The 52,961-nt window shown below is 31.1% G+C and overlaps 1 protein-coding gene and 1 long non-coding RNA gene across 2 annotated transcripts; one reads left to right on the top strand and one right to left on the bottom strand.

The window, feature by feature from the left end:
• Positions 1–29,230: 29,230 nt before the first annotated feature.
• LOC141703929 (E3 ubiquitin-protein ligase SINA-like 2) lies at positions 29,231–32,057 on the bottom strand. Its single transcript, XM_074507304.1, has 2 exons — positions 31,209–32,057; positions 29,231–30,129 (listed from the first exon to the last, which is right to left on the bottom strand). Exons 1-2 carry the CDS (start codon positions 31,845–31,847, stop codon positions 29,470–29,472), a joined length of 1,299 nt encoding a protein of 432 aa, XP_074363405.1. The 5' UTR covers positions 31,848–32,057; the 3' UTR covers positions 29,231–29,469.
• Positions 32,058–40,723: 8,666 nt separating this feature from the next.
• On the top strand, positions 40,724–42,928 carry LOC141703928 (uncharacterized). Its single transcript, XR_012567763.1, has 4 exons — positions 40,724–41,168; positions 41,942–42,071; positions 42,487–42,594; positions 42,716–42,928. It is a non-coding gene; the product is annotated as an uncharacterized LOC141703928 (long non-coding RNA).
• Positions 42,929–52,961: the final 10,033 nt, after the last annotated feature.

The following is a 52,961-nucleotide window of genomic DNA, read 5'->3' as shown; positions in this document are numbered from 1 at the left end:
TGTACATTACATTGTCAAGTGACTCTATCAAGCAGCTGCAAGCCACTATCTAGGGAGACTTTTTCTTCTTAGGCTCAGTTATTGAAGGATCTTTAGGAGCATAATGAGTTGGAATGACCATGTCTCCATCTGTAGATTCCTCAACTCTTACCATAGGAGTGAAGGCCAATTCTTGATTATTTGAATGTATAATGGATTGGCCATCCTGATAACAAAAACATTTTCTTCTTCCAAAAAGTGTAGTAGCCTTATCAAAGGTAGGGATTTTGATGCTACTAAATTTTCTGTGTATTCATTGTTTCCAAGATCTTGAATTGTTTCCTTCAGATTTTTCTCTGATACCACTTGTTAAGTAATGAATAACACAAAGAGGGGGGATGAATGTGTTTTAGTGGTTTTCTCTGCTTTTTTTTGATGTGTTAGTGATGATGAACAAAGTAAATTAAGACATTGTAGTGAAATGTATTAGTACTGAATTTATACAAATATAAACAGTGAACACAGATCTGTCGAAACTCACTTAATTTTATATTAAAATTAAGAATATCTTGCTACAAAATTTCTGGGCTCTTTGTGATAAAGAGCTTAGCTTCTTCTTTGAGAGAATACTATATTTTTTTATCTCAATTCTTTTTTAAAACAAAGCATCCAGTGTTTACATTCTAGAACTGTAAACACTGGTTATTACACAAGATGCAGTAGCATGTACTAATTCCTATTATTGGATAACCAAATCTTTCTATTTTTGGCTTAGTGTATCTTTGCTTATCTTGCACGCTTAGGACTTTACTTTTCCAATAATCTTGACCTTTGTTCTTATACTCTTCGAGCTGCTTTTGTAGACTTATCAATCCAACTCATTGGATTATTTGTTGATTGATAATCTTGGATATTTAACTGATCTGCACTTTGTACATGGAGTTTTACCTCGAGATCTTCAATTTGATATATATATATAGAGAACTTGATATCTAAATAAGTATATTGGCTTATCGAGATCTCTTATCACTCTATAGTTGTTTTAATTTATTGAAGTCTCATAGTTCTCTATAGGAGAATTTAGCTTGTCGAGATCTCTCATCTTCGTGTCTTCACTTTGGCTTATTAATATCTCTGAATTCTCTAGTGACAAATAGACTTATCGATATCTCAGAGATCTCTAGTGATATTTTGACTTGTCGATAACTCAGAGTTCCCTAGTGCAGAAATGACTTTTCGATATCTCCATTCTCCATGACTTGTCTATTCTCCATTCTTAGGCTTGAGACTGTTTTCAGAAAAATACTCTAGTCTAGCCTATATACATTTTTACAGACTTAAGTGTTACAATACACAATGCAAACATAGATTATCATACAACTTACTGGGGATTGTCAATTTGACTTAGTCTTATTATCGTACAGGCATGTCTTTCACAATAATAAAGATATTAAAATTGGAAAAAAAAATTATTCAAAGACATCTAATTTTTTTCCGATTAATCATAAAGCAATAACTCAATCGATCACTTCCGATTACCGATTTTTATGACATGACGGTCATATGTGTGTACAACTTATTAAAATAAAAATTATGAGAACTGATAATATTTGTAACTGAAATTTGTAATATTCTGAAAAGTTAAAATTTTGAATTTGCTAAATTGGTGATTTTGTGCAAACCAAAAAATTTAAACATTGTAAAATATAATATTCCGTAATTTTTAGAATTAGATTGGAAAAAAAATAAAAGAATAAAAAGGATTAAAATTAGATAAGGGCTAGGATTTAAAATTGGAATAGACTAATGAGCCTAAACTTGGGATAAGACTTTAATACATATAACTTTATGTAATATTCCGTAATTTTAAAATTATATTGATAATAGAATAATAGAATAAAAAGATTAAAATTAGATAAGCACTAGGATTTAAATTGGATTAGAAAAATGAGCCTAAAATTTGGATTATATTAAAATGTAGATAACTTGTAGGTTAAGATATAGGGTTTTGTATCGTTATAATACATCGCATTCGTCTTCCTTGTCTTAATTATTGAAATTCGTAGGGCTATTCTTTTTAAAAATTAGAAATCTTGTGAAATTCATAAAAAATTCATTATAAGTCAGAATTTGTTGACTATAACTTTTCAGAAAGATATTTCCGTTCTCTACAACTTTCATGTTTTGATTTTTCCAAGAAAATATCGTTTAGTGGGTCAAAAGAGTACATTCAGATCTGGTCAGGTTTTGAGGTAAGGTTTCGATCGATATTACTAATATTTACAAAATTGTGTGTTGTGCGTATATTTCATTATCAAAACTTGGGGTAAGTGATGATATATTTGAAAGAATTATATGTTATAGTATATGTATTATTGTATGTATATGTGTAGTGTCTAGACGATAATTTGAGATCTCTGATTTGTACCATGGTTTGTGAAAATATTGAACAAGAACTTAGGACCGTGGTTATTGAATTGAAGTGAAATTTTTAGAAAATTGAGGATCGTTATTGTTGGGGTTAAACCCAATAGGCAGTATGGGCTTGGTGATAGAAAACATAATTGGATTGGGTAATAATTGTATGGGTAGACAATTATTATCATAATTGAGTTGGGTAATAATTGTATGAGTTGACAATTATTATTAGAATGGGAATGAGTAATAATTATATGGGTAGACAATTATTATTGTAATCAAATTAGGTATGTCTTGTTGGCTATGTTTGTGATGGCTATATATACATAATCATGTTATTGTTTTAATGTATGTTTGAGTATTGTTTGACTTAAGTATCGCTTGAGTGAATACCGTTTGGTCAGTTTTATTGTATTATTGATAATTGTTTTGATTAATAATACAAGTTGTGACATGGATTTTTCCACATCATATATTGATTGTGTGTTTTATATTGTTTATATGGTTCTATACTTGGGTGTATTCCCCCTAACAATTGGTATCAAGAGCCAAGGTTCATGATGGAGAAGGTTGGGAGATTTGAGATTGAATTGTTTAATAGAAGAAATAATTTTACCTTTGGCAAAGCACGGTAAAAGATGTGTTAATTCAATGAGGGTTATATGCGACTCTCGGAGGGAAGAAGCATACTGAAGTTGATGATACAAAGTGGGGAGATATGAAGTTACGTGCGGCATCAACGATCCGGTTGGCCCTTGCACCAGAAATCAAGTATGATGTTCTTGAAGAGGACAATCCCAAGAATTTGTGCGAGAAGTTAACAAAGACTTATCGCTCAAAGTCTTTGGCCAATAAGCTGTTTCTCAAGAAAGATTATTCAGGCTCAAGGTGGAAGAAGACGGAAATTTAAGAGATCATCTGAATCATTTTAATGGCTTAATCAACCAGCTGAATAATTTGGATGAAAAATTGAAGGATGAGGACAAAGCTATTGTACTACTAGTGTCTGTACCGAAGAAGTATAATAATGTGATGACTTCTTTATTGGTTGGGAAAACGAAGTTAGATTTGGATGAGACTATTGTTGTTCTTCTGGAGGCCGAAAGATTGATGAAACAAGAATCGAGTGACACATCTGATGGAAGTGGATTCATGGTACGTGCGCGTGACACGGAAAGGAAGTATGTTAAGAAATATAACCCTAATATCAGGTGTTTTTTATGAGGAATTGGGTCATATACAATTTATGTGTCCAAAGGCAAGAGAAGACTTGAGAGAGTTGAAAAAAAAATTAGGGGGTAGTGTTTCGCTTGTAGAAGCTGATGAAGATGTTCTTTTGGTTCAAGAAGAGAAGGGATCAAAAGAAGAATGGGTGCTTGACTCGGATATTCTCAACACATATGTGTTAGGAGGGAGTGGTGCTCGTCCTATAAAAGGTGTGAGGGAAAGATGGTAACTTTACTGAACGGTAAAACGGTAAAGGTTGCTGGCATTGGTGAGGTAACAATGAAACGTCACAACAGTCTTGTTCAGAAATTAACTCAGGTAAGATACATACCGGAGTTAAATCGAAATCTAATTTCGTTGGGTAAATTAGTTGATTTGGGATATACTGTTATGATGAAGAACAGTATGTTGAAAGTCACTAAAGGAGATTTAGAGATACTCAAAGGTCGAAAAGATAAGAGAAATATTTTTGTACTAGAAGGAGGGGTAATTGTTCGAGGGGAGGTATTGGTGGATCAACGTCGATGGCTTGATGGTGACCGTTAATTCAGTTGTGCATGAAATTATATTGGGTTGAAGGGGAGGATTGTTGGGGTTGAACCCAATAGGTAGTATGGGCTTGGTGATAGAAAACATAATTGGATTGGTTAATAGTTGTATGGACGTAGACAATTATTATTATAATCAGATTATATATATCTTGTTGGCTAAGTTTGTGATGACTATATATACATAGTCATGTTATTTTTTTAATGTATGCTTGAGTATTGTTTGACTTAAGTATCACTTGAGTGAATACCGTTTGGTGAGATTGATTGTATTATTGATAATTATTTTGATTAATAATACAAGTTGGGACGTGGATTTTTCCGCGTTATATATTGAGTATGTGTTTTGTATTGTTTATTTGGTTCTATACTTGTGTGTATTCCCCCTAACAGTTATCACCGGATTGTAGTGATCATGGCATAGATTATGGGTTTTAAATTATTGTTGTTCATGTGCTATGTGTATCGTATGTATCGAATAAGAATAAGAATATGTATCGAAAGTTTTTTTTGGTATATCGTATCGCATAGATCATCATATTTTATTATATGTGTACATTTTACTTGGCAAACTAGTTGAATTGATTAGTTTCTTGATGGGTTGTATAGCTCATTACTTACAATTTCAGGTTTCATGTAAGATTCAAGTTGGATAGCATTGAAGTTCGAGGACTTAGGATTTGAGTAGATTGACTTTTGGACCGCTTCCGTTAGCTGCGCTTTTGTAGTAGTCACCTCTGTAATAGAATTTTGGATTAATTATTAAATTTTGTATTAGTTTTGATTTAGAATTAATAGTCCGGAAGTGCGGGCTGTTTCATAAAATCTCTAATTTTAACAACAAAAATCATTAGTTCTCATTTTAAAAAGTTCCCATTTGAGTAAAAACTTATACAATGAATAGGAGGGAGTACCATTTTTAGTTAAAAAGAACATTTTTTGAAAAGAATAATATTTTGTCAAATATTATTTAAGAGTACCAAAGTTAAAATTTTAAAACAAAATAAAACATCAGTTTATTATTCTTTGAAAAAAATTAAAATAATTAAAATTTAGAAGACCAATATTAGAAATAAGTTTTTCAATAAAATGATTAAAAAATTAATGTAGACATTTTGGAGATGTTAAGTAATTTAAAGATATTATTAATTATTAATTTTTCCAACCCTGTTTATATATAAAAACTTCAGTTCTCGAGACTCTCTAAATGAGAAGATTACAGTTATCCCCAAAACGATCATCTTGCTTTCAATCAAGCCCTAAACCCTGACCTTAATCATAATAATATTTGTCCAATCTTCTTATTCAAATTCAGTTCATTACAAGCAGGAGGCGAACAAATTATCTGTTAACTTTGTGTGTATATACTCATTCAGTTTTTCAGAATGAACCTAATGCTCTCATAAATTTCTATTTATCTATCTGAAAAATATTAATATTCTTATTCTTATTACTCCTGAATATCCATTCGAATAAAAAACACATTTTTGATATATGTGACATCATTGATACATCATAAATACACACTCAAGTCAGAGTTGTCAAAGACTTTAAGTCACAGCTTCCCCGTGGATGGATTGGAGTTTCAGAAGTAACATAATAAAGGCATAGAGATTCTTCCATAGTAATAACTAGTAGATAAGAATATCTTATTCATTAAAAAATGTAAAATACTTAATCAATAACTAGTAATCAGTAGTTTGTAGTTAGAGAGATGATGATGAATCGTAATAAGGATTATGTTGATTGATTCTATATGAATAATTGTAACATGGTATTAGAGCGTCTGGTGATGATCTCGACCTTGCTCTACATCGTGATTCATAGCGATTCATTGTGGTGATTCATTTATGTAAAAATTTCTTCGATTCTCGTTTTCTTTGGGGTGATTTCAATCTCCATATTTTTACGATTATGAGGTTATGTTTTCATGATCATTGATTATCGATTTTTATCTTGTTTTCATGATTTCTTGGTTACATCACGTGTTATTTATTTCTTGTTACAATTGACTGATTTGAGAATATTTCTTGATTAAATTGTTGCTTGATTCATATACACTTTGATATGTTAAGAATTAGTAGCACATATTTCTAGTTTTTACCTAATTTTTCGTTGTTTCTTGATATTAAATCATTTTTTATATCAAATCTCTGTTGAAAAAGATATGGCTGAACAAGCACAAACACAGACACGTGATCCATCACAGGATCATTCATTTGTTTTCTATATTATGTATCTAAAACTAATATTATAAACATTTAATTTTAATATTTTGTTCCTACTCCTTGAATTTCAATACTTGGGAGAAACCTTATACTTTTTACCCTTCCTAGGAGAGGACATCTTGAACTTTTTTTGTGTGGCTTGTTCAAGAGTGACAGGATTTCTCTTATGTATTTGAAATACTTCAAAATAAATATTGATGTTATCTTCTTAACCTTCTAAATTTTTCTTCATTGTGGATGTTTTTATCAATAGAATGGGTTGCTTTATTATATGAATTCCGTATCATCTTTCCACTCGTAAGATGTGAATTTTCCTCCTTCTAACGTTAGTGTTTATAAGGCAATTTCGTAAAAAAAAATGATCAACTATTATATAGAGGGGTCATGTTCGTTAACAATTACTTGTTAGGAGTCATTTATCAATCACACTATTTCTTGACCATGGGATCAAGCTTTCAACGGCCAGGATTAAAAAATAGGTTATGCCTATCCGCTATATATATTAGGGGAAAGAAAGATGCTCGGCTGAAAATTTCTACGTAAAGAGAAAGACCTAACTTACTCACAGACATAAAACAACAGCTCCAAAACATTATTAAAATAAAATATTTTGAATACTTAAACTCATTAAAATTGGAAAAAAATCTCATTAAAAAAATTACAAATATATTTTTAAAAACTCAAATTTGTAAAAAATTAAGATAACATAAAAAGTTAAAATAAATAATATCAAATTTCTGGTAAAAGAGTATCTAAATATCTTATTTTTAGCTAATTGTCCCTAAAATAAATGATTCTTACTAATATTATTATATAAATTTTATATGAATAATAAAATTTGTTTTATATTAATATTAAAGAAGTGGTGCTGAATATTCATATATGCATATATTTTAATAATATTATACATTGTTTTTTTATAACTAAAATATATACATATATAAAAATTCTTTATATTTTAGTTATATATACATATATATATATATATATATATATGAAATATAAAGAATTTTCATATATTTATATATTTTAATAATATATATATATAAATATTATTTTTTATAAATAAAATATATACATATATAATAATTCTTTATATTTTAGTTGAACATATATATGCTTTCAATTTTCATATTTTAGTTATATGTATATGACTTAAATATGAAAATTGAAAACAAATTTAAGAAATGACAAACAAAAAATTGTGAAATTAAATAAAGAAAAAAATATAAAATAAATAATAATTTAAATTCAGCACCTCTTCTTTAATATTAATATAAAATAATTTTAAATATTTATATAAAAATTATATAATAATATTAGTAAGAATCATTTATTTTTAGGGACAATTATCTAGTAATAAGACATTTACCTACTCTTTTATATGCCAGAAATTTGATATTATTTATATTTACTTTTTTCTGTTATCTTAATTTTTTCATATTTTTGTTTTTAAAATATATTTTTAAATTTTGCTTAATGATTTTAAATGTTCAAAATATTTCATTTTAGTAGTCATTTGGTGATGTTGTTTTATGTCTACTAGTAAATTAGGTCTTTTCCCTTTCCCCACAAATTTTGAGGGGGCATCTCTCTTTCAGCTAATTTATAGAGGATAGTCATAATTTTTTTTTAATTCTGCCATTGAAAACTTAATCCAATGGTCAGAAAATAGTATGTTAAATAAAGGACTCCTAACAAGTGATTGTTAAGGAACATGACCTATATACAGATGGGTGAGATTTTACTACAAAAAAAACGGCTAAATACAACTGGTTAAAATCCGGTTGTATTTAACTAAATATAACCGGATCTGGTCGTATTTATTTAAATACAACCGGATTTTAGACTGGCTGTAAATGCTCGAGTAATATTTTATACTAAATGTGACCACTTAAATACAACCGAACAAAATTTAAAAATATCGCCCAAAAATTCAATTTTTTTGAAAAACTTTAAAAATTCCGCTCAACAATTAAATTCGACTGTATCTAGTTCAAAATATAATTCTAATTTCGACCGAAATCGGTTGAATTTACGTACACCAAATTTTTTTTTTAAAAAAAAAATCCGTTAATGGAATTTTGAATCTGAAAATTTTTCCGTCATCTTCTCCGGTGACTCAGGCAATATCCGGCGAGTTCAAAAATAAACAAAACAGCTACCAAATTAATGTGACAAGCAGAATTTTCGAAAATCTATTCCATCATGCTAAGATAAAATTCAAACAAACACCGTAACATAATATCCGTCCAAACTCCGGCGCCAAAATTCTGGCTAACACGAAACTTCAATTAAAACATGATCGAGCAACATATTATATAAACCAATAAAATTAAACGAAGCTTTTATACTAAATAAAATGAAAGGGGAAGGGGCTGTGAGTTTGTGCGGAAAAGCAGGGGAAGCTTGTTTGTTCTTCTACTTGCGAAAAGACGAGCATGAGTTGGAGAAGAATGGAGCATGAGTTGGAGAAGATTGGAAGTAGATTGAATGGCCTGAGAAATCTGATCAGAAACTATTGATTTCGCTGACCCTTCTCGACTTCCTGCTGTTTCCAGCGCCGGAGCAGCTGCCATTTCACTTTTTAAACCATTGATTCTCGGGAAGACAAGAGTCTGGAGTGGGGGGTGCGGAGGGGGAGGGGGCGAAATTAAGTAGTGGCATTTATGTATTTTTTATATAATTTGTTAAGTAGTGTACATTTATGTATTTTTTAAATAATTTGTTATATTTCTAGGATATAAATATTATAATTAATTAATATTTTTCTTAAGAATATAATAATTTTTTAAAATTTATTTATTTAGAATAAATAAATAGAAAACCAGATATATTTTTATTTCTAAATTTTTTATCATATCACTAAAATATTTAGACATTTTAACTTTTAAAATAACAAATAAAATATATTTATTTTTTTATAATTTTTTTATCATATCAGTAAAATATATAGATCTTGACATCTATAAGTTTGGATCATTCATAAATATTTTTTAAAAATTGAAACATCAGTATTAGACTAAGTTCTAGTAAGAAGTACTGGTAATTTGACTCGTACTTCTAACTAGTGTTTAATCCCATATTGATGATTCAATATTTTTAAAAATATTAATGAATGATTCAACCGTACAGATGTCAATATCTTTATATTTTAGTGATATGACAAAAATTTTAGAAAAAAATAAATATATTTGGTTTTCTTTTTAACAGTCAATTAGTAATTTGACCCGTACTTCTAACTAGTGTTTAATCTCATATTGATGATTTGATATTTTTAAAAATATTAATGAATGATCCAACCGTACGGATGTCAAGATCTGTATATTTTAGTGATATGACAAAAAATTTAGAAGAAAATAAATATATTTGTTTTGCTTTTTTAACAGTCAACTAGTAATTTGACTCGTACTTCTAACTTGTGTTTAATCACATATTGATGATTCGATAGTTTTAAACATATTAATAAATGATCCAACCGTACGGATGTCAAGATCAGTATATTTTAGTGATATGACAAAAATTTTAGAAAAAAATAAATATATTTGGTTTGGTTTTTTAACAATCAACTAGTAATTTGACCCGTACTTCTAACTACTATTTAATCCCATATTGATGATTCGATATTTTTAAAAATATTAATGAATGATCCAACCGTACGGATGTCAAGATCTGTATATTTTAAAGATATGACAGAAATTTTAGAAAAAATAAATATATTTGGTTTTCTTTTTTAACAGTCAACTAGTAATTTGACATGTACTTCTAACTAATGTTTAATCCCATATTGATGATTCAATATTTTTAAAAATATAAATGAATAATCCAACTGTACGGATTTCAAGATCTGTATATTTTAGTGATAAGACAAAAATTTTAGAAAAAAATAAATATATTTGATTTACTTTTTTAACAGTCAACTAGTAATTTGACCCGTACTTTTAACTAGTGTTTAATCCCATATTGATGTTTCGATATTTTTAAAAATATTAATGAATGATCTAACCGTACGGATGTCAAGATCTTTATATTTTAGTGATATGACAAAAATTTTAAAAAAAAATAAATATATTTGATTTTCTTTTTTAAAATAAATTTTAGAAACTCAAACTATAATGATTAATTGAACGATAAATATGTAGCTACCATAATAATCTTTTTTTGCAATAACTAAAATATAAATTTTGTGTAAATTTTATTCTATATTTTTTCCAGAAATTTTCCGCCATTTTTAAAAATAATTCGACCGAAATCGGTTGAATTTAGTACGAAATTCGCTAGCGGGAAAATTCCCTCTATTCTTTTGCAAGGCTAAATTCGACCGTATACGGTTGCATATAAATACGGTTGTATTTAGCCTTGTTTTCTTGTAGTGTTTTGTGGAAGTTGAGTTGTGTACTCGAGCATACTTACTAAAAAAAATTTGGATCCACCGTCAAGATATTACATATTCCTTATATAATGATCAAGTTCACCTAGTGCTAGGTGAAATTTAAGTTTGCTTTTGTAAGGTTTACGGTTAGGAGGAGGTTTCATTTACCTTTTAAGTTATCTAGTAATCTGGTCAGCTCAGTTGAATATAACTTGAGTTCATGTTCGTCTAGGAGTGTATATATTTTGCATATCAGTTGAGGTTCCACACAGGGAAGATTAACATTAATGCTATTGGATGTAATTCAATACACTCCTAATTAATGCTATTCACTTTTTCACTTTTTCATTTGGATGTAATGCTATTCACTTTTTCTTTTAATAACTTGCCAACCGCATGAAAAAAATGAGAAACCCGCCCCTAATTAATTCAAATGGGGTCGCCCCGTCCCGTCTAATGTGGAATGTGCCGGTGAAGGATAATAAATTTTTTCCTGTTTAAATATGGGGTGAGAACAACATTCATATGATTCTCATAGATTTTAGCCATGTAAAAAAGTAATAAAAATTTCCACATTTATTTTGCTTTACTTTAAAAGAAAAATCTATGAAAAGTACAGCTCTCGAAAACGAGATTCGTTGGTGATTAACATTAAAATAAATAGTAAAAATATTTAAAATTTCCATTAAAAACTAATTGACATCATTAAAACATGTTTAATATTACTATTAAAAATATATTATAAAAATATAAAAAATTTAAAAAATCATAAGATATTTTAAAACAACCTGTGCATAGTATTATATTACACTTAAATCAAAATTTTCTTCCGTCCTATATTTCTCCCCTTAATAAAAATTCTTTTCGTTTCCCCCCTTTACAATTTTTTTTACCGCCCACTATTTCAATACAACCCTCTCTTCATCTCTTTCATCTCAAATCTCTCTCACATTAACACACCATCTCTCAAAGCTTCTCTCTGTCACACTAATAACTTACCCCATCTATCTCATCTGTCTCATTCTCTCCCTCACAAAATCTAGACTCTTCTCCTAATTTAAACCGTAGTTTGAAAAACCTAAGTGGAATTGATTTTCGATTATTCAATCCAAGTTGTAATTTTTCTACAATTGGTTTGATTTTCACACATATGAAGCAATCAGGCATGAAAAATACTGGGTACCGCTATCGATTTTGAATGATTACTTTGAATTTGTGTTACTGTAATTAAGTTGGTATTTATTTAAGTATCTTTTTGTGTGTTTTGATTGTAGACCATGTACAAGGGAAAGAAGAAGAAGAGTATGGAGTATTCTGTGTATATATAGGCCATGGGGGTAAAGAAATCTTGGAAATGAAATCAGCTTTGGAGTCCAAAGGAGAGTTGGACCTTCTTATTTGCACCTTATGATGGAAAGTAGCTTTGGTTTTTTTTGGCTGCACATAACTTTCATTAATAAAGTTTCAATTTCAAAACCCATCAGGTCACCTGTCCAGAACATGTGGAGGTAGATGTTTTCTCATGTACCATTGCTTTTGTGATGAAAAGGTTTTGCATTTTTTAGATTATGATTTGTTAGTACTAGACTTGTAATTATCGAACCATTAGTTTTTGAGAAAAATGATATATGACTAGGGGCTTGTCGTTTGGTAGCAGATTGTTGAGAATAACTGATAAAAAGTAAAAAATAACAAAACACAAATAATGGAAGTTACCTGTAATGACATTGATATTGAAGCCTTACTTAGGATTGTACAATTTTCAGTTAAATCAATAGAATAGCAACAAACAAGAGTTTAATACTTGTACTCAATGAACATTCAAAATATAATTAGAAAGATTTGATGAGTTTGGTTGACTTCAAGATGTTTATGATACGAAGACTTGATGCTACAACTTATCATAGTCGCGTTCTTATTATATTTCTGTATAGTTCTTTACTTGATGAGGTTGCTACTGATGATTCCCTGTTATAACTTATCACATAAATGATTAATTTATCTCTGATGGCAATGCCTCTAGTCTGATGAGTTTGGTGAAGACTCCAAGTGTTTGTAGTGAGATTGGCTCAAGACTCAAGAGAATTTTGTAGCTTGTCGGAGTAGCTCTGTTTCACCCTGCAATGAGGTATGCTTTATTCACTATTCAGATATACAATATTTGGTCATCTAAAAGTTTTGGTTTAGATATTGGAGTGGTGATAGTTTTAGTTTGTTTAACCAAACTATAATACTATTCTGCCTCAAATTAAGTGCAAAGATGAATTCGTTTCAAAAATATTCCTGGTATGGTTCCAGGGAACTCATTTAGTAACTAGTAGTTATAGCAAGAAAAACGAGAGGAAGATACCAGAAACCGAAAGCACATATAACTTACATAAACTCGTTATATTTTTTGGTGATTAATCACAAAGTGAATGAAACTTAATCCACAAATATATGATCTAAAATATAGATGAGTTGAAAAGGCTGAAAATATATTACCATAAGAGTAGTACATTAACTTAATTATTACTTTAATAGCACATCAATTTAATAATTGCCATAACATTATAACATCCTGATATGTTACAATTTCCAATATATATTAGTGACTCTTTAGTTGCAAATCTATAACACAAATAACAGACCAAAAATTTATGTATATTTATTTTATATATATTTCCAATGAATATTATGAAACTTCTGTATATGAACTAATCTTACTTGTTTTACATATATTGCATAGTTCCGCTTTGCATCTATACTCCTCCACACAAATCATCGGACTTGAAGTATTATTGTCAAAAGACATCCTCAAGTTGTTTTGAGACATAGTGTTATTCTCCAAAAGTCATCCACTGGATGTCATGTTTTTGGTTGGAATTGATAGTATGGTGAATGGTAAATATAATGAATGTTAGGCGGTGGATTTTTAGTTGGTTTAATTTGTTGTAATATCGAATATTTGTCATAATAATATAACAAAATGGACACTATTGTGTCAATAATATTCAAGTAACTGGTAAAAAATATAAAGTGTTGTCTCAAAATATAAAGAATAACATGACTATTATACATAGAATTATATGAACAGTTTTGAGATAACAGTGAACACCTACTCGATATTCAAAAAAATTATTTAAAAGCATGTACAAAACGGTTGATTTGAACAAAATTGTTGCTTTAAGAACATCCACACAACGGTGCTATATAAAAGTCATTATCTCAAAGAAACTAGAATAAAGGATTTTGTTTAAAACTGTTGTTGTTATATTTTCAGACAATAGTGAAATTAAAATTACCATTGTCTACAATATATATAAAATTTTAAGAAAAACTTTAACTACTCTTAGTCAACACAAATTTTCCGTTGTGTAGAACTAAAACAGTTGTTCTACTTTGTTTTGAACAACGGTTCTTCTATTCCAATCCGTTGTTTGTCTTGCACTGTAACAAGTCTTAGCATAACTGTTGTGCTATCTTGTTCTAACAAAGGTTAAAAAACCATTATCTCACTTTATATCAGACGAGTGCTGGGTATTCAACGGAAAATTTTGACGTTAGACAACGGTGAAAAACTGTTGTCTCAAAGAAAATTTCTTGTAGTGAACTCATCGTCTTCTAATTATAGTATGACTTGTTCCTGTGAATTATTGTTTCTTTACTCACTAGTTGAGACACTTGGAGCCTGGAATCTTGGCTCATCATTGGAGATCTAGCTTTCATTAACAATAAGAGCACTTGAACCATCTACAACATGCCCTTGACCAGATCTTAATGATTTCCTTTGAATCATTTCCAATTCATATATTTTTAAGATTCCATATAGAACTTCCAGAGTCAATCGGCTCAAGTCTCTCCCTTCTCTGATTGCTGAAATTTTATGTTCCAAATGGTCAGGGAGTGTGAGCAAAAATTTCAAGTTCACTTCTTCAGCTTCATAATATTTGTCATGCAGCTGCCAGTCATTCATCAACTTGTTAAACCTTTCAAACACATCAGTAATGCTTTTCTTTGGCTTAGCCATGAAACCCTCATACTGTGAAATCAGTTTCCTTCTTTGATTTCACCTAACTACCTCTGTTCCTTCACAACGTATCTCTATTTTCTCCCATATCTGCTTAGCAGTGTCACAGTTGATAATATTATTGTACATTACATTGTCAAGTGACTCTATCAAGATCAGCTGCAAGCCACTATCTAGGGAGACTTTTTCTTTCTTAGGCTCAGTGTATTCTGAAGGATCTTTAGGAGCATAATGAGTTGGAATGACCATGTCTCCATCTGTAGATTCCTCAACTCTTACCATAGGAGTGAAGGCCAATTCTTGATTATTTGAATGTATAATGGATTGGCCATCCTGATAAACAAAAACATTTTCTTCTTCCAAAAAGTGTAGTTAGCCTTATCAAAGGTAGGGATTTTGATGCTACTAATTTTCTGTGTATTCATTGTTCCAAGATCTTGAATCTGTTTACTTTCAGATTTTTCTCTGATACCACTTGTTAAGTAATGAATAACACAAAGAGGGGGGATGAATGTGTTTTAGTGGTTTTCTGCTTTTTTTGATGTGTTAGTGATGATGAACAAAGTAAATTAAGACATTGTAGTGAAATGTATTAGTACTGAATTTATACAAATATAAACAGTGAACACAGATCTGTCGAAACTCACTTAATTTTATATTAAAATTAAGAATATCTTGCTACAAAATTTCTGGGCTCTTTGTTGATAAAGAGCTTAGCTTCTTCTTTGAGAGAATACTATATTTTTCTATCTCAATTCTTTTTTTAAAACAAAGCATCCAGTGTTTACATTCTAGAACTGTAAACACTGGTTATTACACAAGATGCAGTAGCATGTACTAATTCCTATTATTGGATAACCAAATCTTTCTATTTTTGGCTTAGTGTATCTTTGCTTATCTTGCACGCTTAGGACTTTACTTTTCCAATAATCTTGACCTTTGTTCTTATACTCTTCGAGCTGCTTTTGTAGACTTATCAATCCAACTCATTGGATTATTTGTTGATTGATAATCTTGGATATTTAACTGATCTGCACTTTGTACATGGAGTTTTACCTCGAGATCTTCAATTTGATATATATATATAGAGAACTTGATATCTAAATAAGTATATTGGCTTATCGAGATCTCTTATCACTCTATAGTTGTTTTAATTTATTGAAGTCTCATAGTTCTCTATAGGAGAATTTAGCTTGTCGAGATCTCTCATCTTCGTGTCTTCACTTTGGCTTATTAATATCTCTGAATTCTCTAGTGACAAATAGACTTATCGATATCTCAGAGATCTCTAGTGATATTTTGACTTGTCGATAACTCAGAGTTCCCTAGTGCAGAAATGACTTTTCGATATCTCCATTCTCCATGACTTGTCTATTCTCCATTCTTAGGCTTGAGACTGTTTTCAGAAAAATACTCTAGTCTAGCCTATATACATTTTTACAGACTTAAGTGTTACAATACACAATGCAAACATAGATTATCATACAACTTACTGGGGATTGTCAATTTGACTTAGTCTTATTATCGTACAGGCATGTCTTTCACAATAATAAAGATATTAAAATTGGAAAAAAAAATTATTCAAAGACATCTAATTTTTTTCCGATTAATCATAAAGCAATAACTCAATCGATCACTTCCGATTACCGATTTTTATGACATTGACGGTCATATGTGTGTACAACTTATTAAAATAAAAATTATGAGAACTGATAATATTTGTAACTGAAATTTGTAATATTCTGAAAAGTTAAAATTTTGAATTTGCTAAATTGGTGATTTTGTGCAAACCAAAAAATTTAAACATTGTAAAATATAATATTCCGTAATTTTTAGAATTAGATTGGAAAAAAAATAAAAGAATAAAAAGGATTAAAATTAGATAAGGGCTAGGATTTAAAATTGGAATAGACTAATGAGCCTAAACTTGGGATAAGACTTTAATACATATAACTTTATGTAATATTCCGTAATTTTTAAAATTATATTGATAATAGAATAATAGAATAAAAAAGATTAAAATTAGATAAGCACTAGGATTTAAAATTGGATTAGAAAAATGAGCCTAAAATTTGGATTATATTAAAATGTAGATAACTTGTAGGTTAAGATATAGGGTTTTGTATCGTTATAAATACATCGCATTCGTCTTCCTTGTCTTAATTATTGAAATTCGTAGGGCTATTCTTTTTAAAAATTAGAAATCTTGTGAAATTCATAAAAAAGTCATTATAAGTCAGAATTTGTTGACTATGAACTTTTCAGAAAGATATTTCCGTTCTCTACAACTTTCATGTTTTGATTTTTCCAAGAAAATATCGTTTAGTGGGTCAAAAGAGTACATTCAGATCTGGTCAGGTTTTGAGGTAAGGTTTCGATCGATATTACTAATATTTACAAAATTGTGTGTTGTGCGTATATTTCATTATCAAAACTTGGGGTAAGTGATGATATATTTGAAAGAATTATATGTTATAGTATATGTATTATTGTATGTATATGTGTAGTGTCTAGACGATAATTTGAGATCTCTGATTTGTACCATGGTTTGTGAAAATATTGAACAAGAACTTAGGACCGTGATTATTGAATTGAAGTGAAATTTTTAGAAAATTGAGGATCGTTATTGTTGGGGTTAAACCCAATAGGCAGTATGGGCTTGGTGATAGAAAACATAATTGGATTGGGTAATAATTGTATGGGTAGACAATTATTATCATAATTGAGTTGGGTAATAATTGTATGAGTTGACAATTATTATTAGAATGGGAATGAGTAATAATTATATGGGTAGACAATTATTATTGTAATCAAATTAGGTATGTCTTGTTGGCTATGTTTGTGATGGCTATATATACATAATCATGTTATTGTTTTAATGTATGTTTGAGTATTGTTTGACTTAAGTATCGCTTGAGTGAATACCGTTTGGTCAGTTTTATTGTATTATTGATAATTGTTTTGATTAATAATACAAGTTGTGACATGGATTTTTCCGCATCATATATTGATTGTGTGTTTTATATTGTTTATATGGTTCTATACTTGGGTGTATTCCCCCTAACAATTGGTATCAAGAGCCAAGGTTCATGATGGAGAAGGTTGGGAGATTTGAGATTGAATTGTTTAATAGAAGAAATAATTTTACCTTTTGGCAAAGCACGGTAAAAGATGTGTTAATTCAACGAGGGTTATATGCGACTCTCGGAGGGAAGAAGCATACTGAAGTTGATGATACAAAGTGGGGAGATATGAAGTTACGTGCGGCATCAACGATCCGGTTGGCCCTTGCACCAGAAATCAAGTATGATGTTCTTGAAGAGGACAATCCCAAGAATTTGTGCGAGAAGTTAACAAAGACTTATCGCTCAAAGTCTTTGGCCAATAAGCTGTTTCTCAAGAAAGATTATTCAGGCTCAAGGTGGAAGAAGACGGAAATTTAAGAGATCATCTGAATCATTTTAATGGCTTAATCAACCAGCTGAATAATTTGGATGAAAAATTGAAGGATGAGGACAAAGCTATTGTACTACTAGTGTCTGTACCGAAGAAGTATAATAATGTGATGACTTCTTTATTGGTTGGGAAAACGAAGTTAGATTTGGATGAGACTATTGTTGTTCTTCTGGAGGCCGAAAGATTGATGAAACAAGAATCGAGTGACACATCTGATGGAAGTGGATTCATGGTACGTGCGCGTGACACGGAAAGGAAGTATGTTAAGAAATATAACCCTAATATCAGGTGTTTTTTTATGAGGAATTGGGTCATATACGATTTATGTGTCCAAAGGCAAGAGAAGACTTGAGAGAGTTGAAAAAAAAATTAGGGGGTAGTGTTTCGCTTGTAGAAGCTGATGAAGATGTTCTTTTGGTTCAAGAAGAGAAGGGATCAAAAGAAGAATGGGTGCTTGACTCGGGATATTCTCAACACATATGTGTTAGGAGGGAGTGGTGCTCGTCCTATAAAAGGTGTGAGGGAAAGATGGTAACTTTACTGAACGGTAAAACGGTAAAGGTTGCTGGCATTGGTGAGGTAACAATGAAACGTCACAACAGTCTTGTTCAGAAATTAACTCAGGTAAGATACATACCGGAGTTAAATCGAAATCTAATTTCGTTGGGTAAATTAGTTGATTTGGGATATACTGTTATGATGAAGAACAGTATGTTGAAAGTCACTAAAGGAGATTTAGAGATACTCAAAGGTCGAAAAGATAAGAGAAATATTTTTGTACTAGAAGGAGGGGTAATTGTTCGAGGGGAGGTATTGGTGGATCAACGTCGATGGCTTGATGGTGACCGTTAATTCAGTTGTGCATGAAATTATATTGGGTTGAAGGGGAGGATTGTTGGGGTTGAACCCAATAGGTAGTATGGGCTTGGTGATAGAAAACATAATTGGATTGGTTAATAGTTGTATGGACGTAGACAATTATTATTATAATCAGATTATATATATCTTGTTGGCTAAGTTTGTGATGACTATATATACATAGTCATGTTATTTTTTAATGTATGCTTGAGTATTGTTTGACTTAAGTATCACTTGAGTGAATACCGTTTGGTGAGATTGATTGTATTATTGATAATTATTTTGATTAATAATACAAGTTGGGACGTGGATTTTTCCGCGTTATATATTGAGTATGTGTTTTGTATTGTTTATTTGGTTCTATACTTGTGTGTATTCCCCCTAACAGTTATCACCGGATTGTAGTGATCATGGCATAGATTATGGGTTTTAAATTATTGTTGTTCATGTGCTATGTGTATCGTATGTATCGAATAAGAATAAGAATATGTATCGAAAGTTTTTTTTGGTATATCGTATCGCATAGATCATCATATTTTATTATATGTGTACATTTTACTTGGCAAACTAGTTGAATTGATTAGTTTCTTGATGGGTTGTATAGCTCATTACTTACAATTTCAGGTTTCATGTAAGATTCAAGTTGGATAGCATTGAAGTTCGAGGACTTAGGATTTGAGTAGATTGACTTTTGGACCGCTTCCGTTAGCTGCGCTTTTGTAGTAGTCACCTCTGTAATAGAATTTTGGATTAATTATTAAATTTTGTATTAGTTTTGATTTAGAATTAATAGTCCGGAAGTGCGGGCTGTTTCATAAAATCTCTAATTTTAACAACAAAAATCATTAGTTCTCATTTTAAAAAGTTCCCATTTGAGTAAAAACTTATACAATGAATAGGAGGGAGTACCATTTTTAGTTAAAAAGAACATTTTTTGAAAAGAATAATATTTTGTCAAATATTATTTAAGAGTACCAAAGTTAAAATTTTAAAACAAAATAAAACATCAGTTTATTATTCTTTGAAAAAAATTAAAATAATTAAAATTTAGAAGACCAATATTAGAAATAAGTTTTTCAATAAAATGATTAAAAAATTAATGTAGACATTTTGGAGATGTTAAGTAATTTAAAGATATTATTAATTATTAATTTTTCCAACCCTGTTTATATATAAAAACTTCAGTTCTCGAGACTCTCTAAATGAGAAGATTACAGTTATCCCCAAAACGATCATCTTGCTTTCAATCAAGCCCTAAACCCTGACCTTAATCATAATAATATTTGTCCAATCTTCTTATTCAAATTCAGTTCATTACAAGCAGGAGGCGAACAAATTATCTGTTAACTTTGTGTGTATATACTCATTCAGTTTTTCAGAATGAACCTAATGCTCTCATAAATTTCTATTTATCTATCTGAAAAATATTAATATTCTTATTCTTATTACTCCTGAATATCCATTCGAATAAAAAACACATTTTTGATATATGTGACATCATTGATACATCATAAATACACACTCAAGTCAGAGTTGTCAAAGACTTTAAGTCACAGCTTCCCCGTGGATGGATTGGAGTTTCAGAAGTAACATAATAAAGGCATAGAGATTCTTCCATAGTAATAACTAGTAGATAAGAATATCTTATTCATTAAAAAATGTAAAATACTTAATCAATAACTAGTAATCAGTAGTTTGTAGTTAGAGAGATGATGATGAATCGTAATAAGGATTATGTTGATTGATTCTATATGAATAATTGTAACATGGTATTAGAGCGTCTGGTGATGATCTCGACCTTGCTCTACATCGTGATTCATAGCGATTCATTGTGGTGATTCATTTATGTAAAAATTTCTTCGATTCTCGTTTTCTTTGGGGTGATTTCAATCTCCATATTTTTACGATTATGAGGTTATGTTTTCATGATCATTGATTATCGATTTCTATCTTGTTTTCATGATTTCTTGGTTACATCACGTGTTATTTATTTCTTGTTACAATTGACTGATTTGAGAATATTTCTTGATTAAATTGTTGCTTGATTCATATACACTTTGATATGTTAAGAATTAGTAGCACATATTTCTAGTTTTTACCTAATTTTTCGTTGTTTCTTGATATTAAATCATTTTTTATATCAAATCTCTGTTGAAAAAGATATGGCTGAACAAGCACAAACACAGACACGCGATCCATCACAGGATCATTCATTTGTTTTCTATATTATGTATCTAAAACTAATATTATAAACATTTAATTTTAATATTTTGTTCCTACTCCTTGAATTTCAATACTTCGGAGAAACCTTATACTTTTTACCCTTCCTAGGAGAGGACATCTTGAACTTTTTTTGTGTGGCTTGTTCAAGAGTGACAGTATTTCTCTTATGTATTTGAAATACTTCAAAATAAATATTGATGTTATCTTCTTAACCTTCTAAATTTTTCTTCATTGTGGATGTTTTTATCAATAGAATGGGTTGCTTTATTATATGAATTCCGTATCATCTTTCCACTCGTAAGATGTGAATTTTCCTCCTTCTAACATTAGTGTTTATAAGGCAATTTCGTAAAAAAAAATGATCAACTATTATATAGAGGGGTCATGTTCGTTAACAATTACTTGTTAGGAGTCATTTATCAATCACACTATTTCTTGACCATGGGATCAAGCTTTCAACGGCCAGGATTAAAAAATAGGTTATGCCTATCCGCTATATATATTAGGGGAAAGAAAGATGCTCGGCTGAAAATTTCTACGTAAAGAGAAAGACCTAACTTACTCACAGACATAAAACAACAGCTCCAAAACATTATTAAAATAAAATATTTTGAATACTTAAACTCATTAAAATTGGAAAAAAATCTCATTAAAAAAATTACAAATATATTTTTAAAAACTCAAATTTGTAAAAAATTAAGATAACATAAAAAGTTAAAATAAATAATATCAAATTTCTGGTAAAAGAGTATCTAAATATCTTATTTTTAGCTAATTGTCCCTAAAATAAATGATTCTTACTAATATTATTATATAAATTTTATATGAATAATAAAATTTGTTTTATATTAATATTAAAGAAGTGGTGCTGAATATTCATATATGCATATATTTTAATAATATTATACATTGTTTTTTTATAACTAAAATATATACATATATGAAAATTCTTTATATTTTAGTTATATATACATATATATATATATATATATGAAATATAAAGAATTTTCATATATTTATATATTTTAATAATATATATATATAAATATTATTTTTTATAAATAAAATATATACATATATAATAATTCTTTATATTTTAGTTGAACATATATATGCTTTCAATTTTCATATTTTAGTTATATGTATATGACTTAAATATGAAAATTGAAAACAAATTTAAGAAATGACAAACAAAAAATTGTGAAATTAAATAAAGAAAAAAAATATAAAATAAATAATAATTTAAATTCAGCACCTCTTCTTTAATATTAATATAAAATAATTTTAAATATTTATATAAAAATTATATAATAATATTAGTAAGAATCATTTATTTTTAGGGACAGTTATCTAGTAATAAGACATTTACCTACTCTTTTATATGCCAGAAATTTGATATTATTTATATTTACTTTTTTCTGTTATCTTAATTTTTTCATATTTTTGTTTTTAAAATATATTTTTAAATTTTGCTTAATGATTTTAAATGTTCAAAATATTTCATTTTAGTAGTCATTTGGTGATGTTGTTTTATGTCTACTAGTAAATTAGGTCTTTTCCCTTTCCCCACAAATTTTGAGGGGGCATCTCTCTTTCAGCTAATTTATAGAGGATAGTCATAATTTTTTTTTAATTCTGCCATTGAAAACTTAATCCAATGGTCAGAAAATAGTATGTTAAATAAAGGACTCCTAACAAGTGATTGTTAAGGAACATGACCTATATACAGATGGGTGAGATTTTACTACAAAAAAAAACGGCTAAATACAACTGGTTAAAATCCGGTTGTATTTAACTAAATATAACCGGATCTGGTCGTATTTATTTAAATACAACCGGATTTTAGACTGGCTGTAAATGCTCGAGTAATATTTTATACTAAATGTGACCACTTAAATACAACCGAACAAAATTTAAAAATATCGCCCAAAAATTCAATTTTTTTGAAAAACTTTAAAAATTCCGCTCAACAATTAAATTCGACTGTATCTAGTTCAAAATATAATTCTAATTTCGACCGAAATCGGTTGAATTTACGTACACCAAATTTTTTTTTTTAAAAAAAAATCCGTTAATGGAATTTTGAATCTGAAAATTTTTCCGTCATCTTCTCCGGTGACTCAGGCAATATCCGGCGAGTTCAAAAATAAACAAAACAGCTACCAAATTAATGTGACAAGCAGAATTTTCGAAAATCTATTCCATCATGCTAAGATAAAATTCAAACAAACACCGTAACATAATATCCGTCCAAACTCCGGCGCCAAAATTCTGGCTAACACGAAACTTCAATTAAAACATGATCGAGCAACATATTATATAAACCAATAAAATTAAACGAAGCTTTTATACTAAATAAAATGAAAGGGGAAGGGGCTGTGAGTTTGTGCGGAAAAGCAGGGGAAGCTTGTTTGTTCTTCTACTTGCGAAAAGACGAGCATGAGTTGGAGAAGAATGGAGCATGAGTTGGAGAAGATTGGAAGTAGATTGAATGGCCTGAGAAATCTGATCAGAAACTATTGATTTCGCTGACCCTTCTCGACTTCGTGCTGTTTCCAGCGCCGGAGCAGCTGCCATTTCACTTTTTTAAACCATTGATTCTCGGGAAGACAAGAGTCTGGAGTGGGGGGTGCGGAGGGGGAGGGGGCGAAATTAAGTAGTGGCATTTATGTATTTTTTATATAATTTGTTAAGTAGTGTACATTTATGTATTTTTTAAATAATTTGTTATATTTCTAGGATATAAATATTATAATTAATTAATATTTTTCTTAAAAATATAATAATTTTTTAAAATTTATTTATTTAGAATAAATAAATAGAAAACCAGATATATTTTTATTTCTAAATTTTTTATCATATCACTAAAATATTTAGACATTTTAACTTTTAAAATAACAAATAAAATATATTTATTTTTTTATAATTTTTTTATCATATCAGTAAAATATATAGATCTTGACATCTATAAGTTTGGATCATTCATAAATATTTTTTAAAAATTGAAACATCAGTATTAGACTAAGTTCTAGTAAGAAGTACTGGTAATTTGACTCGTACTTCTAACTAGTGTTTAATCCCATATTGATGATTCAATATTTTTAAAAATATTAATGAATGATTCAACCGTACAGATGTCAATATCTTTATATTTTAGTGATATGACAAAAATTTTAGAAAAAAATAAATATATTTGGTTTTCTTTTTAACAGTCAATTAGTAATTTGACCCGTACTTCTAACTAGTGTTTAATCTCATATTGATGATTTGATATTTTTAAAAATATTAATGAATGATCCAACCGTACGGATGTCAAGATCTGTATATTTTAGTGATATGACAAAAAATTTAGAAGAAAATAAATATATTTGTTTTGCTTTTTTAACAGTCAACTAGTAATTTGACTCGTACTTCTAACTTGTGTTTAATCACATATTGATGATTCGATAGTTTTAAACATATTAATAAATGATCCAACCGTACGGATGTCAAGATCAGTATATTTTAGTGATATGACAAAAATTTTAGAAAAAAATAAATATATTTGGTTTGGTTTTTTAACAATCAACTAGTAATTTGACCCGTACTTCTAACTACTATTTAATCCCATATTGATGATTCGATATTTTTAAAAATATTAATGAATGATCCAACCGTACGGATGTCAAGATCTGTATATTTTAAAGATATGACAGAAATTTTAGAAAAAATAAATATATTTGGTTTTCTTTTTTAACAGTCAACTAGTAATTTGACATGTACTTCTAACTAATATTTAATCCCATATTGATGATTCAATATTTTTAAAAATATAAATGAATAATCCAACTGTACGGATGTCAAGATCTGTATATTTTAGTGATAAGACAAAAATTTTAGAAAAAAATAAATATATTTGATTTACTTTTTTAACAGTCAACTAGTAATTTGACCCGTACTTTTAACTAGTGTTTAATCCCATATTGATGTTTCGATATTTTTAAAAATATTAATGAATGATCTAACCGTACGGATGTCAAGATCTTTATATTTTAGTGATATGACAAAAATTTTAAAAAAAAATAAATATATTTGATTTTCTTTTTTAAAATAAATTTTAGAAACTCAAACTATAATGATTAATTGAACGATAAATATGTAGCTACCATAATAATCTTTTTTTGCAATAACTAAAATATAAATTTCGTGTAAATTTTATTCTATATTTTTTCCAGAAATTTTCCGCCATTTTTAAAAATAATTCGACCGAAATCGGTTGAATTTAGTACGAAATTCGCTAGCGGGAAAATTCCCTCTATTCTTTTGCAAGGCTAAATTCGACCGTATACGGTTGCATATAAATACGGTTGTATTTAGCCTTGTTTTCTTGTAGTGTTTTGTGGAAGTTGAGTTGTGTACTCGAGCATACTTACTAAAAAAAATTTGGATCCACCGTCAAGATATTACATATTCCTTATATAATGATCAAGTTCACCTAGTGCTAGGTGAAATTTAAGTTTGCTTTTGTAAGGTTTACGGTTAGGAGGAGGTTTCATTTACCTTTTAAGTTATCTAGTAATCTGGTCAGCTCAGTTGAATATAACTTGAGTTCATGTTCGTCTAGGAGTGTATATATTTTGCATATCAGTTGAGGTTCCACACAGGGAAGAGTAACATTAATGCTATTGGATGTAATTCAATACACTCCTAATTAATGCTATTCACTTTTTCACTTTTTCATTTGGATGTAATGCTATTCACTTTTTCTTTTAATAACTTGCCAACCGCATGAAAAAAATGAGAAACCCGCCCCTAATTAATTCAAATGGGGTCGCCCCGTCCCGTCTAATGTGGAATGTGCCGGTGAAGGATAATAAATTTTTTCCTGTTTAAATATGGGGTGAGAACAACATTCATATGATTCTCATAGTAAAACCAGTCCAGATCGCCCGAATATAATTTACTCTCTTCGTGTTTAAATATAAGTTTATTTTTGTTTTTTTAAGTTAAATTGACTAATTTTTTACTATCTATTAAAAAATATCATTATTTTATTCAAAAACTAAAAGTTATATTTTAAAATATTTTAGATCTAATTTTCGATGATATAAATTTTTAATTTTTTTAGTCATATAATTATAGTCAAAATATAGTCAAACTGACTAGTAAAAACGTAAAATTGACATGTATCTAGAGACTAGTGAACTATATATATATTTTTTAATATAACATATATTTATAGTACTAGTTTAAAACACGTGACATGCATGATTTCATTTGAGCGAAAAATCAAAATACCCACCATTTAGGGAGATTTGCCCAAAATGCCGATTGGCGGAATGTTCCGCCCAAAACACCAACTGAATAAGCATGTGGGGGATGCGTATTCAGTTTTAAAAAATTTAACATAAGATACGCATGTTCAACATGCCTATTCTTTGTAAAAGAAAAAGTGAATACGCATCATGCGTATTCGTTATTAAATTTTAGAAGGTTGAATATGCATCCCTTAAATACATATTCCATGGGTATTTTGGGCGGTTCGCGCGCATCTGGGCATTTTGGGCAGTTCAAGGTGAAAAGTGGCGTATTTTGGGCACTCTTTCATTATTTTCATATTTTAATATTTTTAAAAAAAGATTATTTTGAGTTGAAAATTTAAATAAGTGAAATTTGTTCAAATCTTATTACATTATTTTAGCCCGGAATAAGTTATGTAATATTTGTTTTAGCTGGTCTAATTAATGTTGGATTTTAACCATTATTTTGTCTTGAATTACTTGTATAATTTTTTAGCTCGGTTGAATAGTTTATATGATTTTGATTTAGTATGATGCTATTATACAAACTAACAAATAATCTCTAGTTTCATTTTAATAAAATAGTATGGATATTATAGATATAGAATAAATTTGTAGTTAAATAACCCAATTATATTAACAAAATTCAAGTAATATATTTAATTCTTTTAATTATTTAGCTCTGGTCGAATATAATTTTGTTTGAGCACGGATGAGTAGAATATATTACTTTGTTTTAACTCGATATCATTATATTGCCCAACGAATTATCTTTTAATTTTTAATTTTATTTTAGTCTGATTCAATAATGTAATATTTTAACCACGTTAGTAGCATTTATTATTTTGTATTAGGCTAATGCAACAGATCCAACAAACTATATTTAATTTTTATTTTATTTTTAATTTTAATTTATCTAGGATAAGCCCGAATGAATAGTGTATATTATTACATTTTTCCGGGACATTATGCCTATCAACAATTATATTTTGATTTTATTTTGTTTTACACAAATTCAATATTATATTTTTTGGCTCATGTGAATAATATATCTTATTTTGTTTAGGCCCGAGGACTTTAAAAACAGATTTACCTTTATTTGTATTTACATAATTCTATTCTGAATATTAATCCAATAATAATATTATTTTATGTTAAAGGTAATTATAAATTTATAGTATGACCAAAATACAGGTGATCATACTTCATCTTTAATATTTTTTATTTCAATTAAGTAACAGCAATTAATTAATTTTCGTACGGACCGACAACTAAACTTTCAATATTTCGTCTATTATAACGTAACATAGATAGATATATATTTAGTTCGTTTTTATTTTTTTATTTTAGCCGGGATAAATAGTGCTATTTTATTTAAGGCTAGATGAATAGTGTGTATATGTTATAATTCTTTTTTATTTGTATAGATACAGTACGAAAATTAATCTATTAATGAAACTATTGCACGTTAAATATTATTATAAACTAGCCTATAATCCGTACGATGCACGGTTATTTTAAAAAATTATTATTATATTTTATTTGTATTTATAATTTTATTAATTAAATTTCTTTGTGCCTAAATAAGAGTACTGGTGTGATCCACGGTTATTTTAAATATTATAGATAATATAGACATAGAAGAAAAGATATAATTATTTTTAATTTGATTTTAAATTTTATATCCCAGATCAATAATATAATTTTTTTTAAACCGGATAAATATTATTTATTATTTTATTACAGTATGTAGAATTAAATTTTAATTTAAATTTTTTTAAAGTTTGGATCAATTGTAAAATATTTTTTTAGTCTAGTTGAATATTATATATTACTTTTTTTAACTCGGTATCAATACTATAATTTTTGAAATCAGACTAATATTATTTAATATTTTTTCTTTAACACATGTATAATATTCCAACCAAATATAATTAATTATATTTAGTTTTCTTTAAATTTTATTTTAACGCGAATCAATGATATATTTTTGTTTTTGCGTGGATGAAAATTGTAAATTATTCTTTTTTATCTTGAGGCCGTTATACCGATTAAAAAAAATATATTTTAATAGTATATATGATAATAATGTATATGTATATATAAATGTACAATAAATATTATATTACCTAATTATAGTTTAGTTAAATAATAATTAAATTTGTCATTATAATCTGATCCAGATTTATAAAATATAATAATATATTTAAAAATATACTTTATATTAAAAGTAAATAAAAGTTTGGAAGACACGAACACGAATTGTTGTAAAGAAAATCTGCAAAGAAAGTACTTCAGTCTCCAGCATAGCATTAATCACAATATATTTTCGAGTTATTAGAATCATGTTGCATCTCCATAGTATTACCTAGATAGTGAAATTTTACGATTGAAATCCAAATTCGAATATCCCCTAAAATAAATGGATCAGGATATGAATCATGGCTGATCCGATTTCATTGACAGTCGGGTATGATATCACAAATGTAGCAAGAAACCCCAACGTCAAAAAACATATTTCAATGTTTTCATTCTTTGACAAATTGGATTTATAAAAAAAAAATTATAGGCATTGGATGTATAAAAAAGAAGACAATCTTTGACCATTAGCTAAAATCATCAAAACATACATCCCAAATAATATTTGATATCACAAACATCAAACATATATAGTTTGCAAAACTAGAGATAATCCTTTTGACTAACAAACGATTATCTTAAATTTCTAGGGAAGGGGTTGACAATAAAAAAAATGCCAGAGATCTTCCTCTCAACAGTGCCTCTCGATGTCCTCTGTATAAACCTTGAATATGGAAGTCATGGCGTACGCACCATCATAATGACTTGAAAACTGGCTGAACTGCTTTTCAAGTCAATTTTCACCTTTTCTACGGATGCAAACCTGAATTTTGCGATCCCATGAAGGACCAAAGAAAACATTTTGGACCACAAGACCGGCTCTCTCAGGAAGGTCCTCCTTCCATTTTGGCAGTCTGGGTACCAATAAAGTAATAAAATTGGAGGAGGTGTCTCGGTTACGTGCTTCCAGTTCATATGAATACTCATTTTGTAAACAGCTCGGGCCCATACAGATTATATTAGCAACACCTCCAATTTCCTGAACACTGTAATTAAGGATGAAAAGTGTGTGGTTATTCTCTTGAAGGAATTTGTACTCCGTATTTCCACTTACATGAACAGAAAAAGAAGAGTCAAACGTGAAGCGTGTGGCTGATGCTGGGTGCTTGCTGGAAAAGTGCAGATATAAATCCTTGTTGGAACCATCAAAACCACAGCCAGGAAGAGGACAATAACAAGCTTCATAGGCGCAAGATCCCATATGCTCACGTTTCATGCTGTATGTCACTTTTTCTTTGCATCCATACTTGCTATTCGGACAAGTGATTTTAACTGCTTCAAGAACCTCCTCCAATCCATAGTTACGAATATAATCAATCGGCAAACAGCAAGTAGGGCATTTGTTTTTATGGTTGTTGCGACATATAGAACAGGAAATGTGCCCCTTGACGCACTACAATGTATTTCAACAAGCTAAAAATGTAAGAGATTATACACCACATATTTCATTTAGTAAACAATGCAAATGAAATGAAGCTTAGAATTGCAAGGAATGGTAAGTTTCTCAAGGTTTTATATTTTACTAGAATAATATACAGAATGCAGTCAAGTTACCATATATGTATAAAAAGGTCGAAAGGTCATGATATGTTGTGATATTTGTATAACACAAGCAGCAAAATTTTGCAAAATTACTCTACAAAGTTAATTCAAAGAAAGAAACTATGACAAGATTGTAATGAATAATTTGGAACAATAATAATGAAGTCAAAAACTACTCGGCAAACAAGTAGAAAAAGTTGTGTCAGGCTTTTGCAACTAAACATGTCAACCGTTCATGGACCAAACCTGTCAAACTTATGTAGCATTATGCTAGACTTTGCATATTTCATACTAATATTTGCAAAGTGAACATTAGAATCCTAGTATTATTCTAGTATCTGCACATTGCTACAACCAAACTCTATGAATGTAAAAATTACAGACTTCAGATAAACTAGACTATAATTTACACCTCTCAGTCATTAGTTTATAACTATATATTATCAAAGAAATTAGTTTGTTATAACTTTATAAATATTTCCCAGCGGCATCCCAAATAGTAACAACAAATACAGATTGTTGACCTCAAGGGCTCTACATATGGGTGGCAGTCCTATGCACCTATAATTGGCACGCCCACAAGAGACACTTATTGAAGAATCTGTTAGGAGCAATGGAGTACAAATAACAATTCTATCCAGTATGCCATTTTTTAATCCTCTAGCCCTCAATGACCTTAATTTTTTGGCTTTGGTGGCAACAACACTGCAACATTTTAAAACATCATGCCTAAATTTAGAGTTAAACCCATGTTATCAGCTGGTAAATTAGTTTTCCTTTGCCCCTAACCAGAAGACCCCCTCATCTGACTATAATTGACCATTGAAATACTACTTCAAGGTCAACAGCTAGAAATATACCATAAAACAAGAACCTAAAGACTAAAATTGCTTGATAACATAGGGGAAGGGAGGGAGGACAGGGAGAGACCTGGTAGACAGGGATGTTAAGAGCTTCGAGACAAATACAGCAATCCAACATATTAGTGTTTTCAAGGGTTGCAATATTTCCACTTATTGTTCCCTCAGTATCTGCACTTCTAACCACCATTGTTGCTGCTGCTGCTTCTTCATCTTCCTCGTGCCTTCTTCCTCTCCCACGACCTCGCCCGCTACCACGAGGTCGACCTCGTCCGCTGCCACGCGGTCGACCTCGTCCACGCCCTCGTCCTCGGACTTGCGCTCTTCTTCCTTCTATAAATGAATTATCAAATAAATCGCCGTCTTCAATAGATGTGAATACAAAGGGACTTCTGGTTAAATCGTAACGCCTCCGTCTTGCGGCTCGAACTCCTCGCATTACCAATCCTCCTCCGGTCCTGCCTCCTCCTTCTCCTCGGGTCTGGACTCCTCCTCCCGGAGATTGTAATCCTCCTCGGGTCCGGCCTCCTCCTTCTAGAGTTCCATTTCCGATGCTCTCACGTCCTCCGATTTGAGCTTCTGCTGATCCGCTTGTTTCTTCCACAGATGGATCAGATGGATCAGCAGATGAAACATCATCTTGAATAGGTGTATTCATATAATATTCATCTGTTGATGAAGGTGAAGAGTCGAATGAGGAGCTCTCCATTTCTTTTTCCTGTATCTATCTCACTCTCTTTCTTTGCGGCTTCGGTGACGGCAAGAGATGAGAATTATATATATTTTCGCCAATTAGGGTTCCTAATAACGCTTGTGGATATCCGCTATTAATCTTGTTGTTCTAGCTATTGGGCCACAATATCCATATATTCATTCAGCCCAACTTTGCAAAGCAATCCACAATTTCTATATATATTTCACAATCTCTACATCACAGCAAGCGATGCGAGTTATATATATTTTCGCCAATTAGGGTTCCTAATAACGCTTGTGGATATCCCCTATTAATCTTGTTGTTCTAGCTATTGGGCCACAATATCCATATATTCATTCAGCCCAACTTTGCAAAGCAATCCACAATTTCTATATTTCACAATCTCTACATCAAAATTCCAGTTTTGTATAGCACTTAACGATCTTTTCACCCGAGCTATAAAACCCTCACCCGACTACATAACTAGCACACCAATCAAAAGTTGAAATGTACGTATCAATTATAATTAAAGAACAGGCAATGAATTTAAGCGAGGGAGACAGTGAAAACCTGGTAGACTTGAAAGCTGAAAGGCTCGAAACTTTCTCGATTGCACGAAGTCGTTGGAAACAACTGATTATACTGATATTAGTGATGATAACCAGGATGAACAGCTTAGTTGAGGAACATTTCCATAATTTTCTGAATGTATCTTAGGGGGTTGTCTTTGGTAGAGATATAAATTCAAGAGTCCATGTGTTTAATGTCTCTTGTAAAACTTCAAATTTGAGTTCCTATAATTTCTCAAACAAACTATTTTAAATTTTCTATAGGCACAAAATAAGCACAAGCTCAATTTTATTTGGTGAATAGGTGTGAATGCAGGGTCCATTAATATTAAAATCGATTTCACCAATGAAATAAGTCAAACTCTTGAGAATTTTATGTGTCCGTGGCACACCATAGAAATGACGAATTACCACAAAAAATACTAAAATTGGAATGTGGAATTTTGACTAACTGTGTTGTTGAAGCAGTCCTTGAGCATGAAGCCAATGTGAGGTATAGAGTACACATTCTGTAGGTAAGTTTGTGCACATATACTTTTGGAAGCATGCAAAGGGAGTTCCTTAATCTTCATTACATCATTGGAAACCCTTGAAATATGTGAAAGATATCCATCATTATGGTTATGGCTGGAAACAGAAAAGTATGAAACCATGCAGCTGGGGTCTGCTAACTTTATCTAAACACTGACAAATTTATGATTTATCTAACATCATGAATTGTTTTTCATGACATAGCAGCTGCACTATTATTGACACTCCAGGTGTTGGCGACAACATGCACTATTCACCAGTGGTGGAGCCAGAAATTTATAGATGTGGGATTAAAATAGAAGAAAATTTTTTATAGCTTATATATTTCTTTAAAAACTTTGTTCTAGTGGGGGCTAAGACAGTTTTTGTTAAGTACTTATATGTATTCTTTTTAAATATGAAGTAGTTACATATAAAATTTCCTATGTGGCTCTCCTATTCACCATTCATGGACGACGTGGATTTAATGCTTTTTGTAAGCATTTTATCTTTAACGATGCGACGTATCTGATTTGTAATGCAATGTCATTCCATTAACAGTTTGGTATTAAATATTTTACAGTTTGGTATTAAATATTTTACTATGTATTTGCCACTGACTGCGGCTTTTTAACTAGGGATTAGATTTGAAAGCTATATTACCCTTTTTTATGTAGTTTTTGCAATTGGTGACCTAATTGTAATACCTCCGCATCTAGATATTACCCTTTTCTCCGTAGTTTGTTCAACTGGTGACCTAACTGTAATACCTCCGCATCTCTGTATACGATTGCCTTTATAGTTATGCTTGTCTTTGTCTTTGAACAGAGTGGTGTCATCGATTAAAATATGAAATCATACTATTCAAATTTATAATCTGAGCCTAAAAAAACAAATCATGTGATTGCTTCATCTGTAATCATAGGGGTGAAAATTTCAATAAAACTAAAATCAGAAAGAGAAAAAATAAGCAGCAGATCCCTAATGGCTTTTATGTTACGAACATACAACAAATCAAAGTCTAAGCAGTTTACGATCACAACATAAATGGTTTGCAACACTCGGAAATGAATCATCTTAAACAAATGATATCTTAAAACTCTATTACAGGGCTTGACAGAAAAAATGGAACAACTCTTTCGAAGTTCCTGACCTCAATTTAAACCTTGAATCTGGAACTTAGGAAGTGTGCACCATATATATCAATGACTTCAAGAACTGACTGGACTGCTTTCAAGTGGATTTTCACATTTTTTTTCTGCGAATGCAAACTTGCATTCTGTAATCCCATGTAGAATAAACTATATCTTTAGGGATTACAAGGAAATATTTTAGCCGTCTACGCTACTTGATAACTCTGATCCACGTCGGGTCCTTCTGATGCCGCTCCTGTACCCTTCTTGCGGTGTAGCTGCGGTTGGGTGTCTACAAAACAACACTGGAGGGGGGATTTGAACCTCGCGGCGCCTCCGGTGTGAGAATAAGAACTCGCTTTTGGTTGATGAAGATGAAAATGCAAGGTGGTTGTGTGTGTATGAGTGTGTTGAAAAGAGTGATTAATCTCTTCCTTGGACTATTTATAGCCCAATGATAGGGTTTAGAGGTTTGTAGCTTTTGGTCGTTCGTTGTTGGGACTGGAGGAGGCCTGACTAGAATGGATGCCTTACACATGTCCCAGTAAGGATTGTCGAGGAATGTTCCAACGATCTTTTGACACGTACCCTAATTATTCCCATGATTGATCATTAATAGCTGTCATTGTCACGTTCCTGGACTCGTGCCTCCCGTGTTGTATTTTAGTTGGGCATTCTAGAATAGGTGACGCGGGGATACTTGGTCTCGGGTTGTACATGAGCCGGGCCCGTTCGACCCCGAACTAGGCTCTGGAGCTGGACCTAATCGGTCTCGGAGCTGGGTTCAGTGAGTTAGACCTAACCAGTCCCAGACCGAGTGGTTTAGGACAAGGGTTGGTACTAGAGCCGGACCTAACCGGTCCGAGATTAAGTCATCTAGACTCGGGTTCGGTGAGGGTCTTATATATATCCTATCACTACTTTCTTCTAGTTCATATGAATTCTATAAGCAGCTCGGGACCGTACGAGTTATATTAACAACAGCTCCAATTTCCCGGACACTTAAATTAAGGATGAAAAGTGTGTGGTTATTATCTTCCTGAAAGAATTTGTACTTCCCATTTACACTTAAAGAACTAAAAACGAATATCCAAACGTGAAGCATGTGGCTGACTGGGTGCCGATAGAAATCCTTGTAGAAAGCATCAAAATCACAGTCAAGTTGAGGATAATTACAAGGTTCATAGGCGCAAGATCTCTCATGCTCACATTTCACACCATAGCTCAATATTTCTTTGCACCCATACTTTCTATTCAAACAAGGGACTTTCTATCACGATGCTCCTCCATGATAAGGCAAGGAATATCACTGATCGACAAAAAGTAAGAAGGGCAGTCGTTATTATACTTGCTACAACAGCTGGAACAAACAGGGTGCCCCTTGATGCACTACAATTTAATTTAACAACCAAAAAAAAACATATATATGGATGCAATCATTACACACCACATGTTCATTTAATAAACAATGAAAATGAATGAAAGCTGATTGCAAAAATTAGTAAGTTTCTCAAGACTTTTCCATTTTACTAACATAATTTACACAACACAACACTACTAAAAAAAGTAGAATAGACATCGGCTAAAAAATGATGTCTATGAACAAAAAAATCCGATGTCTTAGTGGGTGATATTAAAGACCCCCATTTAACATCGATTTTATACTGATGTTCAAGAAGACATATAACATTAGTTCTTAAAGATGTTAAATTTCTAATGCATATCTAATCTTTATATATTATCACAATATGATATTTTTATCAATTTAAATATATGTGGGATAAGCAAAATATTTCCATTTACCCATTAAAATGATGTTACTAATACCAGTAACAACGATTTTCAAGATAAACCGATGTAAAAATAACTTTTAACATCGGTTCTTTATTTCAAACCAATATCTATGGGTGACAAACTGATGTCTATAAAGCTTAATATTATCGGTTTTCTGTTTTAAGATATTTTATTATTGTAGTATTTAACATCAGTTTTATTCGATATTACTGATATCAATGTTCCAGTAAAACTGATGTATTAAGTTTTGATAGACATCGGTCTTTTATTAATGTACATTTTATAAATATAAATGCCAAAAATTTGCCCAAGAAACTCTCAAAATTAACTACTACTTTATATCAGTTGTCTATATATCTCACAACCAATATCCAAACATCAAGTACAACATTTTTATCTAATCCTAAAATCAAATACTATACATATTCATCCATCTATTATAATTATTAATTATACACTAGCTACAAGCACTAGTATAGAAAGGTCCTTCTGCGTCGCACTTTTTGCGTCGGTTGAATATAGAACTGACGCTTAAACACACTTCGAGCATCGGTTGTAATTTTAACCGACGCCTGAAGGCATTTGTGCATGATCTGTTGCGTCGGTCATTGATACAGCCGATGCTTTTGACAATTTGTAGCGTCGGGCTTTAAAACGCCGACGCCTAAAATCACATATAGCGTCGGTCTTTATAATACCGATGATGTAGCTTCTACCTACAGCATCGGCATTTAAAATGCCGACGCTGTAGGTTTGGTTTAAAGCTTCGGCTTGTAAATGCCGACGCTACAAATTTGGTTTAAAGCGTCGGCATTTAATTGCCAACGCTGTAGATTTGGTTTAAAGCGTCATCTTCTAAATGCCGACGCTATAGGTTATGATTTTTTTTTAAATAATTTTTAGAAAAAATTTAAATAATACAAATTTTAAGTATAGTTATAAAATATGAAATAGAATTAATAAAATTATGGATGGGAAATTTTTAAAATCATTAAAAAAATAGTAGAAAATTAAATATCTATGATAGTATATATACTAAACTCTAAATTCTTTTAAAATATAAAAGAAATTAAATAAAATAATTTTATAATTATAAAAGTATTGATATTTCACCAAAAATTCTAACAATAAATTAACTAATTAATTTAAATATTAATAATTAGTAGATTTGAAATATTAGTTTTCAATTTTTTAAAATTAATTGAAATTTTAATTTTATATAAATAAACACACAAATATTAACAATCAGTGGATAATGCACTAGATGCAAATACTCCCCCGGCCGGGTCCATAATACATGTCTTTTTTTTAAAAATCTTCCATAATAATTTTTTTAAACATAAATAATAATTTTCATCTTTACCTACATTAATTATATTGTATATTATAATGAAAATTAATCATATAATATATAATTGTGTAGAGAATAGACATGTACAAGTATTGTGCGATAATTAATCTCCAACGGAGTATTTTTTAAAAAAATATTTTGAAAAATAAAATTTAAAAATAACTAACTTACTACAAAGAAACTAATAAATAATATTTTTAAAAGCATTATCATATATATGTTACGAGTGTATATTTATTTATCTGTAGTTAGTGTCGGGTTTTAAAATATAAATTATGAAATTTTTAGAAATATAATTTGTAGTTATGTAATTTAATAATTTTAAATTTTAGTAGTTATTTGATATCTTTAATAAATAAATGAAAAAATCTAATTAATTTTTTGAAGAATATTGGTATATTATTAGTACAAACAAGTATTATTTTAAAGTAAGTCTATAAGTATTTTAAATATTTAAAAAATATTTTTTTTATTAACAAAACAGAAAGGGACTACCCTGTTCTTCCCCGCAGTCTTCTTTCCCGTTAATCTCTATCTCTCGGACTTAATTAAGAGAGAGAGAGCGAGACAGAGATCATTTGTGAGATATTACTGGTTCGAATTCTACTCTGTTGTTTTATCTTCGTATTTCTTTAAACATATTACTATAATACACACACATACTTATGTTTGTATGTATATGTATGTATAATATACCGTTTTGAACTTTTGATGCTCAATTAGTTGATTAACTTGATTACGAAATTTTATTTTAAAATATTAACACCTATAATGTACCTGTACAATATTCAATATATCATATACTGTATAAATTAAATTAATAATTAATAATTAATTAATAATTAATAACTTAGCAATATAAGAATAATATTTTCACTCCCACTTGAGGAGATCGTACAAGACTCTCAAATACACTCTATTGCATATACAATCTCTTTGCTCCCGATCAACCCCTGCTCGGCTCTCCCCCGCTCTTGATCCTCTCCCTTATCACAACTGCACAACGATTAATTCCAAGAAATCAGTTCCCTTCTCACTGAACTTATTGTTCTCCAATCTTTTCTAATTGATTTCTGGGTGCTGGGCTTCACCAATTGATTATCGGGCTTCACCAATTAATTGCTGAATTTATAGCTTGAGTTCACTACTTGATTTCACTTCTCTCTATCGCTCAAGTTAGGGTTTCTCTGGTATGTATGGTATGTATATATCGTAGATTGTTTATAAACCGTAAAGTTGGGGCTTTTTCTCAATTCGACAAATATAATAAATATTTCCCATACTAATAACGGAACAACTCCAATACACAAGCATTATGTTATAGACAGGGGATTTATATCTAGAAATGTCAGTTAGCTTAAGTACTAGTATTTAGCACCTAATTTTATAGAGCACAGGATTCAGATACGAGTTTAAGCAAACATTCTAAGGGTATCCATTAGATGATGTAATTCTTAAAAGTAAAAAATCTAAAAAATGACCAGCTATTTCTTCGACTGTCAATATTTGACTATCAGTAGCTCATGATCAATTACAACTGATTTCATTTTTAATAATGCAATGATTCACTATATCCCCTGATTTAATCTGATTGACAATGACCTACTGATTTAAATCTGATTTTAATGATACCCGGAAAATGCAGTAGTAGTGAAGAATTCTTAATTTACGTTGAGATTTCATAATCAAAATTTCTTGGATATCTGGTTGTACAAATTTGGCTGAAATTCATAAATTTATTGCAATGTTTGAGAGTTTTATCTTCACTCAATCTAACATATTTTATAAGTCCGAAAAAGCTTACATATTTTATAGACCGAAAAAGCTACCTGAAAGTATAAGTAAGCTCAGATCCTTTAAATATAAATATATCTCTCTGGTTGCTCAAGCTTATCTGAGTTCCATACGCCTTGAGGTTTCTATACTCACATTTTAATGACTATGACAATCTATTTGAGGGGTCATCTTTGGGTTTTTTATAAATAAATTAAATATACAAATTTAGCATACTGTAATTTTCAAGGTTTCCATCCTATCTTTATTGTGATTAGGCATAAGCAACTTTGGGGAAACAATTTATTTCTGGAAGCTGGTTAAAAAATTAACTACTTTGAAATGCCATCTTCGGTTTTGTATATATAGGTTAAACAAAGGAATTTTTGCACACTGTCAGTTTCAAGGTTTCCTTTCCATCACTGTTGTGATTAAATGTAAGTACCCTGCGGAGAATAATGGTTCCAGCAATATGATGTAGATACCTTACCAATAAAATCTACCAAATGTCAAAAGTTGCAACATTAACTATTAAGAGAACTTAAGGTTGATACCTATTAGTTAATTATTGAAATTGATTCCAATTTTAAAGTTGATCCAAGTTAGGCTTTTTAACGGGTGACTTGATATGCCATGACACAACCTTTCTTGTAATATTGCCCTTTTTGGCCTATTGCTTTTAAGGCTGACTTCTTAAATTTAAGAGCATAGAGGAAATACCAGCTCTAAGAGTAGTGTTGCTCATTTAATTAATACAAGTCATTTCTTCTGTTTTCATTTAATTTTTATGTATTTTGCCACTTTGGCAGGTGACTTGGCAAAAGGAAAAATAGGACTTCCTTCAGAGTGTAAGTTGTATCACATTATTACCTAGGACATATCTAGGTGATTTAAGTCCTGCTAGTGGTCGTCACATTCAAATAGTATCTGTTTATAAGCTCTAAGTTAGTTGCTGAGAAAACAAATGCAGCTTATGCTCAAAATATCAAGACTTTGAATGATGAGGGAGTGTGGCTTACGGTTTAAAGTAAGGGCATTATTAAGTTTTTAAAAGTAAACTTGAATCCTTTTTGCTATCAGTAAATTTAATTTCCTTATGCATACCAAATTTCTAGATGCTTGTATAATGATGACTCTTACAAACATTTGTTTGACTTCTGTGGTACATATTCATTTAATAATGCAGTAAATATTATTATTACTGAGATATTAAAGATAATGTATAGTCTTTTCAGTCTATTTACTTAATCTATTGATCCACTTTGCTGTTAAACTTTTGTTTAATGTTATCTCTTCCTTTGGTAAACTGCAACGACGATTTACGTTAAATAATTTGACTTCTGGGATTCCCTTGCACCCACGTCTGCAGTTCTGTATACAAATTGATTATCATTATTCTCATATGGCATTTAATAAGTCAAAGCCAATAACAATGGAAAGAATCAGGAGAACTAGAAGGGATGCATAAGAAGAAAACAATATTCATAATGACTGATCTAATTTATTGCTTCTTTAGACTCTATGAATCAAGTTAATGCTCTTTGTATTAACAGAAAAAGAGGTTTCTTCTTTGGTATATTTTTGAATTTAGAGTGTATGTGTTGTTTCTTTTCTATGTTGTATGTTTCTTTTCCAGTGCCCATCTATGGTCTCTGCTTTAGAATTGCCAAATGTTATATATGGGTATCACAATATCACCGTTGATAAAATTAAAATTAAATAAATAAATATTCTATGTAAAATTAAATTAATTTTACTCAAATTAAGTAAAAGTGTTATAGACTTATAGTGATCCTCCTTCTCCTTCAAGATTTAAGCCATCTTGTTTTACTGTTGTTAATGATGTCTGGGGTCTGGGGTCTGGTCCTATTAAGAAGTAGCTAATGACATTTGATGATATTGAGGGCTTCACTGTGTATGGAATACAACCAACAATCTTGATTATCAATATATACATTATGCCATCTGAAAGACAACTAACAAATGATGTTTGTACACGGAGATACTATCCGAAGGTGTTGCAGTTTGCAGAAACCAGTGATGGTAGCAATAAATATGCTAGAAAGCATGATTGATCGTGGCACTAACAAGTGCAGAAATATCTGACATTGCTTATTGGAAGTAATTGTTCCAAGATCTCCGAGGCATCTGGTTAAAGTGGATAAACTGTCTTGCTTATTGGAAGTAATTGTTCAAGAACAATTTGGTAAGTCCACATTTGATTGATCTGGATATTAATTTTATATTTTCCATAAAACCTTTTATAGTATGGCATATAGTGGCATTGAGAACTGAGTCAAGTCTACCCGTAAACGATAGTTCTGCTAGACAGTTCATTAAATATAAGGTTTACAAAGTCATTTCCTTTCTTTGGTTTTGACCTAAGTATAAGATCTTATACTTAGGTCAAAATTAAAATTTTCATTTTCCCCAGATATTTCTCCTCTCTGTCTCTTTTCCTCTTCCACTCACCCCCTTCACCTCACCCACTCGCATCTCTCAATTTTCCCTCTCCCTAATCCCCACTCTCAACGCACTCATCTCTCAAACACACTAGTTGTCTATGTAACATTATGTCTGTTAGCAAAAGGATAAACCTATAGTGTTATAAGCCCCATCTTTCAGTAACATACAATATTAGTATCTCTTGTCATGACTAGTTGGCCTCTTTTTACATGGAGACCTACTTAATTAAACTATAAAATCTAAAAAGTAGAAACTATTAACCAGTAACTTCATTTAGACCAGGTCAGAACGGTATCCTGATACAGTATAGGTTGTGTTTCAGAACTTCAGTCTTCCATATATATATTGGTCTTTCTATATATTTACTATAGACGGATATCCAGCATTTTGAGATTTGAGAAGACCAAACTAATTATATTCACTGTCGATGTTTCAAAAATGAGTATATTCTAACTAGTAAGAGTTCTGTTAGCTATTTATCTGTATAAATGGTTTCCTTTTCAATTGGTGTAGGTATTTCTACTTGGCTAAATCTTACAATTTGGATGGAAAGAGAGCCGAGGTGTATTCTTTGTACCGTCGTGCTTGCTCTCTTACTGATACTTCCCTCAAGAGGCTTCAAAGTTCAACCACTGTTGATCAGGTTCGTACTCCCAAAGAACTCCATTTTATGTTGTCATGTGTTCATGCATTGCATGTCCTTCCAAGATAATAGAATAAGCTGTTTTGATTTAATCTAAATATGAGGCGCATAGTTTTCAGTTTTCTGTCTTGAACATTTAAATGATCATTTATGTCACGGGATATCAGGCACTTTTTACGCCTTTGCTAGGAAACTTGCATGCGTCTTTATCACATTTCTTTGCAAAGTGTATAAAAAACTTGGAAAGAGTTGATCTAGTTGTTTGAGAGGGAAACAAGTGCCACTAGCAAATTTTGTTGTCTGAGAATGTAAGGATGTGACCTTATGTTTCTTAACAGAGATATTGTTTCTGAGTTTTACTCACAAGTATCAATAGATGATCTCTTTATATTATCTTTTTTCTTCCTTTTAGCAGGAAGTAGAAAATGTGGTTAAAGCTTGTATAAAAGTAAATGGTACGTGGAAGCCAATATAAGAGTAGCATATCCTCCGGTGGATCTTGGAAAACAAAAGTAAAGTATATGTATGGAGAAGCATAAAACCATTTCTTACCTTGTTATTTCAAATATTTAATTAAAATATATAATCTTCGTGTTGGTTATAATTTGCATGATTGTGAATTTATTATTTTTTGAACATTTCAGAGGAAAATGAGAACTGATGGTCAAGCATTTAAAAGCATCTCATGTTCGTGTCAAAAGACAAGATGTAGTTTTGCGATCTCGTTTTGCAGAAAGAAAAAAGGCGACTTGAAAATTTTAAAGTAGTTGTTAGGGGAGACACAATATGTGTTATTTTATCTGTAAGGGAACCATAATCGAAAGAGTTGGATGGTATGTGTAATTCAATATATACTTTTCTCCCACGAATGGTATAATTAAATTTTCTAAATTTATTGTAATTTATAATTTTTAAGTTGTACAATTTAATTTTCTGTTGTACTGTATTTTTGGGATATTAGTATTAATTGTATAATGGAACATGTTTATAGAAAATATATAAAATATCAATGGAAAATAGGAAAAAATAAATTTTTTGTGACAAAAAGCGTCGGCATTCTAGCTAACCGAAGCTATTGATGAGAAGCAAATGTGTCGGCATTTCTGCTAATTGATGTATTTGGTGAGAAGAAATAGCGTTGGTTAAATAGCACGACGTATATCATGAAAACCTGATGCATCGACATTTTAATCAACCGACGCAACAAGTGACAACCAACAGCGTCGGCATTTGAGATGATCGACGCAATTAATCAAACCAAGAACGTCGGTATTTTGTCCAACCGATGCTTAGCAATGCAACAAATAGCGTCGGTTATATATATAACACCAACGCTATAAGTTAACCTACAGCGTCGGTTTATGACCCTATGACGTGTGTTGCTTAACCGATGCAATTAATGTTTGTGTGTCGCTCATTTAACCGACGCTGTAGGTCCATACCTATAGCGTCTCCCACACTTACTTCGCCACTTGACCGACACCTTAGTGTTGTTTTGACCGACGCTAAAAGTCCAGTCTGTACTAGTGAAGATTCAACAACATGCAAACCTTCTTGTTCCAAGCCTTTGAACTATTTCAATGAGTGGTTCTAATTCTAAACTTCAAAATTTAAAATCCCCAAATTATGCGCTGGAAATAATTCTGCGCTAGGAAGGATCTGGTTGCTTAGCCTTTTGTTTCGCCTGTACAAATATCAAGCGTGTTTACATGCTTAGAAATTTTGGAATTCATACTGTATACGAACTAAGTTAAGTTTCACCACTAACCGGTTTAATTTAGATAAATAGAAACATAAAAAATAAAAGAAGGTAAGACATAGCATAAAATTTTATTTAGTAGCTTACTATAACTGCTTAGAAGAAGATGGATATTAAACTCCATACATGTGTGAAGCACTCAACAGCAGCTTGAAATTCTTTACGCCATAAAGCAGCATCCCCTTTTTTCTATGAGTTTATAGTTTCATGAATCTGATTTGTCCACATCTGAAATGACAGCTACATCCAGATAAAACAAACTAGTGAGAACATAAATTACTGCATAGAAAATTTGGTGGATATCAGAACATGCTATGTCTAAAACTGGTCCATTCATAGTTCAAGTCTTAGATCCCAAGTAAGAATGTAAAGCCAATATACAGGCAAGGAATTAACGAAAATATAAGAACATGTCATATTTTCAAATAAACTTCTAACAAGACAAAAAGGTATTTGAAAATGCCAAGTCTAAAACTGGTCCATTCATAGTTCAAGTCTTAGATCCCAAGTAAGCATGTAAAGTCAACATACATGCAAGGTATAAATGAAAATATAAGAACATGTCATATTTTCAAATAAACTTCTAACAAGACAAAAAGGTATTTGATAGGTTTAAGGGCTGAAAAATGAATTCTCTTTTAATATAAAGAGAGTGGACATTCATAGAGTTACATATCTTGTACATATTAATCATCTGATTTTCACCATTCAATGTTCCATCCAATTTTAATCATCTCCTTTTAATTTATCGTAGCTCCCTACAACAGATAACTATAAAGACCTTCTTTTACTTCTATATGTTCTCACCTAAGCGAATCCACCCACTCATAAGCAGATTATAAATGTTCAAACAAACTGGACTATTAAGGAACATTACAATAATCAAAGAGCTTAAGACTTTCCTATTTCCCAACATAACAAATGTTTTACAACCTTCTCTACTATAATATCCCCAGAACTACTCCCTACCATTAGTTGACATCTGAAAACTTACTAACACGACATACCAACTACAAATGAAACAGGAAGCAGGGTCTATGTTTCTATGGTCATGACAACAACATACACTAGCCATTTCAAGAACTATAATCCCTTAAGTTAGCAGCAGTAAGTATCGTGAAAAAATGAGCCCATTGTAGGACTTTCTAGAGCATTCATTATAAACACAACAAATATCATATAAGCTTAAAAAATAAAAAAATTACTAAGCTATATTCAAGATTCCAATGGCATAAAAGCACCCCCAATCACTAAAACTAAGCAAGTTGATTTCTATTACCCAAAATCTTCATTATTATCTCATTACCCACTATTCTCGAAAAGGTGTCGTACCTCAGCTTTCTTGAAGTGGGCATAAAGGTCACCTGGTTGAACCATATATTCTAAGAATAACAGATAAAAAAACATGCATATAGTCAATTTTCGAGTTTCTAATCTGACAACCTAAATAATCTAACAAGGATTAACAATTACTATATACATACTATGGGTAAATTGCTACATTTTCCAGTTTGGGCACAATTATTTTCAGACCTAGCAACTTGGCCTCGACCATCAAAGACACCACCATCAAGGCATCGATTTGTTGGAAAATGATCCATCCGTCCTGTGATTTGAGTTGGTTGAGGTCTACATGAGCCTTCAAATTTCCTTGAAACTCAACTGTAATGGGAGCTTTATAGGAACCGAGGAATGTCATCGGCCCAGAAGCATATTATCCTGGTGGAACCACTTGCAAGCACTTGTAAGAGCCTGTAGAAAAATCAAATATGCAACACAAATTTAATTTCATAAACTAAACATTTCAATACAATAATAACAATGATAACAATGTCACCTTATTACTAACATCCAGATTAGGAAAAATAAAAATGCTTGAATATGATAATGTAATCTTACTTATATATTGATCAAAAGGGAGCCTGAGATGACCACCCCAAATCGTCAATTGTCATGGATCCGAGCTCCCCAGAAAACCTAGACCTAACTGTAACTGTATGTGTCTCAACTTCCTTGGGCCCGACGACCGCCATTAGAGGAATCTTTTGTTTTTCAGCATTTCTGATGAGCTTCGGCAGACGCTCACCACTGCAAACTTCAGCTTGAATACTATTAGCTTTCATCTTTCTGGTCACCTCTTTACAGTAGTCCAACTGTAGAAAAGCACAACCTCTTCTTATACTAATATAACTTTTTGGTAAACCAAATAAATAACTTAAATCTTGTAAAAAATGTTTGGTAGATGGGCTGATGGAAGTTAAATGTATAATCATGCAAGAACTTACCTACATGTCTGTGACGGGCCAAATTCTAGCTTGAATTGGAGAAAGCCATAATGGAAAATCTCCAGCATAGTGCTCTATCAACACTCTGAAAAATTGCTCCAGGGACCCGAGAACTGCTCTATGAATCATGATGGGGCGCTTTTTTCCCGAGTCAGAATCAACATATGTAATGTCAAAACGTTGAGGTAAATTAAAATCAACCTACATATGAACAAGAACACTGATTTAACTAAGAACAACATATTATCTGTTTGCCAAAAGAAGTGCAGATTAAACTATACTAGTAAACAATTCAAAGAGCACAAAAATTCTCATTGCTACGCAAAAACCATTTAATTATCAATATCACTACAAGAAATCTGGCCATTTACGACGGGTTTTTTGAACTGAAATCGTCGTAATTGAGCCATTTACGACGGAAAAAATCATCCTTTTTGGTCGAGTAGTAAGTTCGTTTTTCGTCACAAGTTAAAATTACGTCGCAAGTTAGGAAGGAGGGGCCCACATACTCAATAAAATAATAAATCTACTTACGACGGAATTTATCGTCGTAAGATACTATAATACGACGAATAATAACGTCGTAAGTTATGAACTTACGACGGAAAAAATGTCGCTTATTACTTTACGGGACCCACTTTTAATGAAATAAAATATAATTTTACGACAGAAGAATTTATCGTAAGTTAGAAAGTTACAACAGAAAAAATGTCGTATTTTAGAAGGTGGGGTCTACAAGCCGGGAAATGAAAATTCAAAAAGAAAATTTAAATATGAAAATATATACATTACGACGGGATATATGAAGAACAACCATCGTAAGTTTGTTTTTCTAGGAAAATTATGACGGAATATTTGAAGAACAATCGTCGTAAGTTTATTTTTCCAGAATAACCAAATACTAATTTTTCAGTATCCAGCCATTTTCGGCTTCCAATTTAAATTCTAAACCTGCCAAAATCTTATGCAATCGCAAACTTAAAACAAACTCTAAACCTCGCAATCAAGTCATAATACATAATTTATATTAGTTATACCGTAAATCCATACTAATTCACAATCAAAAGTAGAAAGCAAACTAAAATTCAGTTTACAAACCAAATTATGTTTACAAGCACAACCTAGTTATCTTACAAACATTCAAATACATAAAGCTAATATTAACCCCTAATGACCACCACGAGGGACATGATCATAAAAAGAACCGCTCATGTCACGATCTTCATTAGTCTCGGTACTCTCGTCATTGCTCTCACCATCATCCGAATCATCTTCGTTAGCTCGGGCTTTCCCCTACAATACACACTTTAATAAGTTAGTTGTCGTATCTAATAAGAGACAAACTGCCATGCCGAATAATAAATTACAGTAAATTGTTAAGACTAAACATGATCATATAAATAATAAATTTCTACATAATGCGAGTGGTGCTGCTAAATTTAATTCTGAATTAGAAACTTAAAATTAAAAAAATAATCAAAGGAATCACAACTTCATTGCCATCCATTCCGAATCAAGTGAAAAACACTTGCCCTTGTTTTCACCAGATAGGCAGATCTGTTGGAGTCGAGGTTTGTCCCTCAAACAAGGGCCCTCACCCGCTAACCCTGGCTATTACTTAGAGTATAGACCTTGTGACACCCAGATTTGGTAGAGTTCAATCTAAGTATAATAAAACACTTATACTCTATTTTATTGAATTGTTGATGTTAATTATAGCGTACCTGAACATGAATTCAGTGATTAAACTGAGCTTTTATCTATTTATTAATTTCAATCATGTGTTTGGAGTCGCGACTAAACATCAAGCAGCACCCGGATTAAGAATTACGAGTAGCATCCCAAATCATATTAAAGATGATTCACAATTTATTAAATTCAGACAATATTAAAATTGGGAATTACTATGAATTGTTTTTACACTTTTATACACTTACATAAACTTATGGGTCGCATAATTTGGAAGGTAATAAGGTTATTTTATTTGTATGAATGCCAACTTTTGTGTAATGCAAGAAAATTTATCATCATTTTATTATGGATAAAACTCGTATCTGTACAGGAAGATCATAATTAGGTTATGTGATTGATCATTGGTAGCGGTCCATATATAATTGTGTTAATTAAATTTTACCAACCAAGAATCCTAATTCCTAACCTCAAGTTTGTCCTCTTTAGAAGAAAAACTCTCACCAGCTCTATCTAAAAAGTCAAGTGCTTGGTGTTAATGGTGATGCATGCATGCTTTAAATATACTAAAAACATTGTCAATGGCTTTAATATATTTTATTTAAAACGAGACAGAGAGACTATAGGGCTCAGACCAAGACAAGGAGAAACATGTATTATTCCTCCCAATATCCCAGTCCATGATATTTATATAAATATATGATTAGGGATATATTAGTATTTGGTTGGGGGCTAGCATGCACCAGAATTTTATAAACTTGGTTGTTTTCTCTTTGGGTATTTCCCTGCAAGTGTGCTTCAAGAGCCTATTTGTGTCTGTTTTTTTACAATTTTAAATTGCATGAGGAAATGTTAATAATCAAGATATAGGAAATCAAGGTAATCTTTCATGGGTGCTAAGCTGGCCTGTTTAAGTTTCGAGTTAATTAGGCGGCCTTTATGTTTCCAGCTTCCAACAACTATTCAGGAATGATTTCAAGTGACGAGGCATAAAAAAAATTAATAAAACTAAATAAAAAATCAAATTGATCATACCTTGGCAGCTCCTGGTTCGTGGGTCTTATAGATATTATTTAGGACCTCCACCACAACCCTAACAAAAGCTTGACGCGTCTCTCTGGTAATAGGATGGTTCGGAGGTAGTGGGGAGTCTCCTTCCACCACTCCATGTGCTAAGAGACGAATCTGCTCGGGTGTCAACATATACTCTTCGGAATTGGCTCGAGCCTGGGCCAAGGTCTCATCCACGACACGCATGAACATTTCATCTTGTATGCGAGTCAAAGCAGATCTTCCAGAGCTTCCTTCTCCTTTCCGAGAACGTGGCGGACGTGCACCAGGCTCTATAACAACATAATGTCAATATATTATCATTGGGAAGAAACTATATGTAACAACTCACGCTCATATATTTTAAACATTTCCAGTCTATAAAAGAAATATACCGTAAATATTAGAGGCTCGAACCCGTGGATGTCCAAGAATTACGTTCTTACGAACTCCACCCACCGCCCCTACCTAGCTCTGAATTTGGGTCACCTTAGGATCAACTCCTTTCTTTCCACATATGCTAATGTAGCGCTGCTATAAAGAAAATAATTAGACACTGAATCTGAAAAAGAATAATTATGTCGGGAATTATACACATCAGTAATACTCACATTGTAATTGAATGGTTAGGGGTGTATTATTTTATTCAAATACACATCCATTTTAATTTATCACTTCCATGAGGCCTGAACAATTAAAAATTCTAAGAATTAATATATAGCTATTTTTAGAGATTATTGAGGCCTAAAATATTTTATACTGAGTTTTATAATTAATTAAAAATCAAAATTCAAAATCATAAATTTAATAATTTAAGAAGATCAGAGAGTCTGTGTATAAATTAGGCTTATCACATATTTTTTCTATAGGCAGGGCATCCATACAATACAGTAAATAATGGTGGGAATAATGGTGGGAATAATGCTCCGCTTCCCGGCTCTCCAACGAACTGAATCACATACTTTTGTGAAGAATGTTTCAAAGTTTTAATTATGAATGAAAATATTTTATTACTTACGTGATATAGAATGCCACTTCACGCATGTTGGTAAGAACATGATGTGCTGCAACATGTATGGAATCCACATCTAAATGGTAACATGTATATGCTCTGAGGAGCTCTACCTGATATGTAAACGCCTCGAGTTTATGTGGATCCCATGAGCGATCATCAACCACATTACGACCTAGCCAGTTGTGCGCTGTCTCAACTCCTGACTCAAAGTACATGAAACAGAAATGTGTCAACTCTTCATGTACATAATTTTCAGCAATGGAACCTTCAACTCGTGCTTTGTTCCCTACTTTTTGTTTCATTTTGCGTTGTAGTCTTTCAATATTATACATTAATCGTGATGGGACAGGGCTGTCGAGTCTGCACTCTTCGGGTAGATGAATGGGAAGATGCTCCATTGGATCAAACAAAGCTGGAAAGGATTTAGTCTCCAAAGTACAAATGATCCCAGCTATGTTTTTGTCCAACTGCCTAATATTTGATGCAAGTAGTGTAGTTGAGCACAAGTCCTTGAAAAAATTTGAAAGATCACAAAGTACTTTGTGTATGTCATCTGGAAGAAGTTCACGAAATGCAGAAGATAAAAACTTTTGCATAAATACGTGATAATCATGTGACTTCATGCCATGAAATTTCAACTTAGCTATCTTAAAACATCTCTTCAAGTTTGATGGGCAACCATCTGGAAGTTTCAATCAATGTACCCATTTACATAACAATTTCAGCTGATCTCGGGTGAGTTCATATCTATCTCTAGGCCTGTGTCTACCATTCATCCATAACTCTTTCATGATGCCCATTCCCTTTAAGTCTTCTCTTGATCATGTGGTATCCTTCATTTTGGCACTGTATAAAATAGTTTGAAATATGTTTTCAAACACATTTTTCTCTGTGTGCCTAAAATCGATAGAATGACATAGACGCAATGAATCCCAATATGGTAGATCAAAGAAGCTAGTAATATGTGTCCAATTGTGTGAATCCCCAAAGCCATCTGCCCTTTCTTTGTTATGTGGTTTCCCTGGTGGTGGAAATGTGATTCCAGCACACATGTTATGGACAATTTGACCTTTTCGTCGACTTCTTCGGCGCTTGTCTAGGTTCCACATATGTAACCCATAAAAGCTGGACTTCCTGCTGTGTGGTAGTTGCTTGGCTTTAACTTCACCCATACACACATGACAAGCCATCTTTCTGTGGGTTGACCATCCGCTAACCATACCCAACCCGGGAAAGTCACTGATAGTCCATAACAAGGCAGCCCGTATCATGAAATTGGTCTTCGTAGAAGCATCATATATCTGCACACCAACCTGCCATAAACTAATAAGTTCATCAATCAAAGGCCTAAGATAGACATTCAGATTCCTCCCAGGATCATTTGGCCCGGGTATTAGTAGTGTCATAAACATGTATGGATTCTTCATGAACATGGTATGTGGAAGGTTGTACACAAGTAGTACTATAGACCATTTTTAGTATACAATAAAAGTAGCAATACTGTACGGGTGAAATCCATCAGTTGCAAGACCGAGCCTTACATTACGAATATCCGCTGCAAAATCCGGATAGTTTTTGTCAAATTCCTTTCCATTCTTCTCCATCTGCAAGGTGACTAAGAACCCCTTCAGTCACAATTCTGTTCTTGTGATACTTCATATATTGGCTGTATGGGTAGACATGTACAAACGCTGTAGACGAGGAGTGATCTTAAAATATCTTAAGATCTTCCTCGGAATGGTATCACTCTCGCCATTAGTTTAATCTTTGTATCGGCTTACTCACAGTACTTACAATTTTCTAAATCTTTATCATCACCGTAGAACAACATACAATCATTCTCACATACATGTATTTTTTCGTATCCCAAGTTCAGCTTCTTGACCATCTTCTTGACAAACCATAATAATTAAAAGGAAGTATATGCCCTTCCGAAAACACATCTCCAAGTAAGAGGAGTAACTCATCAAGGCCTTATCACTACATTTATTATGATTCTTCCAATGTAGTAATCTAGTGACAAACTTAAATTATGTGTACTTGATGTTGCCCGGATAAATTGGTTCTCCGACATTACTCACATTGTATAAGAATTTAGATACTTGCTCGTTCGGCTCCTCGTGGACACTATTGACATATCCAAAATCTTCCCCTCTAAAGGCATTTTTCAACATCTCATATTCATACAATACATCTTCGCGATCATTCATTTCTTCATTTCGTGAGCCACTTCTTTTTCATGATAATGCCATGTGGTGTAAGTCTCAATAAAACCGAGCCGCATATAAGTGAAACTTGACATCGGAAATGAGTTAAAAGAGTTGATTGTTACATGTATTACACGGACATCTAATCAAAAGTTCCGGATCATTCGGTTCCTTGCTATTTTTTATTGCAAATGCCAAGATATCTTTAACCCCTTTATTAAATTCTCCCGTAAAACCATAACCACCGGGAATAATTCGTTTAGTGATCCCAGTAGTATCATAAGACATCTACAAATGAAAATAAAATGCTAAGTGAATAACATATAAGCACCCATATATATATTACATGTAAACATAAAAATTTAAATCACACATTTAAATGCATATAAAAAATATAAAAGATGACTAAAATTTAATACTTAAATTAAAGATTATAAAATTCGATGTTGTTATGTTATCATGTATTTTGAATGATATGAAGATATTTTTGTGAGAAAAAATAAGTGAAAAGAGTGAACTTTGAAAAGAGACTGTGATATTTTGCACATATTTACGACGGAAATAAATTTCCATCGTAAGTTTTAATAAAAAATATTACTTTTGAACAGTTAGCTGGTGGCATTTAATATGGAAGGTGGGAAAATTACGACGGAAACAGTTCCGTCATAAATACTACTTACGACGACATGATTTCCGTCATAATTTATAATTAAACGACGTCGTTATTGTAATTAAATTTTTATTATCCTTTTTGTAAATAAATTTAATAATAGAATAATAATGAAATATTTCAACTTACGACGAAATATAAATTCCGTCCTAAAGTATCTCATAGTTGACTGATTGCACATTTGACCATAAGTTTAATAATAAAATAATATACTT

The sequence above is a fragment of the Apium graveolens genome, unplaced genomic scaffold, assembly GCF_009905375.1.
Source record: "Apium graveolens cultivar Ventura unplaced genomic scaffold, ASM990537v1 ctg7199, whole genome shotgun sequence".
Lineage (NCBI taxonomy): Eukaryota > Viridiplantae > Streptophyta > Magnoliopsida > Apiales > Apiaceae > Apium > Apium graveolens.
This window is presented reverse-complemented; position numbering and strand designations above follow the sequence as displayed.

What these genes read in the sequence shown, in the direction of transcription:
- LOC141703929 (XM_074507304.1), bottom strand. Translation starts at nt 31,847, where the DNA reads ATGGAGAGCTCCTCATTCGACTCTTCACCTTCATCAACAGATGAATAT. An exon ending in TTAACATCCCTGTCTACCAG is followed by an intron (nt 30,130 to 31,208) that starts GTCTCTCCCTGT and finishes AATACATTGTAG; the next exon opens with TGCGTCAAGGGGCACATTTC.